The following is a 71,369-nucleotide window of genomic DNA, read 5'->3' as shown; positions in this document are numbered from 1 at the left end:
ACCACTATTCGCACTCTTATTGCTGTTGCATCCGTTCGTCAATGGGATATTTCACAAATGGATGTTAAAAATGCTTTTTTAAATGGTGATCTTCAGGAGGAAGTTTATATGGTACCTCCATCAGGTGTTTCTCATAATCAGGGTGAAGTATGTAAGTTGAAGAAAGCTTTATATGGTTTGAAACAAGCTCCAAGAGCTTGGTATGAGAAGTTCTCTACTGTGATTAGATCTCTTGGATTCCGCTCTAGTGATCATGACTCTGCTTTATTTGTTAGGACAACTTCTCATGGTCGTATTATACTCTCTTTATATGTTGATGATATGATTATTACAGGTGATGATATTGATGGGATTTGTGAGTTGAAATTACAGTTAGCTAAAAGATTTGAAATGAAGGATTTAGGTCCTCTTCGCTACTTCTTAGGGATTGAAGTTGCCTATTCTCATAAGGGTTATCTTTTATCGCAATCCAAGTACATTGCAAACATTCTTGAGCAAGCTGGTCTCACTGATACTCGAGCAGTAGACAGTCCTTTAGAGATGAATGTGAAATATGTTCCCTCTGATGGGGTTCCTCTATCCGATCCTACTTTGTATCGTACTTTGGTTGGAAGCTTGGTCTACCTTACTATTACTAGACCCGATATTGCTTATGCAGTGCATGTTGTTAGTCAGTTTGTTGTTTCTCCCACTACATTACATTGGGCAGCCGTGCTTCGTATTCTCCGTTATCTTCAGGGAACTCAATTTCAGAGCCTTTTGTTTCCGTCATCCTCTTCCTTAGAGTTACGAGCTTACTCTGTGTTGCGATATTTTTGCAAGTGCACAGACTTATCGTGTAGTTATAAAAGATTATCGATCCCACAGGGACTATTTGTTAAAATTTCGCTTATGTTTTTAATATAATGTAAGGTTAAGGCTTAATAATAATTAAAAAGGGGTTTGTAAGATAATTACCTAGAAATAAAATAATTAAATTAAATAACAGTGACTATTAAGAATTGGTTTTAAATAAGTTGGATTTTAACTAACTGGAATGTTACTTCAGGTACTTCAATGGGTTCGGTAATAAACACTGTGTTTTGAAAAGTTTAGTCTTTTAAATTGATTTAAAAATATTCATCTCACACTTTCGCGCTATTGAGTTATATTATATAATGATAAAATAAATGTATCACTTTCGCTCTAACATTTACTTATAAAAATATTGTTTGGAAATCAATTAAATTTTACTAAAAGGGTCTAGTTTTCACAAAACGATACTAGTTTAAAAATATAGAACTCATGCCATAGCACTGTTGGACTTATATTATATTATATAAATAAGATGTTTTGCTGTCGCTCAATCATTAATTCATAAAATACTTTTTGAAAACTAATATAATTTAATTAACCTTAAAGAGCTGTCGCGATATTAAAGTTAATGTTCAGTTTTTACTATCTAGTATAAATTTCAAACAATCGTTCTGTTAATTCATACTTTAATTAATTTTCACTGGTCGTGCAAAATTATAATCTATTGTTTAATTAAAAACTGAAACAGAAAACTAGACTTGAAAATTTAATTCACAGTTTAATTACCGAACTCATATCAGACACCTATTTCACATACCAGTTATATTAAATTAGTTGGACATAATTATAAATAAAGGCATAATATAATAGTAGTTACGTGAAAAAGAAAACATAGATATGGATTTAAAATAATTAAAGTGAGCAGTAATAGTAACTGGAATTTGGAAAATAAACTTAAATATATTGATTAATGTAAACTTACAGACAACCGAAACTGGAATTGAAACAGGAAACAAAGGACAAGCTGCAGCTCTCAACACGTAAAGCAGTAAACTTAAGTCTAAAAATTTAAAGTATGTGTTTTTTCTCTTCAGCTTGACGTCGTGAAAAGATGATCTCAATTCATTCTGAATGCATCTATATATAGGCTGTGAGTGAGGAGTTGAAGTCCTCCTTTTTCTCCTTTCAGTTCCTTTACTTTCTCCCCACGATTCGTAACTGATTTCATTCAACGAAGATAAGGATTCAACGAAGATGAGGACTGATATTTTTTCCTGAAGAGTCGCTCACGACTGGCGCCACGTAACACATGACTGGCGCCATGTGTTGTTTAATATTTTTGCATGTGCTCCTTTAATTTAGGTGTGGCTGGCGCCACAATATGCATGGCTGGCGCCTTAAATTCATGTGGCTGGCGCCACTTCTTTTGCTTTGTGGCCGGCGCCATAGTTGTGTGGCCGGCACTGCTGGCCTCAACTGTGGGCTGGCCCACTTGTTTTGTTTCTTTGATATTTTTTTTTGGTCTCGGTACATATCTGTAAGTTTCATAAAAAACAATAATTATTTTATTAATACTAGGATAATTTAGACAAAAATATTAAGATACTTAAAAAAATAATAGTGATAAAATAGTGCATTTTTCGGTGTTATCAAACTCCCCTAAACTTGAACCATTGCTTGTCCTCAAGCAAAAGATATAACATTTAGTGATAGAGAAAACAAAACTAAAGACATCCTCAAAGCCACTTATTTAATTTCTACCGAATCATTCAAATCTGCTTGTTTATCCCCACTAAAGATATCATGGAAACACAAACCAAAAGTGATCATGAATTTCTTCCTTATATAGACCGTTCCGATATATTTTGCCATTACCCGAATTTAACTTTCATTTCTTCTTTCGTCATCCCCTTTTAACCCGTGGTAATCACATTAAGCCCGTTATCTATTCACACACACATGATAGCGAACCTGTTAGTGATTATGATTCGATTCTTTTTTTTCTTTTTTTTTTTTTATTTCAACCAATGATAGTTTTGCATCTTTTAGGTGTTTCGCAGTTGGGCTAAATGACCGGGTGAGAGTCACCTAACTTAGAATGCGTAGTCCCTTTTAGATTTATACTATCTTTATACATATATTTTTTTCGAAATCATTCACTTATTTTCGTCGATTCTACTACTTAGATAGTGATCGTAGATGGTGCCGACTACCACTGGGTTTACTTAAGAATTAGTAATGTTTAAGAAATTTAAATTCGGGATTTGGCAAGTATCAAAATTGATCTACATAACTAAGAAATTTATGGTGTTAAAATGATATAGCTAGTAGGAAAACATACTGATAAGAGGATTTAGTTTTAATTACGTCAATGACTTAGGAACATCTAAAGTGCATTGTTTCTCAAAAAAAAATTTTTTTTTTTTGTTATGGCTCAAGATTGGAAAAATTTAAAAATAACCCGAAAGTTTTATTTGCAAAGATAAATTAAAATAAAAACTGGGAAATAAAATGATAAAAGCGATAAAGTCCTCCCCTAAACTTAAATCCAACATTGTCCCCAATGTTATGACTTAAAAGAAGGAGAGGAACGTGAAACCTGGGAGTATTATCAATCATGGTGGAGGTTGTTGGTATCGTTGAAAGTTGTCAAACTGCATCCTGAATTCGCTTAAGTTATAAATGACACGTTCAAGTTGCTGTTGACGTTGTGCCTCCGCAGTTTCCCATCGGTCAAAACGGCCTTGAATTTGTTCTTGATTTTGGAGTATTTGATTTTGTTGGGCGTGCATTGAGTTTATTTGTCCCATCATCTCCGCTTGTTGTTGATGCACATTATATAAGAGATTATCGCGCTCATCATCGGTGTAATGGCGAGAGGAGGATGCACTTCCTGCAGAAGTGTTAGAAAAATATGTGGTGTGTGCAGGTGGAACAAAATCGTGGCTCCCACCAGCGGCAACATCATCAGTAATGTGCGTGGGAGTCGGGTCGGTCATAGGTTCCTCAGCAGTATTATCATAAAAAAGGTTTCCAGGAATCCGAACATCGGTGCGGTTCGGGTTAGGAAGAGTGAAATTAGGGAACAAATAGGAAATAGTAATATGTCAGGCATCTCAAGAAAGCTTCACATGAGGTAGTATTTTCAAGAAAATAATAGCATGCATTATGACAATGACAATGACACATGAAGAACTATTGCATGCATGACTACTCACATGTGAACTTTATTTATTTTGACCAAATAATTGTTGAAGGCATTGGATACTATACACACTACGTATAAGTATAAGAATGAATGTATTGTGGTGTAAGTCTCTAAGGCGCCAGCCATGTTGATATTACATGGTATGGCGCCAGTTTTAATTATATGGTGCTGGCCGTGGCCTTGTGTAGCGCCGGCCGTGGCTTTGGTACTAGTCACAATTGAAATTTAAATATCGTTTGATAAATTTTTGTGACCGGCGAAAATGCGTAAATAAATATACTTAATAATTTGCGTTATATAATAATAAAGTGGTACTAAAAATAATAACTATAAAAAAAAAGAAATATGATTATCCAAAATATAAAAATATGCATACGAAAAATAAAATTTGTCTTCGTGATGCATGTGATGATATCTAACATGAAATAAATATCTTCTTTCACGATTTATTTAAAGCAATGTCTGGTTGTGAAAGAAAAAAGATAAAGTAAAATTTTGCGATCAGCCACTTGGTTGTGGCGCAGCAGGAGGCACTTGGATGGCGCGAATCTGGTCCGAACAACGATCGAACTGTTCTATGACCAAGTCCATGAATCGATAGAAATCTCCTTTTAAAGTTGCAAGATCCGTACGAAGAGCAACGAGTTCTTTCTGCATGCCGGCAATGGCAACTCCACAGTCAGGTGGTGAGGTAGAAGCAGCTGTAGGGGTAGGTGATGGAGGTGCAGGTGTGTAAACGAAAAGTGGTGGTTATGGGTCATTAAGAATGTAGTAAAATGGTGGTGTTTCGGGGTCAGTTTCATCTTGTCCCTCCAAGTTATAGAGCCAGTTCTTTTTATCGTGTACACTAGTTTTGGTATTGTACGGCAGAGTGAATTCATGAACAGGCTCAAGGTTGATCAATAACTGGAAGGTATCAGGGCCACGGTTTCCAATCAGGTGGTTGTTGAAGCAAAACTCAATTCCCATGGGTTCTACTCCTATAGAGAGGTCGATCTGTGACAGGGGGGTGTAGAGGTCTAAGGCTCTAGCTATTATGGTGACAAAACCACCAATGCCTATGTGGCGAGTTGGGTCTTGGGTGAATTTGGCTAAGCTGTCAAGTAGGAAGGATGCAGCATTGAGTGGTCGACCTTGTGATCCACAAAACATTATAAACAGTTCTTCCCTACTGACGGTTGTGACGTTGGAGGGTTTCCCAAAGAAAGTGTGGGCAATAATCATGTGGAAGTATCTTATTGCCGGGTTATGGATTGATGTGCTTAGTCTTTCATCGGGGGGTGAGTTAGGGTTGCCCGAAATGCTGCCCCAGAAGCGTTGAAGCTCACTTTCCATAAAAGTGTCATCTTGTATCTCAGTGAAAGCATCTGGGCCACAAGGCACTCCTAGGTATTCAGCTATCTCTCGGGTGGTAAGACGGTAGGATTTTCCGAACAATCTAAAACTGACAAGACCTCCATGTATGGGATTTCCACGTGTCGGCTCATACCTAAATGCACTCAGGAATTCTAGAGTCAGATTACGGTAGGTGGGTGGGTTGGAAAAAGTGAAGCGGTCCCAGCCTAGTTGGTTAATCAAGAATCTCACGCTCTCAGAAATTCCTAAAGCAACTAAGGCATAACTGTCTGGAAAAACATGGAATGATGTAACTCGGTGTGAAAGGTCTTCGTAACGTTTTTTCTGTGTAGCGCTTCTGAAGTTAACTATCATTTTGTCCTCCATTTCGTTTAAAATTAATTCAGTATCTGCTATTTTCAGTAAGAGAAAACAATCATACAAGTTAGTGCTGATCAACTAAAAATAAAAATAAAGCATATGAAAAATGGAAAATACAAATATGGGTTGCCTCCCATGCAGCGCTTCGTTTAATGTCGGTAGCTCGACAGTAATCCGGTCAACGTTTAGGTTTCAAGTGGGAGATCATCTAACTTTAAACTTGAGTAGTGATCTCTATCGTTAGGGAAGTAGTAATGTTTTAAACGTTGCCCATTAACAATGAATGTCCCGTTTGATCCGTTCTTGACTTCTACGGCCCCATTTTTAAAAACTCTAGTTATTTTAAATGGTCCTGACCATCTGGAACGTAGTTTTCCAGGAAATAATCTTAGCCTAGAGTTGAAGAGAAGTACAAGTTCCCCTTCCTTGAATTCTTTTCTCAATATATGCCCGTCATGCCATTTTTTAGTTCTTTCTTTGTAAATCTTGGCATTTTCGTAAGCATCTAGTCTAAGTTCCTCTAGTTCATGTAATTCTAAAATCCTTTTTCTTCCAGCAGCTTGGTAATCCATATTAAGGGCTTTAACTGCCCAATAGGCCTTATGTTCTAATTCCACCGGCAGGTGACATGACTTTCCATAGACGAGTCTAAATGGGGTGGTCCCTATTGGTGTTTTGTAGGCTGTTCTATATGCCCATAGAGTATCATCAAGCTTTGCGGCCCAATCCTTTCTAGAAGTGGAAACAGTTTTTTCAAGGATTGATTTGATTTCTCTATTAGAGACTTCAACCTGGCCGCTTGTTTGTGGATGGTATGGTGTGGCAACTCGGTGTTTCACTCCACATTTCTTTAATAAATTCTCTAATTGTTTTGATATGAAGTGAGATCCGCCATCACTTATGACTAACCTAGGGACTCCAAACCTAGGGAAAATGATTTTCTTAAACAACTTAGTGACTACTCGCGCATCATTTGTAGGTGAGGCTATAGCCTCTATCCATTTTGACACATAATCTACAGCTACGAGTATGAATTTGTTGCCCATGGAGGATGGAAAAGGTCCCATAAAATCTATTCCCCAAACATCGAAGATTTCTACTTCTAGGATGTTTGTGAGTGGCATTTCGTTTCTTCTTGAGATGTTTCCTGTACGCTGACATTGGTCACATTTTGCAATAAACGTGTGAACATCTTTAAAAAGGTTAGGCCAATAGAGGCCGGCTTGTAGAATTTTATAAGCGGTTTTAGAAGTGCTTGCGTGCCCTCCATAAGGTGAGGAATGACAATGGGTAATGACACTCTCCATTTCTTCTTCGGGGATGCATCGACGAAAAATTCCGTCGACGCCTCTTTTAAATAAAAGGGGTTCGTCCCAATAGAATTGTTTAACATTATGGAAGAATTTCTTCTTTTGTTGATAAGATAATTCAGGAGGTATTATTCCGGCAGCTATGTAGTTAACATAATCAGCATACCAGGGGGCTGTAGTTTGGACTAGAGCGGTTTCTATTTCTTCTTCGCCGAAGGAGAAATTTAATTGAGCGATCAGTCTATCACAAGGGAAGTCATCGTTAATTGGGATATGTTCTTTCCTAATATCATCTAGTCTAGATAGGTGGTCTGCTACCGTATTTTCTATGCCTTTCTTATCTTTGATTTCTAGGTCGAACTCTTGTAGCAGCAGTATCCATCTTAGCAGTCTTGGTTTTGCATCTTTTTTACTCATAAGATATCGGATTGCTGCGTGATCGGTGTAAATGATGATTTTAGATCCCACCAAATATGAGCGGAATTTGTCGATTGCAAATACGACAGCTAAGAGTTCTTTTTCGGTGGTAGCATAGTTTAGTTGTGCCGCGTCTAGGGTTCTACTTGCATAATAGATAGCGTGTAGCTTTTTATCCTTTCTTTGTCCTAGAACGGCTCCTACGGCGTAATCGCTGGCGTCACACATGATTTCGAAAGGTTCATTCCAATCAGGAGGTTGCATTATAGGTGCGGAAATCAAGGCTTGCTTGAGGAGTTGGAATGCTTCCATACATTTGTCGTCAAAGATGAATTCAGCGTCTTTCATTAAAAGGCCGGTCAAGGGTTTAGTTATTTTAGAGAAGTCTTTTATGAATCGCCGATAGAAACCTGCGTGTCCTAAAAAACTTCTTATGTCTCTAATGGTTTTGGGAGGTTGAAGGTTTTCTATTACTTCGATTTTAGCTTTGTCCACTTCTATTCCTCTATTAGAAACTATATGTCCTAACACTAATCCTTCACGGACCATGAAATGGCATTTTTCCCAATTTAGTACTAGGTTGACTTTAACACATCTTTGTAATACCAATTCTAAATTAGCGAGACATCCTTCAAAACTTTCCCCATAAACAGAAAAGTCATCCATGAATACTTCCATTATATTGTTTATAAAATCTGCGAATATCGCCATCATACATCGTTGGAAAGTCGCAGGGGCATTACACAATCCAAAAGGCATACGTCTATAGGCAAAGGTACCTACAGGACATGTGAAGGTGGTCTTCTCTTGGTCGTCGGGGTGTATTGGGATTTGGAAAAATCCAGAGTATCCATCTAAATAGCAGAAATAGGAGTGTTTAGCTAGACGCTCGAGCATTTGGTCAATGAAAGGTAGAGGAAAATGATCTTTCCGAGTGGCTTTGTTTAATTTTCTATAGTCGATGCACATTCTATATCCTGATTCCACTCGCTTAGGTACAGATTCTCCCTTCTCGTTTTTGACTACTGTTAGTCCTCCTTTCTTTGGTACTACATGAACAGGGCTGACCCATTTGCTATCAGATATTTGATATATAATGCCTGCGTCTAAGAGTTTCAACACTTCTTTCTTAACGACTTCGCTTAAGATAGGGTTTATTCTTCTTTGGTGTTCTCTCGAAGTCTTTGCATCTTCCTCTAATAAGATTCGGTGCATGCATACAGAGGGACTAATTCCCTTTAAGTCTGAGATGTTGTAACCTAAGGCAGCAGGATATTTTCTTAAGACATCTAATAATTTTTCTGTTTCTATCGGGTTTAGGTCAGCGTTCACTATGACTGGGCGACTCATATTTTTGTCTAGATATTCATACCTAAGGTTCTTAGGTAGTGGTTTGAGTTCCAGAGAGAGTTGTTTAGGTTCAAGCGTGGAATTAGGTCCGAGCGGTGGATCTTCTGTTAAACTATTGTCTATATCTATAGGATGTTTCAGGATCTCCGCCTCTTTAGGTAATTCTTTCTCTATCTCTTTAACACACTCATCTATTATGTCTATAGCGTAACAAGTGTCTTCTACGGCGGGTGTTTGCATGAACTTAGAAAGAATAAATTCAATTTTTTCTTCGCCCACTTCTAGAGTAAGTTTTCCTCGCTTAACGTCTATTATTGCTCCTGCTGTGGCCAGGAATGGTCTTCCTAAAAGGATTGGAATACATGAATCTTCCGTAATGTCCATTACTACGAAGTCGGTAGGGATGTAAAGCTGGCCGATTTTTACTGGAATATTTTCTAGGATACCTACAGGGTATTTAACTGAACGGTCTGCTAGTTGAAGAGACATCCTAGTAGGTTTTAGATCACTCAAGTTTAACTTTTTGCTGATCGAGAGGGGCATGAGACTAACACTTGCTCCTAAGTCGCATAGTGCCTTATCTATTACGTAGTTGCCTATTACGCAGGGAATTGAAAAACTTCCAGGGTCCTTAAGTTTTGGTGGCATTTTGTTTTGGAATATGGCACTGCATTCTTCGGTAAGTGCGACTGTACTATCCTCGTCTAATTTCCTCTTGTTTGATAAAATTTCTTTAAGAAATTTTGAGTATGTGGGCATTTGCGTTATTGCTTCCGAGAAAGGTATGGTTATGTTTAGTTGTTTCAGAAGTTCCACAAATTTCTTAAAATGCCCTTCAGTTTTAGTCTTAGCCAATCTTTGAGGAAAAGGGATAGGTGTTTTGTAAACAGGTGGTGCAGCAGGTGTAAGCTTCTCGGTTGTCTCCTCCTTATCTCCTAATTGAGGATTTTCGGCTTCTCTCACAGGCTCCTTTGGGGATTCACTATTCTCGGCCTCCATGCTGGTTTTCTTAACGCTTCCCGAGTTTTTGACTCGAGGATCAGGTGGACCTTGCAATTCTTTCCCACTTCTAGTGATTATAGCATGTATGGCATTTGCATGCCCTTTGGGATTAGGCTCAGGTTGTCCTGGAAATGTGCCAGCTGGAGCGGCCATAGCTGCTTGCTGTTGTGCCACTTGGGAAATCTGTGTTTCTAGCATTTTGTTATGGGTGGCTAGGGCATCTATCTTAGTGGATAGTTGTTTTACCAACTCATTAGTTTGAGCATTTTGGTTTAAGCATTTCTCCGCCATAATCTCGAAGTTAGACTTCCTTGGTGGATAAGGTGCAGCTGGTTGTCCTCCTTGCTTTTGGTAACCTGGAGGTGCTTGAGTAGGAGGGTTGAGTGTATTGTTGTTCCTATAAGATAAATTAGGATGATTCTTATAGCCAGGATTATAGTTATTGGACAGAGCGGCATAGTGTACTTGGTCGAGTCCGGCTAATATAGCACAATCAGATGGTACGTGACCAGGGACTCCACATACTTCGCAATTTGGTTGGATTGCAGCTACGGTGGATGTGGTTGGCAGGGTTAAACTCTCCAACTTTTGAGTAAGGGCTTCTACTTTGGCGTTGACATGGTCTATGCCGCTTACTTCGTATATACCGCCTTTTGTTTGGGATTTCTCCATAGCAGCGCGTTCGCTTCCCCATTGATAATGGTTTTGGGCCATGTTTTCTATAAGCTGGGTGGCTTCTTGGTAAGGTTTATCCATCAGTGCTCCACCGGCGGCTGCATCTATGGTTAGTCTTGTGTTATAAAGCAGCCCATTATAGAAGGTATGGATTATGAGCCATTGTTCTAAACCGTGGTGTGGACAGAGTCTCATCATATCCTTGTATCTTTCCCAAGCTTCGAAAAGTGATTCTCCATCTTTTTGCCTAAATCCGTTGATTTGGGCTCTTAGCATAGCTGTCTTGCTTGGCGGGAAATATCTGGCCAAGAATTGTTTCTTCAATTCGTTCCATGTAGTGATGGAGTTCGAAGGTAGAGCTTGGAGCCAAGCTCTAGCTCTATCTCTCAAAGAAAACGGGAAAAGACGGAGTCGTATTGCTTCGGGTTCGACACCATTGGCTTTGATCGTGTCTGCGTACTGCACAAACACTGATAAATGGAGGTTGGGATCCTCCGTAGGGGAACCAGAGAACTGGTTTTGTTGCACGATTTGCAACAAAGCGGGTTTCAACTCGAAGTTTCTTGCTTCGATGTTAGGGGGCGCGATGCTCGAATGCGGTTCTTCTTCGGAAGGAACGGCGTAGTCCCTAAGAGGACGTGCGTTGTTAGCCATAGGTAAGAGGTTTTGAAGTTCGCGGATTCGACGTTTAAAATGAATAAAACGTTCTATTTCGGGTATAGGTTGTTGTAATGGTTCCTCGGAGTTACGAGTATTGGGCATACAACCTAAGAAAAAGGTTTAAGGGTTTGCCTTAATCGTTACGGATTAAAAACTGTATAGCGAAAATTTGACTAAATTAGTCCCCGGCAACGGCGCCAAAAACTTGTTGCGATATTTCTGCAAGTGCACAGACTTATCGTGTAGTTATAAAAGATTATCGATCCCACAGGGACTATTTGTTAAAATTTCGCTTATGTTTTTAATATAATGTAAGGTTAAGGCTTAATAATAATTAAAAAGGGGTTTGTAAGATAATTACCTAGAAATAAAATAATTAAATTAAATAACAGTGACTATTAAGAATTGGTTTTAAATAAGTTGGATTTTAACTAACTGGAATGTTACTTCAGGTACTTCAATGGGTTCGGTAATAAACACTGTGTTTTGAAAAGTTTAGTCTTTTAAATTGATTTAAAAATATTCATCTCACACTTTCGCGCTATTGAGTTATATTATATAATGATAAAATAAATGTATCACTTTCGCTCTAACATTTACTTATAAAAATATTGTTTGGAAATCAATTAAATTTTACTAAAAGGGTCTAGTTTTCACAAAACGATACTAGTTTAAAAATATAGAACTCATGCCATAGCACTGTTGGACTTATATTATATTATATAAATAAGATGTTTTGCTGTCGCTCAATCATTAATTCATAAAATACTTTTTGAAAACTAATATAATTTAATTAACCTTAAAGAGCTGTCGCGATATTAAAGTTAATGTTCAGTTTTTACTATCTAGTATAAATTTCAAACAATCGTTCTGTTAATTCATACTTTAATTAATTTTCACTGGTCGTGCAAAATTATAATCTATTGTTTAATTAAAAACTGAAACAGAAAACTAGACTTGAAAATTTAATTCACAGTTTAATTACCGAACTCATATCAGACACCTATTTCACATACCAGTTATATTAAATTAGTTGGACATAATTATAAATAAAGGCATAATATAATAGTAGTTACGTGAAAAAGAAAACATAGATATGGATTTAAAATAATTAAAGTGAGCAGTAATAGTAACTGGAATTTGGAAAATAAACTTAAATATATTGATTAATGTAAACTTACAGACAACCGAAACTGGAATTGAAACAGGAAACAAAGGACAAGCTGCAGCTCTCAACACGTAAAGCAGTAAACTTAAGTCTAAAAATTTAAAGTATGTGTTTTTTCTTTTCAGCTTGACGTTGTGAAAAGATGATCTCAATTCATTCTGAATGCATCTATATATAGGCTGTGAGTGAGGAGTTGAAGTCCTCCTTTTTCTCCTTTCAGTTCCTTTACTTTCTCCCCACGATTCGTAACTGATTTCATTCAACGAAGATAAGGATTCAACGAAGATGAGGACTGATATTTTTTCCTGAAGAGTCGCTCACGACTGGCGCCACGTAACACATGACTGGCGCCATGTGTTGTTTAATATTTTTGCATGTGCTCCTTTAATTTAGGTGTGGCTGGCGCCACAATATGCATGGCTGGCGCCTTAAATTCATGTGGCTGGCGCCACTTCTTTTGCTTTGTGGCCGGCGCCATAGTTGTGTGGCCGGCACTGCTGGCCTCAACTGTGGGCTGGCCCACTTGTTTTGTTTCTTTGATATTTTTTTTTGGTCTCGGTACATATCTGTAAGTTTCATAAAAAACAATAATTATTTTATTAATACTAGGATAATTTAGACAAAAATATTAAGATACTTAAAAAAATAATAGTGATAAAATAGTGCATTTTTCGGTGTTATCACTCTGATGCTGATTGGGCTGGTAATCCTACTGACCGTAAGTCTACCACAGGTTTTTGTATTTTTCTTGGAGATTCTCTTATCTCTTGGAAGAGTAAGAAACAAGATATTGTTTCCCGCTCTTCTACAGAAGCTGAGTATCGTGCTATGGCATCTACCACTACTGAAATAGTTTGGTTGCGTTGGTTACTTTTTGATATGGGTGTGACTCTTTCTGAACCAACTCCTATGTATTGTGATAACAAGAGTGCCATTCAGATTGCCCATAATTCTGTATATCATGAACGTACCAAACACATTGAGATAGACTGTCACTTCACACGTCATCATCTTCAGCATGGTACCATTACATTGCCGTTTATTACTTCCTCCTTGCAGATTGCTGATTTGTTCACGAAGACGCATTCTATTAAACGTTTTCGTTTCTTAATTGACAAACTCTCGATGCTCCATGTTAACACATCGTGAGTTTGAGGGGAGATGTTAAATAATAGTTATATTATTATTGTAGGGGTAGTTTAGTCTTTTATAATCCCTAGTTTATATACTCTATTGTAACTCTTGTTCCTCATGTTTTTTGGTTTATTGTAATGGAAAACCCTAGCCTCCTTTTCTCTTTGAATAATCTCAATAGTTAACAAAATCAACATTGCTTCACCCATGGAGGATTTCTACACTTATTTGGCAACAAAGAACATATAATGTGTTTTAAACCTTTTTTTTTTCTCTCGTGGTTTTGCTGATCAATTGCATTCTGGATGAAGGGTCCTGTTTGTATTTTCCGAAATGTTATGAGGATTAATTTTCAGTTTTTATGGGTGTGGTAGAAATGCGGAGGTCTAAAGAGCAAAATTTCTAGATTTGTCTCTAATTGTTTGTGCATCAAGCCCAACTTATCCTTTAGGATATGATGCTTTCTCTCCCCACCCCCCGTGTTTCTTTTATACCCCCTGAATTTCCAATTTTACCCTTGCAAAAAACTTCGGTTTATAGAAACCGAAGTTTTTTTTGCCTTGAAAACCGAAATTTACTTTGAATTTGTACTAGAAAAAATTCGGTTTCTGCGAACCGAAGTTTTTTGCAAGGGCAAAATCGGAATATTGGGGGGTATAAAAGAATCACGGGGGGTGGGGAGAGAAAACATCTTAGGATATGTACTATGTTTTTTATTTTTTTAAAGAGTACTGGCCTTTTACTTTGCCAAATATCTAATCAAACTCTACTTGTTGGGCCAAGCAAAGTAGCATTATTCTTTTTTGAAAATTGCTCTTTAGAACTCCCCCTTGAGTTGCTCTCAGATTCCCCAAAAATTTCAAAATACCCTAAATTGGGACTCAGGTTCATTTGTATTCTAAGATTCAAAAAAGACTAATTTTGGAACGTAAATTCTGAAATGTTGATTTATGAACAAAACATAGAAACATTGTTAGACCGAAAGAAAAAAAAAAAAAAACTAAATTCGGATCCTCGATCCGAAATGTAAAAAAAAATTAACTCACTTTGGAATCTACGTATAATTTCGAATCCTACAATTCAAAATAAGCTTAGAGGTGATTTGGTTAGAACGGAGGGTCTGGAAGCAATATGGGGGCCAACAAAATTCTTCTTTTTTCACTAGCAAACCAAAATACAAACTTTGAATAAAGCTATTTTAATGAAATTTTGTCTTTTAAAAAATAAACCATAAAAATTAAAATTTTATCAGTTCTTGGATATTGGCTTTCTTTTACAATGTACGTGGAAACTGGTTGTTGTATCTTGTATTTTGATCTAATTCATGTACACCTTGTTCTTGGATTAGAATTTTCAATAAATTGTTTTTTTTTTTAAAAAAAAACTTTGAATAAAGCTTCTTTTTTTTTTTGATAAGATAAATAAAGCTTTTTTTTCAAAGTAATAAAGCTATTCCTATTATAAATTTTTCTGATCAATACCATTGTAAATTTACTTTTTAGTGTTAACCGTCCAATCCTAGTGAAGGGAGTTTTAGCATCTGAAGTTTGGTCGTGGGGTAAGTAAAACTTGACAAAAAAATGTATAAACTGAAATCGGATTCTTTCGAACTATTTATCCTAGTTACTATTTTAAAGATTGAACAACACAAAACGAAATCAAATTAGTTCATTTCTATGAAAATTATTTGTATGAAAATTCAATAGCTCCTAGGGTGATTTATTAAGTTCAATATTTTCTTTTGTTAAGTATCTAGTGACTAAACTGACACACCTTAAATTTGAAGAAGTGGAGAATTCTGGGTATGATATTCAAACCATTGCAGCATATCAAATTGATGACATGCAACTTTGTAAATAGTTGGGATCAATTGAATACTAGTTGTGTGTATAGTCCAACTTTGCAAAATAATATCATATTCATACTCTTCAGCATAAATAATAACCTAAGTGTGATTGATTTAGTGTTGTTACTTAGTTGGCAATTTTAGAAGTTAGTTACTTAGGCGTGGTCCAACTAATTATCTGTTTTTCTATTAACGTTAATTAGTATGACCAGTTTACTTGTGATGCAAGCAATTGATATGAAGTTTAATTTTTATGTCCAGTTTTCTTGAGACAGTAGTGTTGTTTTGTGGGAGAAGGTGCTTTTGGCTGCTTCTTTGCTTGGTATATATAGAAGAAAGATGCTGCATATTGAAATAGACATTTGGTGTTACTACATATGTGTGTTGTATTGTTGTGAGGGGGCGCACGCGCAGATGCATTGCAACTGGTGGAGAGGGGTGTACATTGGTGCAAGACTGATTTCTTGCAAAATTGTGGTGTCATGATGCTTGTTCAGCTAGCAGTCGGAGGAACTAGGAAAGCAGGGATGGATATATTGGACTGCTCTATAGTTTAAGGGCGTCAAGTTCCTGTCCAAGTGGATAGGGATAGTGGATATATATATTGGACTGTCAACGAATCTCACGGTGCCTTTAAACCTGCGATTTGCGAATGCCGAATTGTATATTGTAATGATGACCGATGACCGTGTCCGAGTGTGGTGGCACATAATTGGAATCCTCTTTTTGGAGGATTTGTTCTCTTTTGGATGGTGTTTAGAGGTAGGCTGCTGCAATTAAATTTCATCAGTACTGCTCTTTTGTCATAGGCAAATAGGAATATGAAAATTCAGAAATTAGACTCTCCTTAAATGTGCAAAGTCATGAAGTACTAATATATAGTATATATTTCTACATACACAGAAGGGAAACTATTAATTACTTTCTTTAATTGATAAGAATTAATGACTTTTCTAATACATTAATAATGACAATGATAGAATTTATTCACCTTCCCACCTCTAAAATAAAATAAAATAAAATACAGTACACAAACAATGATGTTTTTGAATAAACACACACAATGATGTTAGAATGATCACTACGTATAACATATATATATGTAGTAGGAAGGTAAGAATTATATAGTAAGATAGTGGTGGCCATTCATATATAATTAGACTGCGCAGTCGTACAAGGTTTCTTCCATGCTCTTCTTTTTTCCTTCTTCTTCGATCTTGTTTCCTTTCTCTGCATCTTCCTCAACCGGAAACACTTCACCGGTTCCTCCTAATGAGCACTCTATAACAATACTTTTTAGTGGATCTATCGGTGCTGCCTTTGAATTTGGCATCTTTTTATTACCATTCCTGTATATGCAATACAGTATCATCTGAACCAACCCCAGTGCAAAGCCAAGCACATTTGGGAGCTACACATATAAATTAGTTAATTGATTCATCAAATTAACTTATATATTGCTTGAAAAAATTAAAAAAGATAAGACTTACAGCAATGCATATATCCTTGAGGAAAAGACCATAACCAAACCACATAACTGCACTCAATGTGAGTGTAAATGACAAATTGAAAGGCATAAACTCAACACTCTTTGTGCGAACAACTCGTGCCACAATTGTTAGTGGCGCTGCAAAAACACTCACTGATATAGAAACACAAATCCATCCAAGAACTTCAACACGAATTGGACCGTGCACCGCGTAGTTTGTCACCAAAAGGATCAAACCAAACGATCCAATGTTCATTGCCAAAAGTAGCTTAATCGTTAATTTCTGCAATTAAGTATATTGATCAAGTATTAAAATCACTAGCTAGCTAGAAATTTTGATTATTGATGGAAATTAATTAATTAATTAATTAAGCTGGTTAGGATAATTAATTACCCTAGCATCCTTGGTCGCATAGATGATGTACAAGACGATGTATGTGAGCTCTATGACGCATCCAAATGAGTTAATGGTAATAAGGAGAAATTCATCTTTCTTTACTAATGCATAGTACAGCCAGAGCATGGAACTGAATAGGGCCACTAGATAAGGTAGTGATTGAAAACCTTCAGTTGATTTTTTCTTATAAATACGATAAAATGTTGTCCTGTACAATAATTTTCATTAAAGTAGCTTAGTTAGTCCAATATATTAATTCCATGATACATTTTGTAAGTAAAATTAAATCTGAATCTGTCTCTCTCTTTTTCTGAATTAATGCCTATATAATATATATACTTACATTGGAGCCAAGAATACCATGAATGAAATGACATTACCTGTGCATCACAAAGAAAAAGAAATTAATTCTTAGTTGTTCAATACAAATGAGATGTTAAAGTATATGGAATTGAGAAATTGTTTAGTGAATGCATGAGATCATATATTATATATCCTACCAAGCATGCCAAAGGCAAATGCCAAAGTGCTGTGACTGATTGCCATGATGCAAGGATTAGGGGCAGAGGAAAAAGCCTTAACTAATATTTATATATCTAACTCAGCCCCTAAATCTCAAGTCTCATGCAATGCAATGCAAACACTGAAGTTGATGAGTCAATTGCTCACTCTTGATGTACATATATATACACACACTTCAAGTGCACAAATAAAATATATTTAAAAAAAGGAACGTACTATATTAAAACCAAATATAATAACCAAGAGCGTTTAGATAAAATGACACAAGTCTCTTCTAATTTAACCAAGGTCCTAAGTTCGTTCCCCGGTTTGGGCATGCAGCAGCGTTAAAACTCTTATAAGGAGAGTTTGTCGGCCATTTGGGTCCCACAACACTCGAGGGATTAGTCTGCAGAGATTAGTCTCTATAGTTGCGTGCGGTTAAAGAAAAGGTGGTGGCATTGTGAGGTAGGACATGAAGGAATGAGCATTATTCCTTCTTACTGATTACATTAATTCTCCATCAATCAACATATACAGGAATGCAAACTCGCATGATTCTTAATGTTACTTAAAGTAGTACGTTCAAAGTGTAATGTAAGATATAACAGAGTCGGCAGTACTTTTACTCATTAATCTAATGAGTGAGACAGGGACTTCACTGATATCAGTTGAAAACAATGTAAAAGAAAGCAAATATAAGTGTTTTAAAATTCAATTTATATTTGTTTTCACCATCGAATATCTTAGAATTGAGAGTTAGAGTTACCTAACTCAATCATACATATAAAATTGATTTGTCAGGTGAAAATTGCATCCACTTGTAAACTTATAAACTCATATACATATCATCTAACATCTGATGTGAAACTTTTAACAAGATACTTATCTCACTCTTGAGAACAAGGATGCCCTTGACCTTCTATGACTATCCTTAAGGGGTAACATAAATTGTCCTAGGTTAGTAAATAAATATGTATGCATGCTTGTTCTAAATGATGTGCCTTTTCATGGATTTGAATTCATATAAAAAAAACTGCAAATAGATATACTGAAGTTGATTTGTGGTATATTAATGCAATCAAATTTAGAGAAACTAGTGAGGATGAATTAAACAATTGAAAACGTAGTTTCCACATGTACACGTTAGATGCTGCAACAACGGTTGGGTTATGAGGGGCAGTCACACGATGTCACGAGAGGACAGCCGAAGGATTATTCACAAGTGAGTTGAACCCAATATATTACTTCACAAATCAACTTCAGTATATCTATTTGGAGTTTTTTTTTATATGAATTTCAAATCCATGAAAATGCTCAAATGACCACAAGAGAGGGAGACACCACATCTCCACCCAAAACTTTAAGGGCCCGTTTGGTGCGCAGGATAGCATAGTAACATGATATGATATAAAACAGGATAAGGATAGGATAGGATAACAGCAGGATAACAGTTATACTCAGTTATCATATCCTATGTTTGGTGCACACAGGATAACAAACATGATAACTATTATATTTTGTTTTTAATACATACTTGCTCATAATAATATGATAAGATATATAACATATTTAATTGACAAAATTACTCTTGTAAAACAATTATTATTTTTAAAAAATTATTTTGTAATACTTTGAATTTTATAAATAAAAAATATAAATAAGTAATCAAATAACTTTATATAATTTAAAATAAAAATCATGAGAAAATAATCAAGTTTAATTTTTTATATGAATCATGATCAAATAAATAACTCAATAATATATACATGTTAGATAAGCCAAATAAATATATGATATATCTCATACGTAAATAATAAAACTACTATTGCAAAAGAGTTATATTTAATTTTTTATAAAATTTAAATTAATATCCCTATTTGTCAATTTTTTAATAATCATTTTAATTTAAAATATTGTAATTTTAGTAAAATTTTGATTTTTTAGAATATATAAATTACAAAATTATCCCTGTGAGAAAATCACATATATATTTAAAAATTAATTATTTTATTATTTATATTTTATTAATTTTATTTTAAGTATTTTAAAATATATTTTATAAAATAAATCAGTAATTTTTGTTTCTTCTTATCCTATCCTGCTGGTAACCCAGCTCAAATTCAGGATAAGAATCATAACTAGAGAAACAGGATAGGATGAGCTTCAGGATTAACTTATCATATCCTGCTGTATCATCAAACACTGGATTACGGCAGGATATGATACAGTTATCTTATCCTGTCTCTTATCCTGTGCACCAAACGGGCCCTAAGGCATTATGTTAATATGAGTTATAAATTCAACATTCTTCCTATTCTTAGTCGATGTGAGATTTAACCACTGACACTTGAAACGCAACATATATAATATTACTTCACACTTCCTAATTATTTAAACCACTCAACCATATTTTCTAAATATTCATACCACTCATTCAAAACTCTAATATGAGTCCCATAAAATTTATAATATATTTCAAATTTATATTTTTAAAGTGGAAAATTCTTTTTGCAATTATTTTAATTCAAAAATTGCCGCAAAATAATAAACAAATTGAAGGACACGGACACGGTTGCCTTACTTGGAAACTTAGTCGTCCAATACCGGCCACAACAATGGCACATGTTGGCAAAAGAAAAAAAAAATGTGGAACTTAACTCAACTCACACTTCCACAGCAACAAAATAGCCTCCTCTCCTACATATTTTTTTAGGTAATTATTCTTTTCTCTCCCCCTATATATCTTGAATTGCTGAGAAAGATATCATCCGATAATATAAATTCTACGGGATGTATTTTGTCTATATACCGTAAACAACAAGGTGAGAAGATCAATCATCAATTTTCTTCCGTGACAAAATTTAACACTAGTACTTTTGAAATATATATTTTATCACAAAAATATTGATCGGCGCTGGTTGAATTTCCACCAACCAACCAACCAACCAACCAACCAACAGGATGTAGAGACTGACAGTAGAGGTTCCTTTTAAGAGTTGTATTGTACGAGCACCAGCTGTTTGTTTGACAAACAAAAGTTGAATGAGTTAGTTAGGTTCACTAATTTCCCTTTTCTTTCCCCCCCAGCTTTTGGTTAAAAGGAACCTATAGTTAGCACTTAGCTATCTATCTATGAGACTTATAAAAATAAAAATAAAAATAAAAATAAAAGAAGGCATCCGTCCTAATTTGATTGACACAGTTGACTGTTGTGCACTACTCATACATATTGCTTTGACCTTATTTTTTTACTAATAAACAAAAATAAATATTATCATATAATATGTTGTTTGATTCGTCTCGATGAGTATTGTGTCAATCAAATTGGAACGGAGAGACTAATAGTAACACGTACGCAGCCTTTTATTTTCAACATAGTATGTCGTGGACGGACACAGATCAGTCAAACCATAGAATCTTTGTTACTACTTTGGAAGAAAGAATGGAATCATATCTCCCACTTACAGTCAAACTAGTACTCTCAACCATCATCGTCCTTTTTTTAGCTGTAAATGCATAATAATGATTGATTACAAACAAATAAAATCTGTTGTTATTTATGTTGATCGTGAGACATACCGTACATTTGATAATTTAAGGATATTTATCCAACGATCAATAAAAATAAGTCACATAAGTAGATTTGCACGTGTTAGCCACAACTAATTTATAATGAATATTTTCTTTCACATACATATAACTTTGTTCGTATTGGTTAATAGATAAATACCATTAATTATCAAGGAGTAAAGAAAAAACCTACATGTACTTGCGTTTTTGTAAGAGCTTAAGTTAACGGGTCCCAAAAAAATGTTCTATGAAGAGCGTCACTATCATACTGCTCACACACATTTTTTTGTTATGTTTAAAGTAGTGGCGGATTCAGATCCTTAGAGGGTGTAAATTTTTTAACTTCATTAATAAATTAATAAATATTATAATATATAGAAAAAAAAAACTTTTGTATTGAAAACAACAATTTTTATACTTTACAAACATTGACTACACACATTTCAAATGTAATTTTACTATATTAAGTATCTTTAACTAGTGCTTTGGGGCACTAGTTAGAATTTATAGTATATGGTATATGTATAAAATTATAGCATTAATATTGAACATCCAAGTGGTATGATGATTGATTCTAAGAATTGGAGGGTATTTGTTCGAGTCAATCCTCCACCCCACTTTATTTTTTGAATTTACAGGAAATTAATTATTAAATGTTGAGATAGTTTAGTAAAAAAGAAAAAATACAAAAGTAAAATAATGAAAAGGATGGGCCGAGAAAATTTTGTAGAAACATCCATATGGGCCGCTCAATTTGAGGAGATAGAGGATCCTTGGGTGCAACATAAATAATTCAGGGGGTGCAACATAGATATAATACAAGATTTTGGTGCAAATGGTGAGCAAGTGCAGCCTCTCATTTATAGCTGGGTAGGTGGGAATAGGTCACGCGGACCTATCGAGCCTTAAGGCCTAGCTTATATAGGCTAAGACCAGATCAACCTATTTCTTTAAATAGAGCAGACTACGACTTTTTATAAGCCTATTTAGTTAAATAGGTCAGACTGCAGACCATTAAAAAGTCTTTTAGCCACCCAGAAAGAATTTTCGATTTGGAAAACATACTTGGCTATTAGGTCAGCCTATTTAAGTTAATATGAATAATATTTTTACTACTATTATTATTTATATATTAAAATTTGTATTTTGATTAAATTATAAATTTATTAACGTTTTCAGTAGTTTAAGTTTATTATTCGACATTAGTTTTTCACATATATAAATTTATTATTATAAACTAGAATTGAAATATGATGACATATATAGTCAAAGTCTATAAAATATAATGTTAAATATCAAAAAGACATTGATTTATTAGTTCATAAATATATTTAAAAATAAATATAATTATTTGTTTAAATGTGTTAATGTGAAATAGACTTTTAAACAGGCTAATAGGCCACATTAGGTTTTCAATAGACCATACTTAGACCTAAAAGATAAGCATATGATAGGCCACATGTCAGGCTCAAGCCTTCAAGTTTTTGACATGCCAGACTCAGGCTTGGCAAAGCCTAGCTCGGCCTAGCTTATTCCCAACTCTAATGGGTCCGTCCTCGATTAAAAGAGTGTGTTTTTTTGATAGAGTGTGTTATGTTAAAAGAGTGTCTCGTTAACATTATTTTTATTAGTCACTAAGTTTGATTTAGTGGTGAAAGATTTGGATAGTAAGAATGAGATTTTGGGTTCGATCATATGCTTCATTGTAAACCAAAAACATTATTTTTTGATAAAGTGTTGTTAACCATTTGGATCTTACAGTTTTTCAATTCTTCTTTGAAGTCAGTATTCTAATTCATAGGTGTTATTGTTCTCTGGTTGAATTTTTTTTTGTTTCTATTTGAAGCTTAAAAGATGTTGACTATGATATATTTATCTGATAATGAAAAAAATAAAATAAAGAGCTAAGAAAATCACAACAAGGAGCTCTTGATAAATTTGCTTTCAAAAAAGTAGATATGAAAAAAAAAACTAACTAATAGTATAGCAATGAAAACTTGAATCAGTCAAACGAAAATTTGGATCATGAAAACATTATATTAAATGAAAGAATTTTTTTTTATTATATATATTTGGCCTAATGCCCATTGTAAACTTGCTTAATTGCAGTCTTACTTTCTTTATTTCGCTCTTTCAATGTGGATAAAATATTCCTAGGTGGCACTAAATTCCTTGTCATCTCGTGGACACCGTCCTTCTCCTCCGGTTTTAAACGTCCAACAAGAATATGACCTTCTAGCTTTTTTGACAGCTCATGGTTATGTTCACCACATGCAACACTTAGATTTCATTCCTGTACGATGCCAAAAAATTACCTCGCAGCCTGAATAAACACTCACATTTCCTTGTTGATGTGTCTTCATTCTTTAAGTTACCGCCTCTTTCGTAATCCAATATGAAAGATTGTTTTATTCAGCCAAAACCGTTATCTAATCACAATAGTAAATCCAGCTTTTACAACCTTAGCGTGACACCAATTTATCAAGTTATCTCGAACCATATACTTTTCAAATGTAAAAAAATAATTGGCGGAGTTAACAATAACTACTTCAGAGGGTTCAACAATATACTTTTGTATGGAATATCTATATGATATATACTTTCAATTAAATGATAAATTTACAAAATTCGTATTTGTTATAAAGTTATTGATAAGTGGTGCATGGTGCAGTGCACCATGACTATCTTTAGACTACTATATGTGATATGAACCTTTTTAAAGTGGTCTATTTTTGTCAATCAATTTGTTTTTGAAGTAGGTAGTAATAAAAATTCAGTGTGTTCTTACTTAGGTCTTTGTAATTTCCATGAGTTGGAATATCCTTTATACCCCTTTCAATTAAATTTATATAATTAATAGAAAGTGTTCAATTTGACACCAATATAATTGTGAGGATGATAAGTTTATAAGCGGTATATACCTTCCCTTCCCAGTAGAAAACCAGTGTGCTACTTTACTGACTAGACATAAAAATATGGTTACCATGTTGCTTTGGCTTATAGCTCCTATATATATATATATTTGTACGAATTATTATTGAACCTGGTCATTTGCTACATGGTTGTAATGGATGGTAATGGTAGTGGTCTGCTTAAGTTAAATCTTAATTGCAATAATGTAAATAAATTAATTAACCTAAGCTAGCTATGTTTGTTGGATTCAAGATTCGCTGAGCTCTTCTAACCTTTAATATTGCAACTTTTTTTATTAACCTCTGGATTTCAGGAAAAAACAATTCGGCAATTTAAAGTTCGATTACGAAGTAAATAAAATATGACTAAAAATTATTTTCATTAAAAATCAAATTCGAATTTTCCGGAACAAGTCGTCCTATTGAAATGCAAGTGTATTAAATAGTAACCCCTGATTTGATTCTTGAAATGGAGAATCACTAGTCATTTTTACAGCTAAAAAAGTTAGTATATCATGATTCATGGTTGCTTGACTGCTGTAATCTATAGATTTGATTCTACTTTGAAGCTTAATTAATGGTAGGAAGAGGTTTGTTTAACTGACCTGTGTCTACCACTAAACCGAAGGCTGTGACTCTGTTCTTCCAATTACATAAAATTCAATAATATATAAATTATTCCTTAATTCAAACCTCCTTTTTCTAAGGTTTGAAAAGAAAGCATGATTAGTGAGTGAATCTGAGTTAATCAGCTTTTGTGTCTAAATGGTGTGGTCATGAATCATGCATGATGATAATTAATATAACAAACTTTGGTCTCTCATTAGACGGTGGAAAAGGCAATCTTTTGTAACATTTTTAGGCAAAAAAAATAAAGCACTAAATGAAATGAACCGTGTATGTTTCTCCTTTAGCACTTTTGTTTCACTCTTCCGCCACTATTTTTTAATTAGAAAAATGTTAAACAGTATTCTACTAATTAAAAAATGGTTAATGAAACAATAATGGTAATATAATTTTGAAAGTTGTACATACAAATATACAATATCTTAAAATTTTAAAAGAACACTTTTTTCTACTTTAGTAAAAAAAAAAGAATTTTTCTACTTAAATTTTTTGTTTTTATTTCTATTTTTATTTACTTAACGTTCCAAATACACTGTTTAACTTAATTTTTTTTTTTTTTTTTATAGACATGAGTGCTTTAAGCCCTTAACTTAACCTTTTTAATTATTTATATGACTAATTGGCTATCTTATATAGGACCCATTTCGTTTGTTTAATATATCCCCCTCATTCTGCTCCTCACAAACGGAAAGCTCTATGTTTCTCTTACAATCATTTTTTAAAGGGAAACAAACATTATGATTTTTCTATCACACAGAAAACTTGTTTTAATAAAGTATGCAAAAGATACTCTACCATTTTTAGATGACAAGCTATAGATTGAAGATATCTTAATTTACAAGGCTAATTTCAAAATAGTGAATACTAACCAAGGTAATCAGAATCGAACCGGATATCGAACCAGTAAGCTTACCAGTTTAAGGTTTAATTGGTCGGACCGGGTTCAATCGGGTCAGACCATTTTTACTTAAATATATATTTTAATTAATATATAAATAAAATTATATAAACAATTACTCAAAAATGAAAAACATACTTGTTAATATTCTAAATTAATAGAAAATCACTATGAGCTTGTTTTATAAAGCCCAACCCATAAAAAAACCCTTAAATTATAGTAACACAAAGTGATGATGGTGCATACTTTTTTAATATTTTCATCTATACAGACTCTCACTCTTATTTTTCATCTATACAATATGTCTCTTTTTCACTCTCTGCTTCCATTCTTCTCCCCATCTTTTTTATTTTCATCTTTTTTATTATTATTGAAATTGTAGATTTTTGGGTTGCTTAATATATAAAAGTATTTGACATCTTCGATATCTTACGAGCTAATTTTTAAGAATGAGAGATTTAATTTCAATAATATCTTACGAGCTAATTTCTAAGAATGAGAGATTTAATTTCTATAATAATAAAAATATTTTTTACATGCCACAATCCACATTGTTGCGACCGTAATAACTGCAACAAATTTTTTAAATTTCTTTTTATATCTGACCTAAGGATCAATTAACCCGATGAGACTAATTTCACTGCCCATTTGTAAGGACTCTGTTTAAAGTCAATTTTTTGTTTTTTTTGTTTTTACTCTATATAGATAAGTCTACCGAAATTGGCATTATAGAGAATCAAACTTAAGACCTTGAAAGAAGCACACTCCAAAATCTCAAGCCAACATCACTAGATCAATCCAAATGGTTATCCGCGACCTCAATTTAAAACCATGCTTATTGAGCAATATCAAAATATTTAATTTTGATAAAGATCAAATTTTAAGTTAAAACACAAAGTGTGGTGTGCCTGTTTTATGTGTGTTTGGGGTGTGCGTGAGTGAATATGTATGTGTTTTGTGTGTGCGAGAGTTTATTTTGTTTTGAATGGCTAATGGTGTGTGTGTGTGTGTGAATCATGCATGCTCTACACCAAAAGGAGGGAGGAAGACTACTTCCATTAGAGAGGAACCAAGCTAGGATTGACTAGTTTTGACCACAGACATTACTACTTTAATGACCATTTTTTATAATTATATTTGATTTGATTTTAATCATCTTATTCTTTAGAGAATAGACATAAAAATAAAAAATAAAGTCTAACTAAGAGGTGTTCCACTTAGCAATCAAACTCGAGTAAACATCATTTTTGTTCTTAATTAAATGTATGCAATACTAAAACCGTGATTAAAGCCACTATGTTTAGTCTAGTGGTAAGGAATTTGGGTAGTATGTTAGAGGTCATGAGTTCGATCCTCAGTTTATTGTAAACAAAAAAACGTGGTTAAATATGACAATTAAAATTTCAAAAACATCATTAAGTGTTTTTTTATGAGCAATTTCATGGATTAAACTAACTAATAGATACTCCCTCTGGTCCTTTTTATAAGGAATGCTTTATAAAAATTACACAGAAAAAAAAACACATTGTAAATAGTTATTTTCATTTAATACTCTTATAAATTTAAACTTATTCCATTTATACCCTTATTTAATCACTCTTAATTCAACTAATTTACTTATTTTTAATATTCTCTCTCATAATAAATAGGTGCATAAGTAAAATCAAACATTTAAAACATTTGAAAATTAGTCAAAGTTTTTTATAAAAAAAACCAATTTTTTTTTCCAAAATGTTCCTTATAAAAAGGATTGGAGGGAGTACATTTAAAGATCCAACAAATTATTAAATTAAGACATATTTGTGTACTATATATACCGGACATATTTTATTTATTTATAATTTTCATATATTTTAGGACGTACTATTATGATAATTATATACGGTTTTAATTTGTGGCATGCATTCTCAATTTAGGGTCGTAATATTATCCTCCACAACGACAATACACCACAACTTACCAACATTTTGGGAAGAGTAGTTCTTCTACCCACTATCGATATGTCTTTAGAAAAAAAATATAAATTAATTACAAGAAAATAATTTCAACTTTCAAGAGTTCTCAAAAAAAAAAAAAAACTAATTTCTAACATTTTTCTCCCAATATCTCATACAACAAGATAGTTACTAAAGTGACCAAAATATTATCCCCAATTGTTCATCGAACAATCTTCAATTTCTCTGGTAATTTCCTCTCAACACCGCACTTGATAGATTTTCATGAAGAACTCATTAGAGAAAGCGTTGCTCCTTCCTCAAACATTGGTGGTAAACTGAAAGAATGTCCACAAACTTGATACTAAATGTTCGTTTGTATAAAAAACTCTTGTTGCATTTTATTTAATTTTCTAACATTGTAGTACTTGAATCAATTACATGACACAGATCATCCTAATTACATTTAATTTAAACAAAAAAAGTATTTTTTTTTTCTGTAAAATAAAAATTTATTAGCAACTTGACCTCCAAAAGGTAATTAAGTTTAATGTCCGTACCTAATTAACCCATACCTCTTAGTTATGCTTTGCCTCAATTGGTACGTTAAAAGAATCTCTATAGCAACTTGCCACAGCAATAAAAAAAAAAAAAAAAAACCAATGAAATTAGAAATGTATCAAGTTTAATTTGCATGATAGCTAGCATTGCATTGAGTGGTGAAGAATATAGAAATATAAATTAAAGTGAAATAGTGTTGATTCCACCCTGACGTAGTAGTACATTTTGTGATGGGATTGAGCTAGTTTGAAATTATATTTTATTGTGAAGATCCTTTTTAAGTACTAATTTTTAATTACCATGTCTTAGAAGGTTTACATGTATATATATAGTGGGATTGTGAAGGACCCTCCTCACCATCAGGCATCAGCATCAATACATACATACATACCTGCACGTGTTTTTAGGGGTTTAGTTTGGAAGAATTTAATTTCTCTCCTCTCTTAAGCCACCTCTAATTCATATTGTTGCTCATGGCAATCAGTCACAACACTTTGGCTTTTGCCTTTGGCATGATGGGTGGGTATATAAACTCTTCAAGTTACACTTTCATTTTCATATATATTTTCTTCAAAATTCAATACACTGCATATATAAGCTTACTACCACATTTTATATGGTCACAATTTAGTCACACATACGTGAAAATATTTATTATTTAAAATAACATACTATTTGAATATTTTTTTCTTTTATCTTTTTTGCATTTATGTATATTTATCCAAATAAAAATTGTTCGTAGTTGTGCCTAATTAAGTGTTTCTCATTTTCCACACACATGCATACTCACATTTTAATTTTGGCACATGCAAATGAGTGTGAGCAAATATGCACACCAACAATGTTGAAGAACCTGAACCATAAAATAAAGAAATAATGATATTTATTTTGACACATTTTTTATGACTAAATTTAATTTTTATTTTACTTTTGGCAAAGGTAAAATATCACTGAATTTAATACATCCTACACTTTTCTTTTGCATGTGATGAAGACATATATAATTACTCTTTTTTTTTTTTTCTTTTTTTTTTTTGCTACAATTCAATATAACTTTTTTTGGACACCAAAGGAATTAAATTTACTCTCCTTTATTTGATGTACAGGCAACGTCATTTCGTTCTTGGTATTCTTGGCTCCAATGTAAGTATATATATTTAGTTTATTGTTTAATCATGCATATATCATCATCAATCAACTTTCTATACGTACTAAAAAGGGATTGTATGTACTCATGATTTCAATAGCAAATTTAAATATTAATTAATTTACCTATGCTTGAATTAATATTACAGATCAACATTTTACCGAGTATACAAGAAGAAATCGACAGAGGGTTTTCAATCACTACCTTACCTAGTGGCTCTATTCAGCTCCATGCTTTGGTTGTACTATGCTTATCTCAAAAAAGACGCTTTTCTCCTCATTACCATCAACTCATTTGGATGCGTTGTAGAGACCATCTACATCATATTGTACATCATTTACGCGCCAAGGGATGCAAGGGTATTCATTTGCAAATTTAATTATTGAACATTAATTTCCATTCCATAATAAATTAAATTAATTTTGATACAAATTAAAATGCTAATGTGTTTGTTAAATATTGAATGTTAGAACTTAACTTTCAAGTTACTTTCGGCAATGAATGTGGGATCCTTTGCTTTGATCCTCTTAGTCACAAACTATGCCGTGCATGATTCACTACTCCGTGTCCAAGTTCTTGGATGGATTTGTGTTTCCCTTTCAGTTAGTGTCTTTGCGGCACCACTAAGCATTGTGGTACGTACACATGAATATGAATTGAAAAAATCGCTACTCAAATAAGTATACACGCTATAGTGCGTAGTTTATGAACTTCATGAATCTAATATTTTTTACCTTGAACTTTATATGTAGGCACAAGTTGTTCGTACAAAGAGTGTTGAGTTTATGCCTTTCAATTTGTCATTCACTCTCACATTGAGTGCTACAATGTGGTTTGGATATGGTCTCTTCCTCAAGGACATATGCATTGCTGTAAGTGTTATTATACTAGAAGAAAAAATAAATTAGCCACGAATTTGGAATGAAAAATATGAAATTTTTGTAACTAAATTAATTTAGTGGAAAATTTAGAAACAGATTTCACGTTTTAGTCCGCTAAATTTATTTCGATAATTTGATTATTTTTAGTAGTTTGTATTGTACAAACAAAAAGATGAATTGATTTTGGACTAGATGACTAGTTATATTATTTGATGAATATATGTTACTAATTAAGTTTTTTTTTTTTTTTGCATGCATGGTGAATGATTAATCAATGTGTAGCTCCCAAATGTGTTGGGTTTTGGACTGGGATTACTTCAGATGGTGGTGTATGCAATTTATAGGAATCGCGGTGAAAAAGATATTAAAAAGGAAAAGAAGGCACCAATTGAGGCACTCAAAAGTATTGTCATAGAGACCCAATTGGCAGACAAAAATGAACAAGAAAAGAAGAGCAAAAATGATGATGATGATGAAAGTGAGGAACCTATAATTGTTCGTGGAGTTTAATCTAATTATTATTAATTATGTTATAATTGTTTCGTGAGCACTATACTATACTATGGCCACGATATCTATCTATCTATCTATCTACTAAGTACTTTAATTTCTAGCTAGCTTCCATTTCATTTAGTTGTTGTACGTAGCTATACATGCATGCATGTGCTAGTTTATTTAGTATGTCTTTAAATTTTCTCCATCCAATATTGCATTGTAAATCTTCCCATCCATGTATGAATTAAATGATGCTTTCTCCCTTTTCTTTTCAATTAACGACATAAGTTAATCAATAGAACAACTCTATGAAATGTTGTAAAAGCTATCTCATTGAATTCAATATGCACAATACAAGTCTTTTACAACACAAGAGCAATGAGTTGGACACTAACACAAAGGCCCAAATGCACAAGACTAAGCCCAAATGCTAAAACAACTACTAACATACCCTCCCTTAAACTGAATGTTCACAGATAATCAAACATAAAACAGAAAAATTCAGTTTAAACAAACTAAATCAATCATTCTCAAGTTACTTCTAAGCTTGCTGAAAGTATCTAACTTCAGTGGCTTAGTCATAATATCTGCTAATTGATCTTGAGACTTGCAATGCACCAGCTCAAATGACACCATCTTTAACAAGGTCTCTAAGAAAGTGGAATCCAACATCGATATGTTTACACCTTCCATGTAAAATGGGATTTTTTGACAATTTGATGGATGAGCTATTATCACAGTGAATCATATAGTAGACTTGTTTTGCTTAACCTTCAAATGCTTTAGCACATTGTTGATCCAGATACATTGACAGGAGCATGAGACAGCAACAATGAATTCAACTTCTGTTGTTGAAAGAGTCGCAATGGGCTGCTTCTTGGAAGACCATGAAATAGCACCTTCCCCTAACATAAAAACATATCCAGATGTACTTTTTCTGTCATCAAGATCCCCTGCATAATCAGAGTTTGTCCATCCATTGAGTTGCATTTCTATATTGGTTTTCTTGTATAGCAAGCCATATCCAACTGTCCCTTTAACATACCTCATAATCCTTTTGACTACTGCTATGTGTATTTCAGTTGGCCTTTCCATGAATCTAGCTACAAGGCATACTGAGTAAGCTAAGTCAGGCCTAGTAGCAAGCAAATACATCAAACTTCCAACCATTTGCATCATTTCCCTTTCACAAAATCTTTGAATGAAGCATCAAAATCAAATAGTCAATCTTTATTCCCTATCATGTGATTGCTGCATCCTGAGTCCAAATACCAAGTCTCTTATCTGATTTCTTGATTTTGTTCAGTTGTAGCCATTAGAAGAAGTTCTTCCTCATCAAATTCAGTATAATTGACACTAGCACCCCAATATGGGCAAGCACTTTGATAAGGTCCAAGTTTGTGGCACTTGTAGCATTCAATTGCTTCAAGATTCTGCCTTCCCCTCTGACGCAGTACGGAAGCGCTAGGTTTAGCAAAACGCTAAACCTAATGGATAAAGACAAGCCGCAAACACAAACTTGTCAAAATAGGGTTTCGGAGTCCACCGAAAGAGTAATTTGGAGTCCACCAAATTTGAGAAAAATCTCCGAATTTTTATTCAATCAAAAAGTTGCCTTCAATGCTACAATAATTTAGTTTAAATAGGAGTGAGAAATAAAAATAACAAATCTCCTAAAAGATTGTAAAAGAAAATAACAAACCTAACTAAATAAAAATTAGAAATCTACCTAAAATATAATAAAACTAAATCTAACTAAAATAATAATATACACAAGAAATCCTCCTACATCAGTCTCCTCTACCTCAAAAGAACTCGTCCCCGAGTTCTCGTCTTGATAAAGAGCTTCCTTTGCAGGTTGACTCCTCCAATGAACAAGAGACCACCCTCCTGGATCCCATTGAATGAAGTGAGAGGACATGTCTCGTGTCAACACATCCAAACGAGGTATTAGAATATCTGGGGTGCAATTCTCAGTGAAGTTTAGCACTGCAGAAGCAGCATGAGCCTGTACTCGAGCGTTTTCAAAATCATCCATGGCACCAGCTAATGCCGAAAGCACTAAGTGGTGATATTTAACTTGCAAGTCTGGCCCTAAATCTGTGGACAACTGCCCAATTGCGTTTATAGCCGTCCATCGCACCCTAGGGTGTGGGTGAGAAAATGAATTCAAAACCATTGACAATACATGCTCCAGATTCTTTGTCATCACTTTTGAACAACCCTCTGCAATTTGTGCGATGGCAACGAGCGCAGCATTGTGCTTTTGCCATTCAGGGGAAACCAAGTAAGTCGGCAACAACTCAGACGCAACCGGCACAATCGTGTTCCCACCCAAAGAAATTGAAAGTCTGTCCAAACATTCCTGTCCAAATCCATAGTTAGTAGTCTCACCAGCATCCTCATCCTCGGTCAGTGCAGCATGCCAAGCAGGATCATCTTCAATATCCAGCAAGGAATCAGGGTAAGTTTGTTTGCATAAATTGAAGAGATTTTCGGCTTGGGAACGGTGGTCGTTGGAGGTTGACATGAGATTTGTAATTAGGGATTCGAAGTGAGTGGAATCTTGGCCGAGAATTAACGCCATCTGAGTTTGGTTGTTTGGATCGTTGGCGGCGGCCATGGTGAGAGAGGCGGTGGCGGAGGAATTGAATTGAGTTTTTTGAGTGGTGGTGTTGTTGGATAACTTTGTCACCTGTGTTGTCAGAGCTGTGATGGCCGCGGTTAAAGCCGTCATGGCACCGTAAAACTCTGCTTTCGTCACCGGGTGATCTCCCATCTGATCACGTTAGAAAAAGAACAGGAGAAACCTGCTCTGATACCAACTGACGCAGTACGGAAGCGCTAGGTTAGCAAAACGCTAAACCTAATGGATAAAGACAAGCCGCAAACACAAACTTGTCAAAATAGGGTTTCGGAGTCCACCGAAACAGTAATTTGGAGTCCACCAAATTTGAGAAAAATCTCCGAATTTTTATTCAATCAAAAAGTTGCCTTCAAGGCTACAATAATTTAGTTTAAATAGGAGTGAGAAATAAAAATAACAAATCTCCTAAAAGATTGTAAAAGAAAATAACAAACCTAACTAAATAAAAATAAGAAATCTACCTAAAATATAATAAAACTAAATCTAACTAAAATAATAATATACACAAGAAATCCTCCTACATCACCCTCCCCCTTCCTCTACTGGAATTTCTTCCTCGACCTCTTCCATTACCAGGTCCTCTGCCACCATTTGAGATCTTAAGAGCTTATTCTTCAATACTAACTTGTTGACCACGCATGTGTTGCTCATGAACCAAAAGACTACTTTGCAATTCTTCAATTGAAAGAGTTGTCACATCATTTGATTGCTCAATTAAGTAGACTACATAGTTGAATTTAGGTGCCATTGATCTAAGGATCTTCTCCACTATAGTGTTTTGCTCCATTCTTTCACCTTGTGCTGTCATGCAATTAGCTATGGTGAGGGTTCTTGAGAAGAAATCATTCACTGATTCACCTTCTTTCATTTCAAGAAGTTCAAACTCACGTCGCAAGGTCTGTAACTGAGCTCATTTCACCTTTGTTGAACCTTGATACCTACGTTTCATCGCATCCCAGATATCTTTAGCTGTATCATGTACTAACATCATTTCCAAAATCGTGCGATCAATAGATTGAAAAGGATAATTCTTGACCTTCAAATCTTAAAGCTTGCTTTCATTGGCAACACGAAGTTGCTCAGCCGTGGCATTGGGATGAGCCATCGTGACACCAGTTTCTATCAGAGGCCATAGTTCTTTAGATCGGATTAGATTTTCCATAAGCATTGACCAATGCTCATAGTAACCCTCAAACTTAGGAACTGAGGGTTGAAGAAAATTAGAACTTTCTTCCATGATTGGAGTGAAAAGAAAGAACAATGATAAACAAAGAAGCAAGAAAGAATGAAAAAACTCGCCGGAGAAGAAAGAGCAAACCGTTGCAATGGTGGCCGGAAAAAGAGAGATGAAACTGCAGTTTATTCTTGGAACTAGATCTGGTCCTTAGGCTCTAGATACCACATGTTGTAAAAGCTTTCTCATTGAATTCAATATGCACAATACAAGCCTTTATATAGGCATTACAACACAAGAGCAATGGGCTGGACACTAACACAAAGGCCCAAATGCACAAGACTAAGCCCAAATGCTAAAACAACTACTAACATGAAAGAAGAAATAAATAAATAAATATGAGATGGAGGGAGGGTGTAATTAGTAACATATATACTAATAATACTGTCCAACAACAATTGTTCACGTATGTGTCAAAGAAAAATGTTGTTAACCTCGTATATATATTTTCCCCCGTTCCTTTTTAAGGGGTTTTTGACGATCATATACTCCTTTTTAATGATATTAAAAGAAATATAATAATAATAATTTCAAAATAAAAATTTTAAAAAATAAAAAGAATTCAAAATATAGTGATACCAATTGTTGAGCAACACTGTGTTCCTCAAGTTCTTTGATTAACAAACAAGGCCTTATATAGGCAAATACAACAAGCGAGGCCAAGCCTGCTCCAGGCGAGGCAAGGCCAATTCCGGCAAGGACAGGCGCGCGCCGAGCCTAACACACAAAACTAGAAACTTAACAACACTAATTACACACTTACACTTTAACATTGTTGGTATACGGATTGCTTGTCGAATTTTTTTAGTTTTCACACTTAAGCTAAATGCTCAATAGACGGTTGCCTCTGTTCCATTAATTCTTTACATTGATATGAATTATAATTGGCTTTGTTGTTGCATTTGTTGTGCCTAACATATTATTTCCTACTCCGACTAGACAAGCATGCAACTTAGATTGAATGGAGTAAGCAACATGTGTGGAAAAAAGGTGTTAATTTGTTGACACCAACTAAAAGCAATAGAATTCGATCATGATTTTAAGTTGCGGTCACGGATGTTATTGCTGATATGTGCATGTAGTTGTTGCAACGTGAAATAATTTTAAATTTTCACAAGACTCTTAAGGTTGTAGCATCATGTCATGCAGTACGTTATTTACCTATCATATCAAAGTCAATTTTACTCTATAAATACTGATTAAGTGGTGCTTGAAATACACTAGTGAGATATATTAATTGTTGCAAGTTGGTTTTGGTGTCTATTTAGTTTTCTTTGGCTACATGCCATGTATGAATGAATATAGAGGGTAGCTTTGTTTGTAGTGTGTTAATTAACATATAATTATCGAAATAAGAAAATAAAAAACATCAAACTTAATATGAGATGGACGGTGTAAGTTTGTAAGTAACATATATGCAAGTTGTTGTGAAAGCAATTCTTCCTCGAGAGTGGACACACTTTTATGATTAGCTTCCTATAGGTAACCCAAAAACCTTAAATGGTAAATTCACTAGACTATAATGCATGCAAGTTGTGATACCAATTTTTCCTCCCCGACCATGTGGCTTTTACAAGTTGTTGTCAAATAAATATTAGTGATGATGTAAATCGGTTGCTGTCAAAGTTTTTGTACACCGCAATTAATGGGGGATAAATTAAGACTGTTAAATTGGTTTCTAATACAGTTTATGAGACACCAATTTCAGAGAATTAGTGACCTCATTATTTTTGGTTGGATGAGTGTGTTTATCTATCTATTCTTTATAGTTAACCTTTGGGTCGGGTGGAAATGGATTTAATGCTGTCAATAAAGATATTGTTTTCATGCTGTTATTCATTACAGTCGTTCGATAAAAAATGTATAGTCATGATTGTTTTAAGGATTTTACAACTGTGTTGATCTAGACCGTACGATCTACAATCAACAATTAGGATTTAAAATAGCGTGAAAACAGTTTGCAAACTACTGTAGCAAATTCTGGCTTGAGTTGGGTGACTTACCGTAGGGTGATACACAATTTGAGATGGACCAGGATTACCTGATATTTTAACAGTATATAGTTTCACACTGCTTTAAATCTCGACTGTTAATTTTAGATCGACGGTTCAGATTATATATTAATAAAATTAATTATAAACGATCTCGAAAGTTAATTTTATATCGAACGGTTAAAAATAGTAACTGCATTTAATCAGATCCATTTGACATCGGTTACTAGCTAATATTCTTGTTTTATTTGTGATAATAAATACATTTATTGAATGTAGATGTAGGTTCTCAGTTATTTTTCTGAAATATATATATGCTTAGAGTTATGTTAATGTTAACTTGTGCTCTTACATGTTAAAGATATTTAAAATTAGAAATTTATATTTAGCACAATTCTAAGAAAATATTTCAATATTTGCATTTTTAACATATGATACATGTTAATATTTCTAAGAAAATTGAGAGGATATATATCCTTTCTCATACTTTTATGATACATTATATTTTCATTTTTGGCCCCTAAGTTTTACAAACTTGTAATTTTGACCTCCTAATTTTCAAAATAGCACTTTTGGCCCTTATGTTTGCCCCCTTTTGCAAAAGGTCAATTTTGACCAAGTCAACGCTAATGTGGCAAGTCACTTAGGTGACTTTGGTGCCACGGCAGCTTCTTTTTCCACCTAATAAATAACAAAATAAATAAATAAAGGAAACAATCCCACTCCATTGGTTTGCATGAATCCCACTCCATAATCTGTTAAGTCCCATTGAACTGAAACAATCCCTTAACACTTTTATTTCCATGTTGAAATTGAACAATCTGTTCAACGAAGCATAGTCCTGCAAATTGAGTGAAATTATTGTTTGCAATTTACCATTTTTTGATAGCTAGATTCACTCATACAGGAACCCTTCATTCTACTCTTCTTTGCCGCAATGCTTTGTTTAATTTCTACGGTTATCATATTTCTCTGTTTCCAACACAAATCATCATCTAGGTGACACCTTTACGTTAACAGGCATCATTAACTTATAACATTCCTTAAACTCTCAAAAAAGTTGTAAATCAAAAACTTTGATGATGATGACCCAAATGTTGTAATTCAACGTCTCAGAAGCCATGGCTTATCTGATTCCCAGTTATCAAGCCTTGTTAAGAAATACCCTTTTGTGCTTTTATCAAAACCTGAACATTTTCTTTTTAACAAAAAGTTTGGAGAAAAACCTTATACCTCGTTATAATTTAATTAAGAGACTTTTTCGCATGATAACTTTTTCGTATGGAACTTGATCTTAACTGTTGACTAGTCTAGTCCAGAACAGAACTCTTACAATGATTCCCTAGTAAGTGATTCTTTTTCAAACATTGAAAGTCATTCTCAAAATCGGAAATTTTGACCAATGCAATGACATCCTTCCATTTTTTTATTTTTATTTTTAATCTTTTTATTTAAGTGACTTGTCATATTAGCATTAACTTGATCAAAATTGACCTTATACAAAAGGGGGCAAATATAGGAGGTCAAAAGTGCTATTTTGAAAATTAGGGGGTCAAAATTGCAAGTTTGTAAAACTTAGGGGCCAAAAATGCAATTTAGTCAAATTTATATTATCCGATCATGATCGCACGGTCTTAATATCTTGTGATTTTTTTTTTTTTTATGTAATTCGATCCATATCTTGGCAGCTATTATTACCTACCTATAAAATAGTTTTTCTTTAATAATATTGTAATCTAATCTAAATGTGTATATATATGTATGTATACTCTTGGGTTTTGTCATCATTGACTTAAAATTATACCCATATATAAAATACTTAAGAAATGAATATTTTACGACAATTAGATTATTAATTTAACATCAGCATTACGAACAAAAAATATTTGAAAAGATGTTTTGCTTACATTTGTCAAATGTCAAGTTTTACAAGTAATCAAATTGAGTTGTTGTCAAGGGAAGTAACATATAAAAATTTAAAACAAGGTTTTAACTGTGGAGTACAAAAGATAAGAAAGAGGGAAATAAATATACATGCGTGGACAAAGTACATGCACGGTGTCCAATTTTCATTTGTGAGCTAAGACAAACGAGACTAATTATAAAAAAAATAAGAGATTAATTATTATATACGATTGCTGTAAAATTATTTTACATGTATATTCAATAATATTTTGTCAACATCATTTAATAAATATGACAAATTATGATGTGTCAATATATTATAGAATGCATGTGTAAAATAATTTTATACTAACAATGTATATAAATTAAATTCATAAAATAATAACAAAAAATTAAGAAATTAATTTATATGCACCGACACGAGCACGGTGCACTGAATTAATTAATTACATTATTATGTCATTTTTATAAGTAATAGTTTATATAATATTTTTACAAATATCAATTTGGTGTAATTTGATTGAATACATGTTTTTAAAAAAATTGTATTTTCGGTTTATAAATGAAATGATTTAAGAAAGAGTAACGTTGACAAATTATAATAAATGAATACATCCATCCACTAGAGTAAGGTAATCTATGGTTCTTAAATTTATATATATATATATATATATATATATTTAAAGCCGGGTGTAATAGGTGCCGGAATTGTCCAAGGCAGGTTAAGCTATCAGCTAGCTAGGTAGCGCCGAAATAGCTCTATATATATTCTTACCTTCTTCTTCATTAAATTCAGAATTTATTTCATTCTCTTCAATATTCTCAACTCCTCATGCATAACTATTTAAGTGTTGTGGTCTGAATTTTCCATAGTTATTATTATTATTATGAGCAACACAATGAGGCCAAGAAGTAAAGCCATGTTTAATTTGGTTTATGATAGGGGTTGACACTTGACACACCCATCTCTTCATTTTTCCATCTTTTTCTATCCAATTTCCATTACATCTTTTTTTAATTTTCAAAATAAAAAAAACATATGGATATTAATATTGGCAAGAGCATGAAGCAGGGGAACAAGAAGTCAGGAGGAGGCCTCATCACAAAAACATGGGAGAGATGCAAGTCCATAGGAAGAGGAGGGCACAAAAGTAAATATCCATCGTCGGTGACTCCAACGACAACAAGGAGCAAATCATGGCCTAATTTGCGAGGTGGAGGAGAAAAGGGAGGAAAGAAAGGCGGTGTTGTGGCTCCGGAAGGATGCTTTTCGGTTTACGTTGGGCCTCAAATGCAAAGGTTTGTGATCAAAACTGAGTATGCTAACCATCCTTTGTTCAAGATGTTGCTTGAAGAAGCTGAATCAGAATATGGTTATAGCTGCCAAGGACCTTTGGCCCTTCCTTGTAATGTTGATGTCTTTTATAAGGTTTTGATGGAAATGGATAGTGAAGCTCCTCCTCCTCCTCATGGTTGTGCTTTCGGAAACCGATCTCGTTCTTCTTATCATCTTCTCAGCCCTTCCAGAATGATTGTCTTAAACAACTTCTGATTATATATCTTATGGACTCTGATAATTCGAAGTTCATATTATCTATATCAATATTAATTTAAACTTCATAAAATAGCCATATGGTAATCAATTTCCCATTTACTAGTGTAAAAATTAAATTTCTAGTAAGTTAAGTTAGTGCTGTGTTAATTGCTTTCCATTGCAAGTAGTGATCATCAAGTATAATTATCAAATGTTTGAAATTAATAAAATGTGTGATTCATATGGTTTGCCCTATTCAAATTTTGACCCTTAATTTTGTCTTATTTGTTTATATATATGGTGCTGTGTCCTATTACTTGTTATATATGACGGCAATATCATTGTCACAAATACTTCCACCAACAAGATAATAATTATTTTAAATTGCTAATCACATCACGTTGTGGACTACAAATGTGGCTACATTTGTCTGTAATTTTTGTAAATATAATTTAAATCAATATTGATGATAATTTTGGGTTGACTTCATCTAGTAAAACAAATTAGATACTATCTATGTATGCATATGATAATCTTAATTAATGGACAAAACCATTTAAATTAGTAGTTATGTATTTAAGTTGGTTGGCCTGTGTGTTGATGTCATTGCTGGTTGAGCATTTGATTAATCAATAATGATGGCTATTTAATTATGGGTTTACTTCTTCTTAAAAAATAATATGCAGCCATGTAGAGTTTAAATAGCTTTCATTGGGTTGTGACTTTAGAGTTAGAAATGAAATACTTACTACTATTATTTAATCTAGCTGGTCGTTGTCCTCCTTTGTTATTCTTTTTAAAATAGGGAACTTATAAGGATGATTTTGTGACCAAAGTGGATGAGATGGGTAAATTGTGTAATAAGGAAGCTAGGGGTTCAATTCTCAACTAACAAAAACTAGCAATACTAAATGCTAACATTGGCCGATTAAAAATAACGATAGGTTACAATTTTCGTAGATGTGTCGATCGTGTATGATGAAATACTAGGAACATACCATTACATTTCATGTGAAGAAGTAGTCGTATTATCATGTGAGGAAATTTTATGGTGTACAAGTAGGAGAAGTTTTGCATTATGTACAAGTTAGTTTCTACAATTGGATCAAATGAGATATGATAATAAGACTTATTGATCTAATAGTGAAAAATACACTTGTACATCGTGCAAGACTATTTTACCTGTTCACATTAGAGAAAGCTTATCATGGGAGGATCATCAAATTTACATACCCACTGTAAATACTATGTTGTAGTGAAAACTGCCTTAAAAACCTTTAGTCAAAGGGAACAATAGTTCGTTTGTGGCTTTGATACCTAAGAATAAGGATAGTCAGCAGAGATTGGAAGAATGCAGACCTATTTCACTGATCAGACGTATGTATGTATGTATGTATGTATGTATAAAATTATGGCAAAGGGGAGTGCTATCACAAACAAAGTAATATTTGAGACTCAATTCTTCATATTTTTGAGTTGGTGTCATGATTTATAGAGGTTATATATTTCCATAAAATCCGTTCAGTGGGGATTAATGTTACCTGATCATGGTTGCAAGAAGATGCTTTTGTCTTTAAATATCTATCAATTAGAAATCTATTAATACTTGGTTGTTAACGAGGCATAGGATGGACTGCATCCGTGCAGTCAATTTCCTCATCTTACTCTTGAAGAAAGGGATATTAATTCTTCCAGGAGCTGGAAGTGGTGATAGAGTACCGGGAAATGGAAATCGTATGTAGTCAGTGAGGTGGATCAGTTTCTCACAGAACATTACTTCTCCTCTGAGGAGCTTAGGCTCTATCTCAACAATACATTCACTGTGTTTCTGTTATCAGTACTCTGTCAAAATTTAATATCTTCATCTTCACAACTATCTAAAGCCATTAAGTTTGGGCTTGTGCATAGCATTCCATTCTATTTATGCATTAACTCTATTTAAGATGTTTTCTATTCTTTTTTTAAGCAAAGATGTTAACTGTCATGGATTGGATATTAATTTGGTATATGATCATATTGCCTGATGAAAGGTAGCCTAATGAATGCAGTGTGTGTTTTATCGATCAATCTTCAAACTTGGGATTATTTGAAACTATTTGAATCATGTGGAATTTAAAAACAGCTGCACAAACTCTTCACTTTCACAAATATTTAAGAAATCAATAGAGGGGTTTGTCAAGAAACAATATCACAGTAGAGTGTTTCCCTTTACTGAAAACACTTCACAGATTACATGTTTTTTACTTCTCTTTACTGATCATGCATTTAAAATAAGGCAGTAGAAATGCAATCATACATCCAATTACAGACATCATCAAAATAAACTGATTGTCAGACATCAGTATCACCAAATCTCAAATTACTACAAACCCAAATTCAACCACTCTTAGTTATTCAACCACTCAGCAAATGTAACTATGCGTGCAACCATGTCATCATTCGCAGCAGCCAATTCAGGAACACGTTCTGGCATATCATTCTCCAATAGCCAATTTCGAAATTGAAATCTTCTAGCCTTGAGGCGGTGTGCCATGGAGATACCAGAAGGAGACACGCCACACACTTCACAAGAGGCCTTCAATCCCTTAATATTGAACCACTTTAAGGCACACGCGTAGTGCACCAAACTCAGTTCCTCCCTACAGCCACATCCAAGTGAGACTAGCACGTCATTCGGAACCTCTTCCGCAATATCTAGAAGCATCAATGCTTCATTATCTCTGGGATCAGGCTCAAAAACAAGACAGATGCGACAGTAAGCATCATCAGCAACCTCCATTGCCTCATCACTGCAATTTTTTATCATTCATCAGATGGTTTCATAAACTCTAGACTTTACATGCTTCACACTTTCACTTCATATGACCAGCATAAATTTGTTTCAAAATCACAAATTGTCAACATTCAAACTAAAACTACACATCCTTCTATAAAAACAGATAGAATTTTACCATGTGACAGCAGCAGACTCAACATGAAGGAAAATATTCAGGGCTAGGATTCGAGAAAGTAGGCATTCAGATGCTTTAGGATATCTTTCACAATGAAAGCCATGGCAATAGCTCAAGATGGCAGTGTATATAAACCACACTGCCTTAAGCCTAATTAGTTATAATCAATATATTTAGTGGAGTATCAGCAAAATTATTGTTTAGTTTCTTGCTAAAATTGTAGTTAACTAACCCTCATTCAATAGTAAAGAAGTTGTGACCATGAACATGAATTGCACGGTTCTCCACCATATCAAGGAAACCATAATCCCGAAACAGAGATCTCCAAACTTGTTCCATAAGGAAATGCTAAAAGTTTTGTGCTAAATTATGTATTCATGTTTTCTCTGACAATTGGATCCACACACACATCACATCAATGTAGTTAAACTGTTTATGCAATATAGTATCAATGATGTGATCAATGATTGATGGGATGTGTTTGTGCTCAAGATGTGAAACCAATTTTCAGTCTTAATTAAGGCTTAACATAGTATATTGCCTTAATGATGTGATCAATGATTGATGTGATGCAATAATAGTATCAATGTGTGTGTGGATCCAATCCAACTACATTGATGTGATGTGTTTGTGCTCAAGTAAGTATCAAATTTAGTAATATTACATAATTAAGGATTAACATACAAGATGTGAAACCAATTTTCAGGTGGATCAGCAGCAACATCCACGTTCAAAGGAAACTCCATTTCCAAACAACTTCAATTGATCACCGATTCGCCGAACACAAACCTGCATGATGATAAAGAAAAGTATGAAAAATTAAAATCAACATTATAAACACACTATGTGATTGTGTCTGTGATTGAAGAACACAAAATAAAATAAAAAATGGAGATTGAGATTGATCAAAGAAACAATGCTTATTTATAATAATGTTTCAAAAAAAAAAGAAACAATGCTTATAAGATTGAGATTGAAAAACAAGTTATGAGAAGAGACGTTGAAGAAGAACAAAAAAGAGAAAGAGATGAAGAACTTAACTGTGAGAATGAAGAACAAAAGATCAAGTGAGGATGAAGAACAAGAAAGAGATGGAGAAGAAGAGAGTTTGTTGAGAATGAACGAGTTAGTTACGTTTTGGCGGGAAGGCTGCTTTTGTATGTTATGTTTTGGTCTCTATTTATTTATTTATTTTTTATTATTATTAAATAAAAAAAGGTTTAAATAAATAAGGCTTAAATGCACTTTTGATCCCCTATTTTCAAAAAAATGAAGTTTTGGTCCCCTGTTTTAAAAACCAACTTTTTAGTCCCCCAATTTTAATTTTTTTTTTTGAGTTTTGATCCCCCATTCCATTTTAAAGCTAATTTTGTTGATGTGGCATTGTCACTAATGCATATCAGCGTCCACGTGGACAAATTTAATATCCATGTCATTATTTGTTTTTAATTCAATAAAACTTATTTTATAAAATAATTTAATTAAACCTAAGAAAGTTCATTAAAATAAAAAATCCAAAAATTCACAACCTCTAATTTATTAAACCTGAGAAAAAACAAACAATCACAACATGGACATGATCCTCTTTGATTCATATCAAACAATTGCATATTGAAAGCAAGTTTTGTGTTTCAAGAACCTTCAACTTTCATCAACATCCAACTTTATATAAAACCAATCTAGAATTAAACTTCAAACTTAAAACAATTTTTGGGTTTTCATTCAAACTCATCCAAAGTCATAGATAGTTTAAAGAGTATGAGTAATTTCTATTGAAACACAAAATCATCTCTAATTTCTTTTCGTTTTTAAAAATCCAAAAATTGTTGAGTTTGAACGGAAACCATAGGATTAGTGAAATCCATAAGGAAGGATTCTCTCCGACGGTGAATAAAATTCTAGTAGTTGAAGGTTTGATAATTAGGGTTTCAAATTTCATATTTTATAAGATTTAACAATTATTATTTCAGTTGAATATATAATTCTAACAATTAAAATATTTTATAAATAAAGTTTTATTGAATTTAAAAATATATAATAATGACATGGATATTAAATTTGTCCACATGAATGTTGCCACATCATTAGTTACAATGGAGATCAAAACTCAAAAAAAATGAAAATATTGGACTAAAAAGTTGGTTTTTAAAATAGGGGGAGCAAAACTTCATTTTTTTGAAAATAGGAGACCAAAAATGCATTTAAGCCAATAAATAATTTAGGAAAGGTTATTATTAATTAGGTAAAATAAATAAAAGAAGTGTAATTCGGCGGTGAAGAAGCATCGCTCGCTATTGCCTCTCAATCGAGCACGCAGGCACTCCAGTTCTCTTCTTCGGTTAGTAGTGTAAAAATTCAATCTTTGTTGTTTCAAAATGCATGCATACTGTTTATATATTTGTATTTATCAACTCACCATACATACCAATGTTTATATTTCAAATTGGATTTTTTGGGCTTAAACCCTAAAACTCTAATTAAGTATTCAATTGCTATTATCAAGCTTATACATGTATGTTTTGTTTTTGTTTATATCAATCAAATATATCGATCTATTTTTCATAGCTAGGTTGGTTCTCTCTATTTGCTGCCTTCTGCTAGATCAACCATGTAAGTTTGGTCAGGAGCTTGTAGTCAGTAGTCATACCTTTTTATAAAAACAAGGACACTCTTAGTCCTATATCTTAGAATAGAGAGAGAGAGAGAGAGAGAGAGAGAGAGAGAGGGTATGTGTGTAATGTAATATTGAATTATTTGAATATTTATTTCCAATGTATGTATGTATGTAGAGCCTGGTGCCATTAATTAATTGTATTTTGTATAATTATTATTATATATAGGAAATTGCTAGCTGGGCTATAAATAAAGATGCAGTCTTCTTCGTCGTCGTCGGGTTCATGTGGCGGCGGGAATGATCAGGTGGCTTCCGGTTCTAAGAGTCAAGATGATATGATAAGCAACTTACCTGACTTTGTTATTGGCCACATTCTTTCTTTTCTTTCCACTAAAGAAGCAGTTCTTACAAGTGTTTTATCAACCAGGTGGAAATATATGTGGACATTTCTCACTAAACTAGATTTTAGGGACTACACCAACAATAACTTCAATTCTTTTTCCAACTTTGTAACTAGAGTGCTTTTTCATCTTAATACTGCAACCATCCAAGAATTTATTCTTGAAATTCCACATTATTATGATCCCTACGGCTACTATACCAATCAATGGATATCTGCTGTTTTAAGCATGAGACTAAAAAAGATTAAGGTCTTTTTTTTTCTTAGAGGAAACGAACCTAAAATTCCCTCTTGTCCCCAGCTCGTTTCAAAAAATAACATTCTCTCATGTCCCCTTTTTGAATGCCATGAATCCCTAGAGGAATTGGAGTTTATGATTAGTTCTTTAGCTTCTTGTATTATCAAACTTCCCTCCTCCTCTTTTGTTTCTTTCTCATCCCTCACAGTACTCAGTTTGGCTGGAATAATCACATTTACTTCTTCGAATGAAATATTCCAAGAGTTAACACTTAATTTCCCGCTTCTTAGAGAGTATAAGGCAGTATCTTGCGGTTTCTCAGGTGTAAAGAGTATCACTATAGAAGCACCTCTACTTGAATTGGTTTTCATTTTGGGCATGGAGTTTGAACAAGTTATCACTAGGTTTAGTGCTTCACGTATTACAAACTTCTCTTACTACTGTGATACAGTATCACACACCATTTTTTTAGATCATCAAAACATCCCTTCTTCTAAGATATTTCTAGTTCTATTTGATTCAGAAGATCATAGTGTGGAAGAAATATCAATATTTATTCGCAAGCTTCTCCGTTTCTTTATTAATGCAGAATATCTCGAGCTTGATCTTGCTAATTGTTGGCCGGTATGTTTTCTTGCTTGAAGCCTTGTTTTAATTTAATGTTGACAGACGAATTTGTAATGAGCTTGTGAGGAAACCAGGGCCAACCCAACATGTATATATATTTTCCTAACACCAGGAGTTTGTTCCCTTTGTTGCCAGGGTTTTGCATGGGTGGCTAATTATTTAGCTGATATTCCTGTATTTCGAATGTTGGGTTATTTGAAGCTAAAAAGGGTTACTAGTAATACTTTGTTAGACTTTCTTTTAAAAACACCTTGTCTGAAGACTCTGGTTTTACAGGTTTGTAATCGTTAATCTTTAAATCTTACAAAATGTGTGTTAATAAAGTAAAAGTGAGACTTTACTGATCATCATTGTTTGTGCTTTTCCATTACCTTATTTAGACCTTGTCATTCCAATTGTGTGTTAATAAACATGTACTGTACTATATTTTTGGCTGATGACAGATGGTGGATTATGATGAAGAATCGCAGAATTTCGCAATTGTACCTGACTGTTTTCTATCAACTCTTAAAGTGGTAAAATTTGATAAATATTTCGGGGGTGAGCGCGAGTTTAGTTTTTCTAAATTTGTGATGGAGAATACTAAGGTATTGGAGAGGATTTCTTTCTCATTTCATGAGTCCTGCTCGGAAGTGGAAAAAGCTAAAGAGAAACTAAGTTTAGTTAAGATCAGTTTTAGCACAGTGATTATGGAATTTTCTACCTAAAATCCAACTTCGCAGCTACTTAAATGTCACAGGAATTAAGTATTAAGTTATTTTAAATAATAGATTAATATTAGTTAGTTAGTTACTATTTTCCCTATTTTCCATAGTTAGATTCAATGATCATATTATCTTAGTTATTGTTATTATTTTCCTATTTATAGGCAATGATTGGTAGAGTTTGTTACCAACTTGCCTTTATATATAGGCATCTAGGTTACAATTTTCGTAGATGTGTCGATCGTGTATGATGGAATACTACCATTACATTTCATGTGAAGAAGTAGTCGTATTATCATGTGAGGCAATTTTATGGTGTACAAGTTAATATCTACAATTGCATTATGTACAATTTTATTGATCTAATAGTGAAAAATACACTTGTACATTGTGCAAGACTATTTTACCTGTAAAACATTAGACGAAGCTTATCATGGGATCATCAAATGATCATACTATTTTACTTGTAGTGAAAACTGCCTTAAAAACCTTTAGTCAAATGGAACATTAGTTCGTTTGTGGCTTTGATACCTAAGAATAAGGACAGTCAGCAGAGATTGGAAGAATGCAGACCTATTTCACTGATCAGACGTATGCATAAAATTATGGCAAAGGGGAGAGCTATCAACAAAGTAATATTTGAGACTCAATTCTTCATATTTTTGAGTTGGTGATATGATTTATAAAGGTTATATTTCCCATAAAATCCGGTCAGTGGGGATTAATGTTACTTGATCATGGTTGTAAGAGGATGCTTTTGTATTTAAATTGCACAATTGGCAAAAATCCAGTTATGTATCTAAAACTTTCTAATGGAGCTAAGCCGCGAGCTAAAAAGACTGGGAATCCATGGAGAAGTAGAAATCTAACTATGAGGGGTCACGTCGTCTTGTTGCATTTGGTTCTTCCAGCGTTATCAATGTTCTATGTGTCTTTTTTCAAAATTTCGTTATGTATAATTGCTAAACTTGAATCTCTTTTTAAACAGTTTTTATGGGGTCGGAGTGAAGAAGTTAGGAGAGTAAACTGGTTCTAATGTCGGAGAGAGAGAACTTTGGCAATTAGGTATACAAAATTTAACAACTTTTAATTTGGTACTCTTAGAAAAATAGTTTTGAAGGTTGAAGGGGGAGAATAATACTATTTGGTACAAAAGAGTCATAAGTATGGAGAAGAGAGCAAGAGGTATTAGAGAGGGAGTAGGTGTAGTCGTAGTCCCGCCAAATGGAGGAAAACTTTTAAAATCAAATTACAAATAAAGTTATCATGTCCAATCTTTTATTATTATTTTTATTTTTATCAGATCAAACGCACTTATAAAGTTAAAATGTGGACCATGCTGCTTCAGATTACATGTTTCTCCTTGTCATAAATTTCTTCCTAATATGCACCTTTGACAATATTCAGATTTCTATTGCAATATTGTGAAATATTTTCTAATTAGGATAAAAATTGTAAACCTGGCATTTTTCTAATTGAAATAAGCTTAATATGTTTGTTCATGCATGCATGCCTTCTATGTTGTTTCTTATTCTTGTTCACATATTACAAAGAGATATTGATTTAGAATTTTTCAAAGATGATAATAATCCAATTAATATGTATCAGGTTCAGGAAACCAGAGAATTTAGGCCTTCTGCAAGAAGTCTATTAGTCAATTCTCAAAGTCATTGAAGAAGCGAAGAATTCATGGTATATTCAGCATGTTATGTACACCTTCTATTGTAGAGTTCCGACCACAATGACTTAAAAAGCAAGCAATAGATGGATAATTCAATATTTTTCTTTCATTAGGGTATGCATAGTTTACTTTGTTGTCATTACTAGGACGAACAACCCAAAGAAAAGTCTTCTTGGAGATCAAGTCCTAGAGCTAGTTCATTAAATTGGTTTTGGTTCATTGCAACCAAACTACCAAAAGAAACATACATGTTTATCTAACCAATCTAAGCAAGTTGTGTCTTCTTGCCATTGTTGTTGTCATTTGACATCAATGGGCCAATTGGTAAGAACTTCTGTGATATGGAAAATACACAGTTGGGGTGAAAATGATGACACCAACAAGTACTATAGTGGAATTTGTGCATTAAATCCACGTCCAGCTCTTGCATTCTTATATATAGTAAGAGCTTCTTCCATTACCTGAGTTTGAGCAAGAAATTCGGTTCTCTTATTTCCAGATGGATGAGTAGAGAAGATCGTAGAATCACCGGTGATTCTTTGGAACTTCTTATAGAGTTTAGGTGCAGCCCGAGGATCATAGCCAGCTGACGCAAGTAATATAAGTCCAATGTAATCAGCTTCTATTTCCATCCTGAAAATTTGTGAATAAATTGGGTAATGTCACATATCCACATACTGGTATTACCATCATTCACCTCTCCATAATCAACATTGCATCACAAAAGACTTAAAATTACACAATTTTTCACTGCAAAGAAGCCATGTCAGAACATGGTTGGTTAGATAGTCAAAAGAGATTTTGAATTATATTGAAGTTACTTCCTACTTTAGGTTCATGTGTCCCAGCTAAAAAAAGGCCTCTTGGAATTATATTGCCGATACTGAATTACCAAAAGAATTGGGATCAAAACTGATGAGATTGCTGAACCAGAAACAACTTCGGCTAGTAGGGAGATCATAATGGTTGGTGGCAAAGAACGGCAATACTTGGTTGTTAACGAGGCTACTTCAGAGGAATAGGATGGACTGCATCTGTGCAGTTAATTTCCTCATCTCACTCTTGAAGAAAGGGGTATTCTTCCAGGAGCTGGAAGTGGTGATATAGTACCGGGAAATGGAAATCGTATGTAGTCAGTGAGGTGGATCAGTTTCTCACAGAACATTACTTCTCCTCTGAGGAGCTTAGGCTCTCAACAATACATTCACTGTGTTTCTGTTATCAGTACTCTGTCAAAATTTCATATGTTGATCTTGACAACCATCCTAAAGCCATTAAATTTGGGCTTGTGCATAGCATTCCATTCTATTTATGCATTAACTCTTTAAGATGTTATTTGTATTTTTTATAAGCAAAGATGTTAACTGTCATGGATTGGATATTAATTTGGTATATGATCATATTGCCTGATGAAAGGTAGCCTAATGAATTCAGTGTTTTATCAATCAATCTTCAAAGTTCGGATCATTTGAAACTATTTGAATCATGTGGAATTTAATTAAAAACAGCTGCACAAACTCTTCACCTTCACAAATATTTAAGAAATCAAAAGAGGGATTTATCAAGAAACAATATCACAGTAGAGAGTTTCCCTTTACTGAAAACACTTCACAGATTATTCTATTCTCTTCGGTTCCACCCATTTTAGTTGAACCAAAAGTTATTCATCTTTTACCTTATTATTACATGCTTTTTACTTCTCTTACTAATAGTTAATGTTCATTCCTGTTCTAACTTGTCTAACAACATTACCTATGCAACAATCAATGGAATGAATCTAGTCTACTATAATTAAAGAACAACACAAAATTCAATTGGTTATAAAGAGAGATAGCGAAGGAATCATTACCGTCTGGATAAAAATCGCCTTAATAAAAGGGACCACATTTTGTTGAAAATCTTAGGCATGAAGAATGAATAAAGTATCAACTGTAGAATAAAAATCCAAAGTTGATTTGTAATCCTTTCAACAGTGTGTCTGGCCACAACATGTCCAACCTAATTATCAAACTCGAAAGTGTTAGATTTTAGGTCTCCTAAACAGCAAAAACAATGGCCCTTATTGGATAAATAGCTTAAATAAGCACTTCTAGTAAAAGTTTTTATCCTATATGTGTTTATGTATAAGCTATTTCCATAACAAAAGATAAAGTAAAGTCAAATTGTTTTCAATATAGTAAGCTATAAATAAGCATGTATCATAAACTGAAACTGCTTAACAAGCCTAGCTAATGAGTAAAACGAATGAAAGGAATACCTCATGTCCGATAATAGTTGCTATCTGGGCATCAGTATGACAAAGTTGAAGCATACATACCAGTGAAAACAACTATCTTGCCAGGTAAGCAAAATGCTTTAACAGGCCCCTTCGCCACCAAAATCTCCCAATTCAATCCATCTACATGCGACATATAAGGTTGCGACTTTAGGTGGCAATTCCCTTTCTTTTTAGTCAATGCCCTAAGAAGTGCTTCACTCCGCACATTCTCCTTATTCAACCCTCTCTTCAATGCATCAATGATATTGTTAGCTATGATCTTAACTCTCATACTTTCAGGGTCTGTTGAAGGCAATAACTCCCCCTTATAACAGAATCTCACCACTTCAAACATAATCTCCCAAAACCACTTATCCACGGCTTTCTTTCGATATTAGAATCAAATGGGGTCGCTTAGTGTAAGGAACAGTTTCCATCTTTGCAAAACACAGTGATAAAAGACATCTTGAAACCAATGTTTTAGCCCTCTTGGCTTAAAATCCTGCTGCACATTGTTAGGATCAACATAGCAAAATGTAGTAAAATCCCTTGTATCTATTCTCTTAGAAATTGAAGAAGAAAACCCACCCATTAAAGGTAGCTCCTTTGGAACCCCAATTGAAATACCCACCCAGATTGGAAAACTCTGGAACTAGGCTGAAAAATTGAATTTTGATGTGAAAGAAACCCTGGAAGGCAAGCTATGAAAAGCATGAAGACCAAGAACAAGATTTCTCTGTGCCATTATCGTAAAACCCACCCACGTAAACCCCAAAAAGTATTTGAAAACAAAGTTGGCGAATTTTGCAATTTAGCAATGAGAAACAAAGTTGACGAATTTTGACTAACCCACAAAGTTCAAAGATATTTTCCTCATGCATGCATGCTAGCTAGCTAGCTAGCTAGCTAATGTTGGTCACACTCAAACTCTTAGTTTTGTTTGGCGTAGCATCATGTATAGTATACTGCAGATTGGTGGCGCATTGAAAACACTCACTTTGGTTTTACTTTTAGTGTCGTTCGTTCGATGTCATTAATAGTCACTGAATCAATCAGCAAAAACATTTTAAATTCTAACATTTTTATTTGAATTTTCATTAGTCAAAAATCAAAATGGTTTCAAAACATAAAATTAGTGTCAATACCATGTCATATTCATGCAACTCATACACATTTTACTTTAATGATAAAAAATTATACTAACTCTTAAAGCAACTCATATTTTTATACAAAATTATTTAAATTAAATAGGTCCACTTAAATAACCCAACATTAAATTATGATTATCATACAATGGTGTCCACAAATCCAAGCTCAACTGGCTGGAATGTCGAAATTACTAGTGTCGGATATTAGGACTGGGGTTGAAACCCCGATCACTCCACTTTATGTATGAGTTTTCATTGGCTTTGTCAAAATCAATAAAAAAAATTATGATACAATAGTTTAAATAAGATACTTGGACAATTTCTTTGCTACTCATCCTGCTACATCATAGCTCCTCCAATGAGAAGGGAAAAAAAAAAAAAAAGAATCATCATTCTATGAAATTCTGTTAAAAAATTCATTGGAGATGCTCTTATTTCTTCCTGATTGATGAATTTAAGATTATAAATACACATTCATTCCCTATAGATTTAACCCTAACTATATTAAATGAATCTAGTGTCTTTAAGATTAAAAATTCATTGGAGACACCAGATTTAACCGTACTATATTATTATTATTATTATTATTATTATTATTATTATTATTATTATTAAGAAGTTTTGCACACTCTATTCAAAAAGATAAAATAGTTCCACTATTTATGTGACGAGGATTTGAATTTAAATCACAACCTTTTTAGAGACATACAAATCAATCTAGTAACCTCAATCAATTGATATATTTATTGATTTGAATGTAAGTCAAAATTTGAGATGAAATCACATACTAAAATGTGGACCAAACACATTATTTTTTTACTAAAAATTTAACTCATTTTGATAACTCTAGTACGGTTAAATTTACCGGATTTTATTAAAGTTTGAATACTCTATATAATACTTATACTATACTATACTATACTATACTACTCTCACTGTTTCATATTATATATGTGTTTCGTTTGCGATTTTTGAATCTTAACATATTATTTTACATTAAAAATTGGTATAAATAATATTTTCATAATAAAAATGAACTGCACTATTACTTTTCATAATAAAAATGAAATGTATGTAATTGATAAAACGGAACTGCTAGCTAGCTAGGTGTTTCAATATATAAATATTAAATAATTATGATGACAAGAATAAAAAGAAAATGAAAAAGGAAGAGATGAGACATGAGAGTGTGTGGATTTGGTTTAGTATTGTATAGATGATGGCCGAGATAGAAATACATTACATTACACACACACACACAAGGTATCCAAGTAGTGGGATCCACTAAAATAAAAGGGACTTAATTAGTGAGGGTAGTGTAGTGTAGTGTAGTAGGATAAGGATATATTTATTGAGTAAGAGGAAGAGAAGGGTCACCTAATCCTAAATGGAATGGAAGATAAAGAGAGCTGCTAGCTAGAATGAATTTTGCTCTGGTACACCAAAAATTATGACCACATAAATTACTCAAAAGAAATCGAGATTATGAGTAATTTATAAATCCAAGACCAAATTGTGAAGGTTTATATAAAATCTAAAACCGATAATATTTTTGAATATCTGTTTAGTAGACTAGACTTGATATCAGAACAAACTCAAATCCAAGAAAAGAAAAAGAAAGGGATGTGCTAGAATGAATTTTGTTCTGGTACACCAAAAAATATCACATCACTCAGAAATTGAGATTATAAACACACTCTCTTCAACAACATCTTTTTAACTAAGGCGCACTTGTAAAGGTTCCCGTAATACCTAAAGAAGACAATATATATATATAGTGTGGCGGACTTGAGATCGGAACAAATGAATTAATTTGAGCATAAGGTAGTATTGATCATATCTTCAGGTGGCTTGTAACTGAGAGCTCCCAAGCTGTATATACATAGGTTATTTTCCTCTTTTGATACCTCGCTACTTCTTGTGCTCTTTAAGAAAGGAACATTACAAGAATAAGAAGATGATGAAGTCCCTATCAAGCTTGCTTCACAGAGAGACACAATCTGTGAATTATCATCCTCCACGCCACTTTCACAGTTTATTCCATCCACTGATGCTACATCTAACTTGTATGCTCCCTCTCTGTCTGTTGTTCTGTTAACTGAAAAACTTATCTGCTCATTGGTTTTTGGCGAGGTTGCTCTAAATCTGCAATCTATATGAACCTCAACACCTGATACATATATCAATTCATTCATTCATTCATCGCTCATAATCAATGAAATACAGATACATACACCAAACACTGACATGTATCAGATATCAGACACGCTTAAAGCTTTATGTGTGCATGTATATAATATGTAGCATGAGAATGAATAAGGTGGTACTTAATTAGTACATACCTGGTAAGAAGTAACTGTGTTTAGAGAAAGTGCCAGTTGAGCAGGTATCACAATAAACAAATCCTACAACACTGATAGTTGTTGTGGTTGTGGGAGATTGAGCAATGAGAACAAATGGGTAACTGAATAACAGGGATGTCAGAAGAAGGAAGAAACCAATTGGATCCATGTGGAATATTGGAATCAAACACTTCTACAAAGTTAGTTGTTGGAATATGTATATATTGTTGTGCCACGGTAGGAGTGTTTGCGGTTCAGTTTAAATTGATTTTTTAAGACAAAAGTCATTCGGTTTAAAGATTAAAATAGTTGATGTTTTAAATTGTGTCATTGTCAATAATACGATTGGAATTGAACCAAATGATTCGAATTAGATATTTATATTCGGTCAAATAACACATTACAAACTAATTAACATCAACATACATGACATATATATTAAACTAATAACTATTATTAAAAAATAAAAAATTAATACTTGACCTGATACAAATAATAAAATAAACATGTAATAAAATTTATATACAGTTTTGTTTTATTTCAAAAAACATAATAAAAATTCAATCCCAGTTTGGTCGATTTTCACCAAAGAGTGTGTAAAGACATCCGATATATGTACAATTTTTTAAGATCAATTTACAATTTTTATTTATTTAGATTATGTTAGATGTGACAATGCCAAGCGCAACACTTAATTAATAGTAATAGTAATAATAATGTTAATATTTTATAGATGAATGAATGAACCCGTGAGTATTCATACATTCGGCAGAGGACCTACCACAATAGGTGCCCCCATATTGTTAGTATACTATATTCATTCACTACAAACAAAGACATGTGAAGAGAAAGTGTTTTTGGCTTGGCATAACATCATCGTTGGCAAAGAAGGAAAGAGGTGATTATATATAGATAGATAGATAGATAGACAGATCAAAGTCATACATTACATTACATTACAGCCACATATTTCAGTTTCATGTTGTGTGCCATTTGACAGGCCAGGTAATGGGGGAGGAGGAGGAAGGAAGATTCTATTTAGTAATTGGAAAATTCTAACTCCTGCCTGCATAAAGTACATTTCATGTTTGAAGCATACTTGTTATCACAGTGAATTTGTCATTATTTTCATTTTTTTTGTGCCCAAAGGGGGCAAGGTCCCAACACACAAACAAACTAGAACCACATGGATGGAAAATACAAGCATTATCCACCATAAGAGGAATGAATCACAGGGACAAAATCAAGATCTTAGAAGACACTCACTAACAGATCAACACCAATTTTAGTCAAAGCATCAACAATCTTGGTTAATTTCACCCAACATATGGACACAAGTTGGATCATTGATGATCCTAAAGACTCTCAAGATCTCATCGACTATGTTATATACAATGTAATAACTTGAACTGAATACACCTATGCTATGCCCAATCTGTCTGTTTCTGATATGGAAAATTGTCAAAGACATTCTTCAAAATAAATATTTTTCCTATTATCTTCATTTGCTTAATCATTGCCTATATCTAAGCAAAGTTGAGATGATAAAATAATAACACATCTCAAATTAAGGAAAACAACTTTTACATATTAAAAAAATATTAACATAAAATTACGTCCAAACGACAGGATGGCCACAATAATAAGTTGTAACACATGTTTTCAAAGTTGAACCAAACCAGATGGTTCAACTGATTGAACCAGGAATCAACACTATCTATAATTTGTTTAAGTTATTTTAGCGATTCAATGATGATTTCATCTCGGTTCGAGTGGTTTAAAGCCGTTAAACCCTAAGTCAGAGGTTTCAATGTCGATTTTCAGTTTTAAAACATCGGTTCTAAAAAGTAACAACTAAAATGATATCTCTAGAACTAGAAAGTAGTACGTCTAAGCTGATAATGTCAGAAATCAAACAACCTATTTAGTAAAAACAACTTAAAAAGTCATACAGCTTTTTTCAACAAAAAGCATTTGGTTTAGAAAGTTCAAGAATATTGTAAAAACTTAACAAAACGAAACTCTTACTGTATCCTTATATACTTGTAAGGTGCATGCATCAATAATCATCAAATTTTAGTTGCACAAGCAATTGACAGAAATCTAAAAAAGAAAAACGATGAGTTGCCTGGGTTCTCCTTCTGTTTTTCCTTCTTTTTACAAGAGAACTACGACGATGGAGCACAACGATAGTTATGGAGCCTGTACACCTGGTGCTTGTCCTAATCACTGCAATTATTCCGTACCATTGAGCTGCGATCATTTCAATTTCTTCAATTTTCAAAGAATGTACTATAGTGTGATCACTTAAACTTCTGAATCTGCAGGCTCTGTGGACAAGGACGAATCTGTGCCATAATTCCAAAGGCTTTTCAGCTCACCTCTTGCAAATCCCAGTATGATAATGACACCTGTTGATTTAATCAAATTAAACAATGACCCAGCATGAGAGATCTAAAACGATGATAACGTGAACAGCTCCACATAATTTCAGCCAAAACTAATTACCTAGTGTGCATGGAACAAGGTAGAGGAGTGCAGGTTGTCCATTTCCGTCCATCAGATATAGCCCCAAATATGTGAAAATGAGGCCTAAAATGTAAAAAGACACTCCGTCATGATATAAGAAATTAATAACACTAACCTATATTACAAGTTTACATTACTGACAAGTTTGTGTGGCTCTATCTCCAAATGGAGTCCTCCATTTCTTTTGAGAAATGGAGAGGATCCTAATTCCCATAAACTAGTAGCATGCAAGTAACTAATTGGATTTTATTGAAATACTATTTAATATTTATAAAACAACCAATAACCGTGCTTGAGATAATTGAGCTACTTGTGCTTTATCAAACAAACAGATAGAAACAGATAATCATCAGTTGCTTGAATTTTATATATAACCTTCTTCGTTAGAGGTCTATCAGGGTTACCCTTTGTGTAGAAATAATTCAAAAGCTGTAAAACACTTTAGAAAAAATAAATCAAGTATTGTTTGATGAAAATTCTTTTTGGTGGCTTATAAAGGGATTTGGCAGAAAATGTAAAAGCCAATGAATCAAACAGAAGTGTCAAATGAGGATATGGTGTGATTAGTTCTTAAAAAAAGCTGGATCCTTTTTATCATAATCACATTCTTAACTTATTGTTGAGAGTCTCGCATTTGAAGACATATGACCTGAAATATCTTAGAGTTGAGTGAGGCACTATTCACCTTACAAAACGATTTTGTAGAGTTGAGTTAGGCCCAATCCAAATTCTAAGAGGGTATCAGAGTTTGTCTAATATCTGTTGGATCACCTAATATTGAACCATTCAGGTCACGCTCGATTTCTAATGTTGGGGATGAGGTGGTGTGCTATTGATATTGGAGGGCTATGGACAGATGTAGTGCTTATAACTAAAATGGGAGGAATCCTTTACCTTACAAGCCAAGTTTGCATTAGTGAGTTAGGCCCAATCCAAATTCTAAGACTTATTTTAGGCCCCTTATGATTAAGAAAGCATATACAGAGTTATTTCACTTCTTCAGAAGTGGGTTATTGCATATTTAGTCATTATAGTAAGAATATGTTTACGATTACCAACTCTAACCAGCCAATGAGTGAATGAAGCCATGAAATACTTGGCCTTAAATGTACACGAGGAAAAAAAATAAGCAACAATTCTGAAGACAGAAAATTATAAATTAATACTAAAACGGAACAAAAGAACTTACCGACGCCATAGCCAATTACCAACCAAAGAAAATATCCATTTAATGCCCCCTTCTTATTATCTTTGTCAAGTCTAGACAACCAAAAGAGAGAATAAGTGTTAAAATGAAGCACCGTGTCAAAAGTACATAGATAAAAGCTTCCGAGAGCAAATTTTTTACTGATCTTTGTGAACATCTTAAACTTTGAAAATCTTGCATAAGTTGCATTTACATTTGACATTGAGATAAGGAATTCGGTACCTATGAGCAAAGGAAACAAGCAAACCAGGAAAGATAATATCTCCAAACCCAATCATCTCGTAACCACCCCATGTATCAAAAAAACGAGGAAATCTCAAAAGCATAGGAAGTGCTTCACCACCAGCCTTGTCACCTCTAGCAACCTGTAAAAGAAGACTAGTATCATATACGATTGAGACAAATATATAAGACAGCACAACTTTCTCTTCCTTTTCAATTAAACATAATCACATTTGAGAAAGAAAACACAAGGTACATTTGATAAGAATAAAGAGCAGTTGTCTTTTCATTATTTAACACACATCTCCATTAGTCAACTCTTTAACTGTAAACTTGTGCATTCACACAGAACAAATGTTCTTGCTAAACACTAATGATATATAAATAATCTACAGCATAAGATGCTAGACACTTGAGCATTCACACAGAACAAAGGTTATCACTAGATCCTCCCTTTCTTCACTGTAACACAGAGCCACTGTAGCATATCACTGGCCATATGCAGTAAGAAGTAGAACATGGAAAATCTCATTTCAAAGAATGTCAAGAAACCACTTTCCCAAAAAGCATGTTCTATTTATTATGGCTGCAGAAGCTGAAGACTGAAGCGCCATGCTCCAGAATTTAAGTTCCACCCCAAAACTCATTTGTTCCAAGTTGTCAGTCATGTCAACGTATATATTAATCAGGTAAACATTGTATATGGACTTCCTTTCTTGCTATGTATTGAAGTTATAGGTTTTATATAAAAGGAGAATAATAAGAATATAATTATAGTGAAACATGATTGATAAAGACCTGATACAAAAGACTAAACACTAATTCCTATTATAGGGATACAAGACTCTTAATTAAGTAGGGAAATCAGGAAACAATCCATGATAATAATTAAGTAATATGGATATTAATCTTAGGAGAAAATCTAAGATACTCTAAAATTAGAAACTAGTCTTGCACAAAAAACTACAATATTCTAACATAATAATAATATCAAGATATGCTGTCTTATATTCTAACACCATACCGAAAGGATACTTTCTCCTCTGACTTCATTTTCTATTTTCTTCTCACTTTCTATCAAAATTTCTTTTTTATCAAGTAAATAAAAGTTAATACATATACTGCTCTACCTTTGAAGATGAAAACTGAACTGAGATAATCCAAGTAAAGAACTAAAGTATTAGTTGTACAGTGAATACTTACTGCAATCATGACGCTTTCATGGAATATCAACGGAGATATAAACACCCAAAAGATGTCGTAGGCAAAAGCACAAGAAAGGAGTACAGTCGCAACCTATTATATTAGATACATAAGAAAATTACAACTAGGGTTGTTTGTAGCAGATTCAGAACAAAATTAGCAAGGGAAGAGTGATTGATTTATTATTGTAGATATGAGGAATCCATTTAGGTACCTTAATATTGGGTAATTGAGCCACCTGCAAGACTGTTATTATCAAACAGATTCCCTGTAAAGAACAAGAAATACATTAAGTGAACAGCACACAGTCAAAGATCAATCACACAGTTAATCATTGGTTAACAGTCTCAAACATACAAGATAGAAAATCAACTTCCAATGCAATGCTTCAGGAAGCTCACTAGGAAGCTCACTATCTCACACAGATATTATTTAATGATTTGACAATAAAAAACTTGAAGAATAGGTGTAGGGAAAAGGAAATAATGGTCAAAAGATTTCCAGTTTATTATAAACTAATGAACCACTAAAGAAATCAGGCGGTTAGCAATGTTAAAACATGAAACCATTCAAAGATCAAGTAAACACTTCACAACTGATCCCTAAGATAGGAATCATTTAGCATCTCTCTATTCCATGTATTCTTGTGAGGAGAAAGTCTCCTAACCATGAATTCCTGTCTTGAAGTTTTTTGACATATGCATACCAGTATGTGCTAGCGTCTATACACTTTATGTAATTTCAGCTTACTGTGTGTGGAAGTGTAATAGAAAACATTCACATATAAATACTAGGCAGAACTACAGTAGAACCACTGCAAACAGAAAATTTCCGCTGTAATTTATTATACAAAGTTTTTAGTTTCCTCTCAACTTAAACTAACAGACAGTATTCACGAACAACTTTTAAGAAAGGGAAGTAACTTTCATCTGCTAAGCATGTGAACAAAGTAAGTTTGAATTTAGACATTGTGGTGATAATAGAAAGACCCGTCATGAAGGTACTATAATATTAAACTTACAAGAGTGTCTTGGAAAATCCACGAATAAGATGCATGTCGAGTAGAAGCCCAGAAAACCGCAAATGCAAAACAGAATAAACACACTACCAGCGAGAAAATAGAAGTCTCTCCGAATAGAGGTACATTCACAGTCTTCTCACCACAATTTTCCCATTTCCTGTTCACATAAATTTTTAAGAAAAAATAAATGATTGAGAAAAATTAACAGAACGTGTGGCATGCAGAAAGAACACCGATTTGCTTTTCTGTCCAGAGAGAGAGATTCTTGTACCTTAAAGTGAGGGTTGTAATACAATTGTGCATCCCCTGAAAAGAAATACAAACTTAAATTAATGGACAGAGGAAATAAAAGCTTTTGATGAGTGATTCTTAGTCAGTCTTTCACACAGACACTGCCACTCTCTTCATCTCCTATTATTTCCTTCATGCAACTTTTAAGTATGAAATTGTCAAAGTTAATTTAGTATAATATGATTAGTATATGCCAAATACTTGAACTGCTAATAGCCTAATAATAACTCAGTTTATATAGACAGATATTCCAATCATGTACGCTAGGCAACTACTACCCTCTTCGTGCATACTATGAAATATGATATTTTGCCAATTTGCAAGAGTGGGAGTACAAGCCATGGAAAGGAATGGATTACATTACCTCAATACCAGCAATGCAGAAAAGTACAATGAGCAACCACAAAAACCAAGATGACATGAAGAAGAACAGGAGAACAAGAAAGGTAGATGCTGATATGATAAATATGACAGCAGCCTTTGAATTAATGTTAACAACTTGCTTATCAGAACCACCTCTTGCTGCTGCAGCATTTTGAGATTCCTAGCAAAAGATTAAAAAAAACGTATATGTAAAATGTTGTGCATTTAAAGATATGTTAAAAATAAACTTGAATGAATTTGTATTAGTTAACAAAATTGTAGGAAGAATACATGTCCGTTTACTATAGTGTACAATTTGTAATAGTTTATGAAATTAAAAGTGGCTGTAAGAAAGAAAATCAAAGATAAAAAGCAATGCCGGTTAGTATACATGTCAATGTCAGTGTGTCTAATACATTTCCCATCTTAGCATTGACAAAAGCATGTCCCCGCTGTTAGACGTTATGGTCACTTACACCCGCATCCAAAAAGTGTTTACTCAAGGCATCATAAACAGACATTTAAGACGTATATATCATGAAATTTAAGGCTGACAAAGGGTTGCAAGGAAAAACCTTGGGATACAATTCATTATAGCGTTCACCAGACTTCTCTGGAGTAGTTATGTCTGACCATAGTGAAGCACATACAATTGTTCCAACAGACACCAACCACAAAAATGCAACTGAGAAGTCTACAAGTGGTCGAGGCGGTGCATACAACAAAACTTCCACTGCAATATACAATTCAAAATTAACCATATGTTGACCATGTAGAAAATAAATCCGACATCTAGGATAAATATGCATTTTATTGATAAAAATAGTCATATTTTTCCTATCTTGTTTGTTCAAAAGAGCATGAAAATGCAAAGGTCCATTTATGTGTTTGTGTGAGAGAAGTATGGTGGAATTTCCGGTCTATGCTTTAAAACCACATGGTAATGTAAATTACCTAATTTTTTCTTGTACTAGTGTTGCATCCATTAGATCAGTCTGAAAATTCAATTCATGATACCATGATGCTTTATTTATGTAATTTTTTATAAACTCAAATCACAAGTGAATTTAAGACGACGAGACAATTCTACACAATTGCTACATAGTAATACAAGTTCCTGCTGTCAAAAAATAATTATAAGCTCCCTGCTACACATCATTTTGTACAACAATACTGCACCAAGGCCTTATCCGACTTGGTAGGTTTGGTGCAAGGATTAATATGCACCGTTGGGCTCAATCAAAAACCTAATGTTTCGATAAAACCAGTTAAACAACCATTTAGAGTAAAGTCTTTCTCAATGATTTTTCTACTTTTTTTTGTAGGTTTTGCTATTCTCTTTTGCCGTATAATTATACTATCTCCTATTTGATTCATTTTTCTTATTGAAGGCTCAAAAGACCTTATTCTCACATGATGATACTGCTTCAAGAGAAGAGAGATTTATTAATCTTTTCTTTATCAACTCTTAAGCCAACTAGGGGTGGAGGAATAAACTCTTCTACAACTACCACAAGCAAGGAGCAAAAACTATTGTCGCACACATCTAAGTAACTATCAACAACAAACAATCAAGCCTTATTGTATTGGGCAGGATCAACTATATAGTCTAAATGTCAACATCCAACTCATACACTTGTTTACTACAGACAAAAAAGATTTGCATCTCATATGCATATGACAATGTTTAAAAGATTTACAAGCCTAAATATTTTTCTCAAAGACAATAATAGTAATTAGTAGAAATATAAACTCTAAAAGTTGAAGCCCTAACCTCTCTTCCCAGTTGTTAAAGATGCGTTAAGAGCTTCTCCTGCTGATTTTGTTATCATCACAACTGGAATTGAAATATTTGCCTCGGTGGTATCTGAGCAAACCATCTCAACGAGATCTAAAATTAAAATTTTAAAAAAAAGTTAGATATCAAATAGAATATTATCACCTAAAAATTTATTGACTGTAGCACATGAAAGAGAAGTGGGTAAGTCATTAATTGCAACTGAAAGCAACATTTCAATTAGTCAATCATAATGGTGCTAAAACATTTAGCAGATACTTAATGGTTAGTGGAAAAGCAAGATGAGATTTCACTATGTCTATGCTTACCATACTACTGAGATTTCATCTTTCCATTTATATTGAATATTGTATTCAGGTTTTAATATACACGAATATGCTTGAGGCTTGAGAAGTAGCTAACTAAAAATGGATGAGAAAGTGACAAGCCTAACACATGAAACTATATAGTCTTATTAGGGCCTATTTGGATTGGGGCTTATTCGAGTTTACCTTCTGAGATAAGCAATTGTTGATAAAAAGAACTTATGACATGTTGATAAGCTATTTGCAGCTTATTATCATATGCTCTCCAGGATAGCTTATGAAAACAGCTTATAGATTATACAAAAACAGTTTGAATTTATTTTATCTTGTGTTTTAGAAGTAGTTTATTAATAAGCGCTTATAATAAGTTTTTTTTATCCAAACAACGATCTTGTTATGTTAAGGAAAGGACATTGTACAACAAATTAAACAATAAAAAAGGAAGGAAAGATAAACAAACCCTCTTCGTCATTTATGATCAAGACAGCAGTAGCGCCCCCAGACTGCGCAATTGTAGCTTTGATTTGGAAATCACAACCCCCACGAACACATAAAGCAACAGAGTCAGATAACTGCAAAAAAGAAGAACAGATACATAACATAACACACACAGTCAGCAGCAGAGTGATTACCTAATCAATCAGCCAAGTTGATGATGATGATTAAAACAGAATAAAGAACCTGAGAAGTTGAAGGAGAACAACAATCAGTTGGATTAGAGAAAAGAACACGAGTTCTGACACTATTGTCTGCCTTTTCTGGCAAGGAAGAACCGAATCTAGCGGTCATGCCGCTATGAGTAATAGCTTCGTCACCGTCGACCCAGTTTTTGACCTTAACCTGAAATTGAATAAAATGAAGATCTCAGAAATTAGGTAGGTAGAAATATGAAATTGAGATAGTTAGTGTTAAAGGTACCTAACCTACCAATTGGAAGGGGTTATTGCAGGATTTGGACTTGGGTGCCCTGTCATCATCGCGTTTGACATCGTCAGAGGCGGATGCAGTTACAAAGAAGAGTAGCACCAACAGCACCGACAGAAAGAAACGGCGGCCGCGAGAAGGAGATGGCATGGTGGTTGATTTGTTGGCAGTTGATGTTACGGTTTCTTCTTTCTTTCTATTCTTCTCTCACACTCACACACACGATGGAATAGAATGGAATGCGTAGATAAACGATCTTGTAATGTAATTAGACTTTATTTACTCACTTGTCTTTATAGTTGAGTTTCACTATAGTTACTGCCGCAATGCATTGCAATCCTTCTTCTTTACTTAGTAGTAACTAGTAACTACTGTATTATCCAAATGCAAATCTATTAACAAACTACGCATATTATTTCTTTATCAAAAAAATACTTTATAAAAACTAAAATACATATGCTATTTTCATCCTTTGTTTCAATAAATTTTATTATTAATGTAATTTTAACAAAAATACATATATTATTTTCATTCTCTCTTCCATTAGGTTCATAAGAGTTAGAACAAACCTCAATACTCAAAGAATATATATGATAGATATATTTTACTACTGACGATAAGAGTTCAACTTACACCTTTGTGAATATATCAATCTCTTTTCTCTTATAGTTTGAGACCTAGGGAGTATATATTAGGATTAAATACATTTATTTTATTTACAAAATTCAAACATTCTAACTTTAATCTTTATTTAAATATTTAAATCTTAATATATATTCGGTCTCTCGCATATTCTTTTGATAAAAACATGTTGGCAAGGAGGACAGTTTAGTGATTGTGCACAAAATTATTCTCACATATTGATTATTAGTTTGTCCGGTAGTAATTGACACTGGACTTTGTAGAAAGAATCACAATTCGATACCTCATGACTGCGATCGGAAGGAGTTGGAACCACTTGTTAATTAAGAATACCTAGTTAGGAGCTTCATTCTTCCGTATCTCGGTTAGATGTCAAAACCAAACTCCAAACCAGAATAGTGAACAAAACAAAAAAAAAATATTCCCTCTTGATTTCACATCTTTTGTATGATGCGCTAGAGACTTACCAGGTAGCACGTGATAGCAGCCGAAACCATGCTGGATTGATTTAGTTTTTTTGTTTGAAAGTTGTTGTGTTACATCATTTTCTTATGAGGCCAGCATATAATCAGCACCAAAACTGTGGTGGACGGCTTTTATATAGCATCTCCAATGCAAGCTAACTTCAATTTCAATGGAGGTTTAACTTAATTTTTGGTGGCTTGCCACATAGTACTTATGAAATTCTTAAGCAACCAAACTAAGCAAAGCATTCTTGACTCCACAAATATTATGTTTTACGTGAGATTGAATCTTAATAATATTATATATTTATTGATGATAAGGTTTTTGGAGAGAATTTCTTCTACAAGTTATGGAATTTAATTTTAAGCAATCCCAAAACTTCATATAATTAGCATACATTAATATTAAAACACAATAAGCTCCAGCTTTTATTTTTAAGTCACCTGCTAATTAACATTGGAAATGTTCCAACCATGTTTCAAACTTAGATAAGATACGGTTCGGAATTTCAGTCATACATATCTTATAGACAAGTTTAGTCGAATTTTCAAAATAAATTTTGTTCAAAGACGAGTGAATATGATTTATTTATTTTTTAAAGCACAAGTGAATATGATTGTTTACTATTAGAGAGATAAAGACACTTATGATCTTTGCACTCACCTTTATATAAGCTTGTTTCTTATCTAAGACCATCTCCAATGGTATAGTACCTATTAGGTACTCATGGTACTTATTAGGTACTACTATTGGAGCACAACACATTTTAGTACCTAATAGGTACCACTTCTAATATAAGAACTCTCTCTTCTTTTTATGGGACCCACTTTATTTAATATATTCAAAAAAATTAATTTGGCAATATTATTTTAAATTAAATTTTAAATTTTAATGATGTGGAGTTATTGATGGGACCCATTTTAGAACTTTTTAAGAAATGCTCCATTGGAGGGGTTGAGTACCTATTAGGTACTATTATTAAAAAAATAATAAATTGATGATGTGTCTATGTGGGACCATTTAAGTACTCAAAAATGAAGTGCTCCATTGTGAATGCTCTAAGTACTACTCCCTCGGCAAGATACACAATTTAAACAAAAATTTGACCAAAAAAAAAATCAATTTAAATTTTTTTAAACATAAATGACCAAATTAAAACCAAAATTTTACCATTGAACCTATTAAATATGAAGTTGCACCAAAAATGTAAAACTTTTACGCATAGATACCCTCATTCAAATCAAGCTATATAAATATTTTCTGAGTTTAATTGATATAAGTAGATAGAGTAAAGAAAATTTACACACTCAACTAATAAAAATGTTTGTGATTGATTTACAGTGTAAAATTATTTTAAGATGTTGCATATTTTTTTCTCATATTTTCTCAATATTTATCGATGTGTTTTAAAAAACTAACCCATAAAAGTGACATTATAAGTGGATACATGCGTAAAAAATGCACAAAAAATTGCATTAATCTCATAAAATATGCTGTAAAAAAATGAAACAATAAATGAAGAAGAAAAAAAAAAAAGGAAGATAGATATGAGAGAGTATTGAATTGAATGCATGAAGTAGTTAGCACTAGATTTGCACCCAAAAAAGTAGCTAGCATTTACCACTAGAAAAACGCAGTTTGTCCACAGTCCAGGTTGTTCACTCGCTATCTCTCACAGCGAAGCAAACAAAACACACACACGCACTCCCTATATTCATTCATTCATTCACTCTCTTTACATAATTTCCAGAATCATCATCTCACAATGTCTAGTTCAGAAGACGAAGGAGGAGAAGAGTATCTTTTCAAAGTCGTTATTATCGGAGATTCCGCCGTCGGTAAATCTAACCTACTCTCCAGATACGCTCGTAACGAGTTCAATCTTCACTCCAAAGCCACAATCGGAGTTGAATTCCAAACTCAAAGCTTAGAAATTGATTCTAAAGAAGTTAAGGCTCAGATTTGGGATACCGCCGGTCAAGAACGCTTCCGTGCTGTTACTTCTGCTTATTATAGAGGCGCCGTCGGTGCTCTCATTGTTTATGATATTAGCCGCAGAACTACTTTCGATAGCGTCGGTCGATGGCTCGATGAACTCAAGAGTCAGTATCTTCTTCTTCTTCTTCTACTTCTATTTCTAGATCTGATCTTACTTATTTCACTTAATGGATTTTATGCTTTTAATTGGTTTTGGATCTACGTTTTGAGCTTTAATTTCTTACTCTACCATGTTTTCAATATCTAATTTCATCGATAAATAAATATGCAGCATGCTTTTATCTATAGTTTCTGTTCTTTCTATTGCTTACTTTGTCTCTTAGTTGATTTTATTGAGCGCAATTTGATCTTCCATTTCCATTAGTAGTATCGTACATGTATGTTACTATGGTGACTTTTTTATAGCTTGCATTAATTATCATCATGTTCACTAGTTAGGTTAGGTTATCTTCATTGTTGTGCCATGTCAAATTCACAGTATTAATTTTATGATCCTAACTGTTCATAAATTTATTGTTGAAATTGAGGTAATTTCGGTGAAAGAATATGAGAAAATAATAATGAACAATAAAATATTATTGATAATGATGTCAATAACCCTAATTACAATATTTACCTTATTTACATTAATCAAATAGTATGATACTACCTTGGTATTTATAACCAAGTGAATAAATTTAAATCTAAACTAAATCCCTTTATTATAGGGCTAAGAATAAACAAACTAAATCGAGATATTTTCTCAACAAATAATATTATAATATTTTCTATTCTAACACTCCCCCTCAAGCTAAAGCTTACTAAGCTTTAAGCTTGTTACAAAATTAACCCTGAAAATAAATTAAATCCATTGATAGCAAGCCATAAAGAGCAGCAATCAAAGAAGTAGTAAAGCAGCGACCGAAGAGATGAATCCATATCAAATTAAGTAAAAATGTCCGCAGATTAAAGTATCACAAACGGGGTATGCCCGCGGATTAACGTATCACAAACGGGGTATGCCCGCGGATTAAGGGAAAACAAACGGGGTATGCCCGCGGATTAAGGTATCACAAACGGGGTATGCCCGCGGATTAAGGGATAACAAACGGGGTATGCGCGCAAATTAAGGGATCACAAACGGGTAACTGTGGTTAAAGGTAACGAGACCCGCGGATTAAAGAATCACAAACGGGTAACGGGATTAAAGGTAACGGGGACCCGCGGATTAAAGAATCACAAACGGGTAACAGGATTAAAGGTAACGGGGACCCGCGGATTAAAGAATCACAAACGGGTAACAAAATAAAAAGAAATTTCAATGACGGCTAGGGTTTATATGAAAAAAAAGGTTAAGTAAAGCATATATGAACAAAAAGGTAAGTAAAACGAAGAATAATCGAGAGTTAAATCTCGGGGAAAATTGCAGCGGAATTATGTTTCAAGGTGGATACCATGGCTCTGATACCATGTTGAAATTGAGGTAATTTCGGTGAAAGAATATGAGAAAATAATAAGGAACAATAAAATATTATTGATAATGATGTCAATAACCCTAATTACAATATTTACCTTATTTACATTAATCAAATAGTATGATACTACCTTGGTATTTATAACCAAGTGAATAAATTTAAATCTAAACTAAATCCCTTTATTATAGGGCTAAGAATAAACAAACTAAATCGAGATATTTTCTCAACAAATAATATTATAATATTTTCTATTCTAACATTTATTACTCTCGCACTATAAAGGAAGTAACTAAATTTTATTAGTCTCACACTATGAAAGAGATAGATAGATTTCTGATAGGACCAATTGTTTGCTAGACTTTACTTACCTCGCGACCAAACTCTACATTACCGAGGCCCCTTAGTAAAAAGTAAACTATATATCTATGAGAAGAATCATTGAAAAATTATCCTACCTAATATATAGTATTTTGATTACATGGTTCAAAATTGCGATCCCAGCAAAAATTTCACCGCAAAATATGAGGAAATATGGTGGATGCAGTTGTAATTGCTGTTGTCATGATGTTGTGAAGACCTACAAAAACTAGGGGGGAAATTGCATTGACCTCACCCAAGGTCTCTTTAAATGACACTCGCATCCCCTTTGGTTTTCGCATAAGGTCTCTTTTAAATGACACTGACACCCCTTTAATTTTCACAATGCACTTACATACTCGTATTAACACTTTCCCCCCATTATTTCTCTATCCGTCCTTCACGAAAAGACACTAGAATGCACACACTCCTGTTGTGCTGCCAGGAACTTAACGATACCTGCCATATATCTAATAGTAAGTGCAGCGAGAAAAAAAAAACATCTGATGCAGTTTTTTAAGGAAATAGAGGAAGTGGGTGCTTTTTGAAAACTATTGGGAATGTGAATGTCATTTAAAAAGTCCTTAGGGAGGTCAATGCAATTTCCTCGAAAAAGTACTTTTATAATTGTTGTGGTTAATTGAGGTTGCGGACTTTAATTTTAAACTGTTTGATTGTATAATTAAATGTTTGTGCGTATCTAGAAGGTTGAAGTATCATTTTTGTGTGTTTGATAACTGTGATGCAGCTCATTGTGATACTACAGTGGCAATGATGCTGGTGGGAAACAAGTGTGATTTGGATAATATAAGGGATGTGAGCATTGATGAAGGTAAAAGCCTTGCAGAATCAGAAGGTTTATTTTTCATGGAAACCTCTGCTTTGGACTCTACAAATGTGAAGACAGCTTTTGAGATGGTTATTAGAGAGATATACAACAATGTTAGCAGGAAGGTCCTCAACTCAGACACTTACAAGGCTGAATTATCTGTCAACAGGGTTAGTCTTGTTAACAATGGCAACTCTACATCAAAGCAAAACAGTAGCTATTTTTCTTGCTGTTCCTGAATTTGGTTTTTTTGTTGGTTTTGAGTAATTAAAAATTCAATTGAGCTGGGTTCTTCTTTCATGGAATATCATTTGAATAGTTTTTGGATTACAACTACAAAAGACAAATACATAGCAATGAAAATTTATATATATCTTCAATTTGAAGTAAACGGGTTTTAATTGTATAATCTGGGGGGTACAGTGAGATTGTAATTTCGGTTAATGAAGTGGACATCCATTTACGTCATGTTTAGCAGTAATTTCTGAGATATGATTGTTGTTCTTGATTAATCAGTATAGTTTACAAGTTTCCAATTTGCCTATTGTTTGCTTGCCAATGTTACATTGAAGGTTTGCATGTGCTAGAGAATTCTGTGTACTGGAATTTTTGTTTTATGTTTACTTGGTCAAACAGAAGTTGCCTTTTAGTTCACGAGTTTCTTTTAATTTTGACGGATATGTAGTATGTGTCCTACACTGATAGGTGTTGTTGAACTTTTGAGTTTTGACTTGCAGCTTTTCAATCTTTTTGTTTGCAATGCTTTTTGCCAACGGATGTTTAGATGTTTAA

General features: G+C 33.5%; 8 protein-coding genes, 1 non-coding gene and 1 pseudogene across 10 annotated transcripts; 5 read left to right on the top strand and 5 right to left on the bottom strand.

Moving 5' to 3' along the window:
* Positions 1–10,642: 10,642 nt before the first annotated feature.
* LOC123893313 lies at positions 10,643–10,749 on the top strand. The gene has a single exon (XR_006803421.1). It is a non-coding gene; the product is annotated as a small nucleolar RNA R71 (small nucleolar RNA).
* A 5,466-nt stretch (positions 10,750–16,215) lies between these two features.
* On the bottom strand, positions 16,216–17,803 carry LOC123890796 (bidirectional sugar transporter N3-like). The gene is made up of 5 exons (XM_045940493.1): positions 17,668–17,803; positions 17,511–17,547; positions 17,165–17,375; positions 16,772–17,053; positions 16,216–16,692 (listed from the first exon to the last, which is right to left on the bottom strand). Exons 1-5 carry the CDS (start codon positions 17,711–17,713, stop codon positions 16,438–16,440), a joined length of 831 nt encoding a protein of 276 aa, XP_045796449.1. The 5' UTR covers positions 17,714–17,803; the 3' UTR covers positions 16,216–16,437.
* Positions 17,804–28,526: 10,723 nt separating this feature from the next.
* LOC123890795 (bidirectional sugar transporter N3) lies at positions 28,527–30,971 on the top strand. Its single transcript, XM_045940492.1, has 6 exons — positions 28,527–28,692; positions 29,280–29,316; positions 29,469–29,679; positions 29,791–29,955; positions 30,073–30,192; positions 30,484–30,971. Exons 1-6 carry the CDS (start codon positions 28,647–28,649, stop codon positions 30,709–30,711), a joined length of 807 nt encoding a protein of 268 aa, XP_045796448.1. The 5' UTR covers positions 28,527–28,646; the 3' UTR covers positions 30,712–30,971.
* Positions 30,972–31,440: 469 nt separating this feature from the next.
* LOC123892174 (secreted RxLR effector protein 161-like) lies at positions 31,441–31,875 on the bottom strand. The gene has a single exon (XM_045941995.1). It carries the CDS (start codon positions 31,873–31,875, stop codon positions 31,441–31,443), a length of 435 nt encoding a protein of 144 aa, XP_045797951.1.
* A 7,284-nt stretch (positions 31,876–39,159) lies between these two features.
* On the top strand, positions 39,160–40,268 carry LOC123890794 (auxin-responsive protein SAUR71-like). The gene has a single exon (XM_045940491.1). The coding sequence runs from the start codon at positions 39,513–39,515 to the stop codon at positions 40,023–40,025; it is 513 nt and encodes a 170-aa protein (XP_045796447.1). The 5' UTR covers positions 39,160–39,512; the 3' UTR covers positions 40,026–40,268.
* Positions 40,269–45,194: 4,926 nt separating this feature from the next.
* Positions 45,195–47,849, top strand: LOC123890793 (FBD-associated F-box protein At4g10400-like). Its single transcript, XM_045940490.1, has 4 exons — positions 45,195–45,296; positions 45,799–46,834; positions 46,973–47,113; positions 47,281–47,849. The coding sequence occupies exons 2-4, from the start codon at positions 45,827–45,829 to the stop codon at positions 47,542–47,544; spliced, it is 1,413 nt and encodes a 470-aa protein (XP_045796446.1). The 5' UTR covers positions 45,195–45,296; positions 45,799–45,826; the 3' UTR covers positions 47,545–47,849.
* Positions 47,850–49,314: 1,465 nt separating this feature from the next.
* LOC123890792 lies at positions 49,315–52,484 on the bottom strand (annotated as a pseudogene).
* Positions 52,485–53,705: 1,221 nt separating this feature from the next.
* Positions 53,706–55,298, bottom strand: LOC123890791. 2 transcript variants are annotated; one of them, XM_045940489.1, is made up of 2 exons: positions 54,970–55,298; positions 53,706–54,779 (listed from the first exon to the last, which is right to left on the bottom strand). In XM_045940489.1, exons 1-2 carry the CDS (start codon positions 55,136–55,138, stop codon positions 54,436–54,438), a joined length of 513 nt encoding a protein of 170 aa, XP_045796445.1. In that variant the 5' UTR covers positions 55,139–55,298; the 3' UTR covers positions 53,706–54,435. The 2 variants fall into 2 exon arrangements, with proteins under 2 accessions (XP_045796445.1, XP_045796443.1); XM_045940487.1 differs by having other exon boundaries at positions 53,706–54,797; positions 54,970–55,272.
* Positions 55,299–56,871: 1,573 nt separating this feature from the next.
* Positions 56,872–66,039, bottom strand: LOC123890789 (signal peptide peptidase-like 2). Its single transcript, XM_045940485.1, has 15 exons — positions 65,758–66,039; positions 64,836–65,203; positions 64,590–64,748; positions 64,369–64,480; positions 63,580–63,696; positions 62,381–62,538; positions 61,807–61,986; positions 61,423–61,457; positions 61,152–61,308; positions 60,345–60,398; positions 60,131–60,223; positions 58,928–59,070; positions 58,688–58,758; positions 57,478–57,561; positions 56,872–57,380 (listed from the first exon to the last, which is right to left on the bottom strand). Exons 2-15 carry the CDS (start codon positions 64,980–64,982, stop codon positions 57,277–57,279), a joined length of 1,614 nt encoding a protein of 537 aa, XP_045796441.1. The 5' UTR covers positions 64,983–65,203; positions 65,758–66,039; the 3' UTR covers positions 56,872–57,276.
* A 1,411-nt stretch (positions 66,040–67,450) lies between these two features.
* Positions 67,451–71,113, top strand: LOC123890790 (ras-related protein RABA5e-like). Its single transcript, XM_045940486.1, has 2 exons — positions 67,451–68,041; positions 70,497–71,113. The coding sequence occupies exons 1-2, from the start codon at positions 67,705–67,707 to the stop codon at positions 70,814–70,816; spliced, it is 657 nt and encodes a 218-aa protein (XP_045796442.1). The 5' UTR covers positions 67,451–67,704; the 3' UTR covers positions 70,817–71,113.
* Positions 71,114–71,369: the final 256 nt, after the last annotated feature.

Source organism: Trifolium pratense, linkage group LG6 (genome assembly GCF_020283565.1).
Source record: "Trifolium pratense cultivar HEN17-A07 linkage group LG6, ARS_RC_1.1, whole genome shotgun sequence".
Classification (NCBI taxonomy): domain Eukaryota; kingdom Viridiplantae; phylum Streptophyta; class Magnoliopsida; order Fabales; family Fabaceae; genus Trifolium; species Trifolium pratense.
Note: the sequence above shows the minus strand (reverse complement) of the source record. Positions and strands in the feature narration are given on the sequence as shown.

Excerpts from the sequence above, each read along its gene's own strand:
- LOC123890796 (XM_045940493.1), bottom strand. The coding sequence starts at position 17,713 with ATGGCAATCAGTCACAGCACTTTGGCATTTGCCTTTGGCATGCTTG. Across the intron at positions 17,548-17,667 it reads ATTTGCCTTTGGCATGCTTG|GTAATGTCATTTCATTCATG; the intron begins GTAGGATATATA and ends TGTGATGCACAG. Across the intron at positions 16,693-16,771 it reads TCAAGGATATATGCATTGCT|CTCCCAAATGTGCTTGGCTT; the intron begins GTAAGTCTTATC and ends TTATATGTGTAG.
- LOC123890795 (XM_045940492.1), top strand. The coding sequence starts at position 28,647 with ATGGCAATCAGTCACAACACTTTGGCTTTTGCCTTTGGCATGATGG. Across the intron at positions 29,680-29,790 it reads ACGCGCCAAGGGATGCAAGG|AACTTAACTTTCAAGTTACT; the intron begins GTATTCATTTGC and ends ATTGAATGTTAG. Across the intron at positions 29,956-30,072 it reads CGGCACCACTAAGCATTGTG|GCACAAGTTGTTCGTACAAA; the intron begins GTACGTACACAT and ends CTTTATATGTAG.
- LOC123892174 (XM_045941995.1), bottom strand. The coding sequence starts at position 31,875 with ATGATGCAAATGGTTGGAAGTTTGATGTATTTGCTTGCTACTAGGCCT.
- LOC123890794 (XM_045940491.1), top strand. The coding sequence starts at position 39,513 with ATGGATATTAATATTGGCAAGAGCATGAAGCAGGGGAACAAGAAGTCA.
- LOC123890793 (XM_045940490.1), top strand. The coding sequence starts at position 45,827 with ATGCAGTCTTCTTCGTCGTCGTCGGGTTCATGTGGCGGCGGGAATGAT. Across the intron at positions 46,835-46,972 it reads ATCTTGCTAATTGTTGGCCG|GGTTTTGCATGGGTGGCTAA; the intron begins GTATGTTTTCTT and ends CTTTGTTGCCAG. Across the intron at positions 47,114-47,280 it reads TGAAGACTCTGGTTTTACAG|ATGGTGGATTATGATGAAGA; the intron begins GTTTGTAATCGT and ends GGCTGATGACAG.
- LOC123890791 (XM_045940487.1), bottom strand. The coding sequence starts at position 55,138 with ATGGATCCAATTGGTTTCTTCCTTCTTCTGACATCCCTGTTATTCAGT. Across the intron at positions 54,798-54,969 it reads ACACAGTTACTTCTTACCAG|GTGTTGAGGTTCATATAGAT; the intron begins GTATGTACTAAT and ends TATATGTATCAG.
- LOC123890789 (XM_045940485.1), bottom strand. The coding sequence starts at position 64,982 with ATGCCATCTCCTTCTCGCGGCCGCCGTTTCTTTCTGTCGGTGCTGTTG. Across the intron at positions 64,749-64,835 it reads GCAATAACCCCTTCCAATTG|GTTAAGGTCAAAAACTGGGT; the intron begins GTAGGTTAGGTA and ends ATTCAATTTCAG. Across the intron at positions 57,381-57,477 it reads CCTTGTTCCATGCACACTAG|GTGTCATTATCATACTGGGA; the intron begins GTAATTAGTTTT and ends TTAAATCAACAG.
- LOC123890790 (XM_045940486.1), top strand. The coding sequence starts at position 67,705 with ATGTCTAGTTCAGAAGACGAAGGAGGAGAAGAGTATCTTTTCAAAGTC. Across the intron at positions 68,042-70,496 it reads ATGGCTCGATGAACTCAAGA|CTCATTGTGATACTACAGTG; the intron begins GTCAGTATCTTC and ends ACTGTGATGCAG.